Source organism: Adiantum capillus-veneris, chromosome 29, assembly GCF_014529385.1.
Source record: "Adiantum capillus-veneris isolate H3 chromosome 29, ASM1452938v2, whole genome shotgun sequence".
In the NCBI taxonomy this organism is placed as follows: domain Eukaryota; kingdom Viridiplantae; phylum Streptophyta; class Polypodiopsida; order Polypodiales; family Pteridaceae; genus Adiantum; species Adiantum capillus-veneris.
In genome coordinates, this window is record NC_140959.1 from 89,521,440 (window position 1) to 89,593,528 (window position 72,089).

General features: G+C 41.9%; 1 protein-coding gene across 2 annotated transcripts; it reads left to right on the forward strand.

Moving 5' to 3' along the window:
• The first annotated feature begins 5,284 nt into the window (after positions 1-5,284).
• Positions 5,285-32,374, forward strand: LOC147419561 (casein kinase 1-like protein HD16). 2 transcript variants are annotated; one of them, XM_086506166.1, is made up of 16 exons: positions 5,285-6,086; positions 6,324-6,449; positions 6,521-6,594; positions 6,718-6,787; positions 6,873-6,928; positions 7,016-7,087; positions 7,170-7,264; positions 7,383-7,449; positions 7,530-7,659; positions 8,183-8,404; positions 8,493-8,626; positions 9,086-9,260; positions 9,341-9,431; positions 9,794-9,951; positions 31,195-31,383; positions 31,515-32,374. In XM_086506166.1, the coding sequence occupies exons 1-16, from the start codon at positions 5,532-5,534 to the stop codon at positions 31,572-31,574; spliced, it is 2,274 nt and encodes a 757-aa protein (XP_086362292.1). In that variant the 5' UTR covers positions 5,285-5,531; the 3' UTR covers positions 31,575-32,374. The 2 variants fall into 2 exon arrangements, with proteins under 2 accessions (XP_086362292.1, XP_086362293.1); XM_086506167.1 differs by having other exon boundaries at positions 5,287-6,086; positions 8,186-8,404.
• Positions 32,375-72,089: the final 39,715 nt, after the last annotated feature.

The following is a 72,089-nucleotide window of genomic DNA, read 5'->3' on the forward strand; positions in this document are numbered from 1 at the left end:
CCAAGAGTGTTGGTGTATGCTCTCAACCTCTACTTGCTTGGACAAGGAGAGAGAGCTCTTGCACTTTGCATAGCACACAATGAGAGTGTTTGTGAGTGTGTGTGGGTGAGTATACCCCCTAAGCAACCCCCTAGCTTGCTTGGGTCGACCCCCCCTTGTAGCTCATGCTTGAAGCTCATTGGACCCCTCCAGGCCTAGCCAATCACAAGCAAGAGGCATTACAAGCAGCAAGGGTAGCCTTGAGACAAGTGTCCCCCTTTCCCCTTTGAGAGAGAGGGCTAGATAAATGCTAAATCAACTAATTAAATCTCCTAAATTATTATTGGACCCCTTGGGTGGCCAACCAATAGGCTTTAGGCACACCATGAGGGCAACATGAGGAGGAACTTGACAAGTGTCCCTTTTACTTTCTTTGTACCATGCATGCCTTGTGTGAGTGTGTGGGTGTTCTCTCTCATCCCCCCTCATGTAGGGCTCGCCCCCTCCTTGTAGGGATTGAATCTTTGACTTTTTGACACCTCAAGCCCCTCATGCATAGGTCCAGTTCCCACCACAAGCTTGGCTCATAAGCACTTTAAGCTTGGGTTGGGTTCTCACCTTAAGTGCAACCCTAGCATCTCAAGCATGTCAAGCACCTCAAGCATCTCAATAATTAAGCACCTCAATCATCAAGCACCTCAAGCACCTTAGTCATCAAGCATGACAAGCAGGACAAGCACCTCGAGCTGGGTCGAGTTCCCGCGCCTCAAGCTCAACCCTAGTTATACCTAAGGTCAAAGGTCTTTTACACACATTATTGGAGGTCTTCAATGAAGCTAACCCTAAGGTCTTATGCTCCATTTGTTAGCCTTGCTCTTTGATAGACCATCTCTCATTTGGGCCCCTTTACCATTGGCCCCGTGTTGAGATAGATCTATAAGCACATGTCTATATCTTAATACTTGTTCCCGTTTATTCTCCCACATTAATTGATCAATTTAATATGAGAAAATCATTTGGGTTGTTTAGATATTAGATTTTATGATATTGTGAGTTGCTATAGACACCGCATTTACCTTCGATCGTCGCAATAGTGCATTGACCACTTGATTATGCTTACCAGCAATGTGAGCAATACGAAAATTAAATTGCGAAATAAAATTTTCCCACCTCATTTGCTTATTGAAAACCTTCGTTTGTGTCATGAAGTACGTGAGACTTTGGTGGTCCATTCGCAATATAAATGGAGTCCCCGATAGATAGTGCTTCCATGTGTCTATGGCATGTAGAACAACTAAAAGCTTTTTTTCATATATTTCCAAGACCTGTTCATCGGCATTGAGCCTTCGGCTCTCATATGTTATTGGCATTCCCTTCTTGAAGCAAGATTGCTCCAAGGCAATCACCACAAGCATCACATTGGACCTCAAATGGCTTTGAGAGATCCGGAAGCATAAGCACTAGTTGGGAGGTAAGCTTCTCTTTGAACTTGTCAAAAGCATTTTGCTATTTAGCAGTCCATGAGTACTTAATGCTCTTCTTTGTTAAGTCATGTAATGGTCCTGCTATTTGAGAGAATTTTCCTATGAAATGTCTATAGTATGCACACATACCAATAAAGCTTCGTCGCTCATGTAGACTCCTTGGATTAGGCCATGCTTTTATTACCTCCAACTTTGATGGATCCATACGGATACCATCTTGAGAGATAATATGACCTAAGTATTGAATCTCTTGAAGGAAAAATTCACTCTTCTTTTGATTGATAAAAAGCTTGTTCTCCCTCAAAGCTTGAAAATTTACTTGGAGCTGTTGCTTGTGCTCCTCCAAGGACTTGGAGTAGATGATGATATCATCAAAGAACACTCTAGTGAACTTGCAGTAGGGTCTAAAAGTTTTCTCCATTAAACGATTGAACGTGGCTGGAGCATTTGTCAAACCAAATGGCATGACAAGATATTCATAAAGACCAAACGTTGTATGGAACGTGGTATTTATGATATCTTCATTCACTATCCTTATTTGATGATAGCCACTTTTAAGGTCAATCCTACTGAAGTAGGTCGAACCTTATAGCTTATCAAACAGATCTTATACCTGCGGTATGGGAAATCTATTTTTGATAGTGATACGATTTAGTGCTCGATAGTCCACACACATGCGGTATATGCCATCTTTCTTTTGCACTAAGAGGACTGAAGAACAAAAGGGAGAGGAACTAAGCCTCACAATCCCCTTGTCTACCAGCTGATGCACATGTTTCCCTGTAGGTGAAGTAGATTCTCCTTTCAAGGAACTTCATGAAGGCAGCCATGCGATTGAACCATGGTGCCCCTGGGATAACATCCTCATGTTGGAGAGGAGAGATGAAAAGTCTTCTTTGTCGACGTAGCTTTGGACATGAAGCCTCAACTTCCCAATCAAGGGAGTAACGGAGGCTTGCTGTCCCTTGAAGGCCCCATCGGCAGTTACAATATCTCCCATCTCGAAAGCTTGAATGCCCAGCTTAGTGGCCCACTCCATTGATATGAAGTTGTGAGTAGAGCCATGGTCAAAAAGGATGAAGGCATCATGCTCCCTACCTTTCCCCAAACATAGGAAAGGGATGATCCTTTTCAATGAGCATCCTCTTTTGGAGCTTCCACCGTGGAAGCTCTAGGAGTCTCATTACGGGCATTTCTTGTGGGGCAAGAACGATAGCCATGTCCTTGCTCCCTACACTTAAAGCATTTGTGATCTTTGCGAAAAGCTTATAGCTCTTCAAGAGAGAGTTTGTTTTTACCTTTGTAAACTCCTTTCTCCTTGGTTGTGTTGCTGTTCAAATTGCCTTGGGAAGGACTTTGAGCATTGTTCTTCCCCTTTGCATCATTTTGATCTTTTTTTTCCACGGGCTTGGCATTCCTTTTAGCCCCTTGTTAGAAATTGATACGAGATGCAACCATAGTATGATGGATGACTTCGGTAATAGAACCGAGCCATTGGGAGTTGACATACTCGGCCATTTCTTCAGGTAATCCCGCACAAAATTGTTGCTTTTGTTTGGCGAAGTCTTTCTTTTGCAAGACTGTAGCTTTGAGATGTAAATCCCGAAACTTGTCTACATATTTGTGGATAGACTCATGGGAGAGTAGTTTTGAGCTTCTCCATTCAGTAAGCACTTTTTGTCCTTGGCATCTCTTGCAAGGAATTGCTTCATTATGGAAACTCGTAGAGTTTTCCATGCCCTTGGGCTTCGCCATTCCCGCGGAGACTAGCCCACCATTGACGAGCAAATTTTTGAAAGTGCATAGCTACATGGCGTAGCTTAAGGACTTTGTGAAGCCCTCGTCTCCAAAGGCCGCATCGAATTGTTGGATGAAGGTCAATACTTTGTCAGTAGCACCAAAGGTGCCATCATAGGTGAGAAAAGAATACTCTTTCCTCCCTCTTTGAACTTCTTAAGCTTTTTGGACCTTTTCCAAGCAAGGTAGGATTTGCAATGTCCTCTCCTCTTGTATTCTCTAGGAGAATAACCGTTGCTTTCGTTGAAAGAGGAGGAAGTTGAAGAAGAAGGAGAAGAGGGTGACCTCTTTCTTGCCTTTTTATTTCTTTGTTTCCTCTCTTCCCTTTCCGAGTGACAAGGAGAAGGACTATAGGGTGATCTTTTCCTCTTAGGAGGAGTTGGGGATCGTTGAGACCGCCGTCTTCGTGGAGCCACATCTTCAAAGGAATTTGGAAATTTACTCCTTTCTTGCTCATTGGATTCCTCCTTTTCTCTTATCGGAGAGAGTCTTCTTTTGGAAGTATGAACAAGAGGCTTCCTAAGCTCTCTCTCTTCTTGGAGAGGTAGGGAAATCCCATAAGCACGAAGTTGTTGGGTGGCTTCGGCTTGCAAGACAGGGTTGCCCATAGCTTGTTGCAACCTAGTAACAAGATAGTTCACAAACATCGGAGCATCATCAATAGTACCTTCATGTGCAAAATCACAGTTGTCAATATTGATTCTACTCTCTTGATTATTGTCAGCCATGCTAATTAAACTTACATATAAGATACTAATGTGAGATTGTCTGCGTGCATCGTGCCAAATGAAATGTAGTATGTTCACACTTACATACTAGTAGGTTCTTCATTCAAGCTCAGAGAATCTTCACATGTCCTACTTTCATATTTTCAATGGTTTCTCACATATCAAATGGATTTTGAAAACCTTCAGCTGCACAGGGATGGAACTCGGGTGGATTAACCAACATCTCAACCCGTACTGGGCTACCGACTTGGGCAAGTATGCACGCTGCTCAAAGCACCTGCATTCTGTATTTAACCAGAAAAACGCTTGCTCCTCGTCTCCTCCACCTGGAAGTGCACGCAACGTGCTATCATTGAACATTCCTCATCGTCCTGCTTCCCTTGCACACTCACCATCACCTACCCCTCAACTTCCTTGTCCGTTCGTCTCCCTTGTAGGCTCAACCGCCACCTGCTCCTCACCTTTCGCCTTTCCTCTTCAGAAAAACGTGAGTATACCCTCAAGATTCGTGCTATTTGGATATCTTCCTAAATCATGGTCACATACTACTAGCTCAACTTTTAAAAAATTCCTTTTCTTGCTGAGATTCTCGTCCCCCGTCTAAAGTCCCAACCTAAATAGTAAAGCATAAGCTTTCCCTGCTTGTCATCACCATCTTCATCGTCATCGTCATCGTCGCAGCCTTGATCTGCAGTCCTCAACAACCCTTCAACCGTAGCGTAGAACGAGCAAGGCATAGGCTTCGTTAGCAGTATACGATCAAACACAACAAGAGTTGTGATGCAGAGAGAGAGAGAGAGAGAGAGAGAGAGAGAGAGAGAGAGAGAGAGAGAGAGAGAGAGAGAGGGGCTAGCTGGGCTCACCCTACCTCCCCGGCATTGCTCCCCTACCAACAGGTTGCCCCTCCTTCTGCTCCATCTCTCTTCCCCTTCCTCCCACCTAGGCTTGCACTAGGACCTGAGAGCATGCATCACAAAGCATTGAACTGCACTCCCAAAATGGCGGCTCATGTAGCCTCGAAAAAATGGTGTCCGTTTTTTTTTTTTTCATTGCACTGAGTCCTTTTTATGTGTTCACAACGAGACTTTGTGTTGATTCTCCTTTTCTTTATTTTTTCCCCAAAAATCGTATCACCTACTACGATTGACAAGTAAAAGCAATATTTATTTACTCGCATTGACGACCACAAGACAATTGCCGATGTGGCATGCAAATTTGCAACTTTAGGAATAATTGGGATGCAAGTTTTGCGCCCCCCCCCGGGGGGACTTTGGTACTTTTCACAAACGTTCATTCGACCTTGAAAATCTGATATAGAAGTGATATATTATTCCTGTGTGAACCTCGTCTTAAGCTCGAGTCCCCTGCTTGGCTATGGCGTTTTCAGGTTTGTCCCCTCCTTTACATCGACAAATTAACAGCCATGACGTGCGTTAGCATATGATCTGCTGAGTTTTCTGCATTCTGCTGCGGAAAGTGTTCTCCATTTCAAAGATATGTTCCTTCGCCTGCAAGACCTCTCGTTGAAGCGCATGGGTGAAGGATGCCAGAATTGCGCAGCAGGGGAGCACGCAACAAGGAGCGCTCTTCTCCAGATAACAAGTTTTTGCAGGTTTCTGCTAGTTTAGATCCTGCACAGACTAGAAACCCTAGACGCACACAAACTCGAAACCCCAGCACCAGGAAGCTTGCAGGTCCTCCCGCTGGCAAGTCTCTTACGCCACTTCCCAAAGGTTTTGTTCGAACCCGTGCTGCAACTGCGAAGGCAGCTGCGTTAGCGTTTCAACCAGAAGACACAACAGGGAAGCAAGAACCCAGAAACCTTAGCCCTTCTCCTAATCCTAACTGTAGCCCTCTTTGTGAAGCTAATCTCACCCTTACCCCTGCCCCCAGTCCTAAGACCAGAGCCTTGGGGCGTAACAAGCAGGTACGTCAGCGTGAATCTCCCAGTGAGCTTTGTCGACCCGTTGTAGAGGCCGCTCCTGAAGAGAAAGACAAACACTGCAACAAGAAAATGGATGAGGAAAGTGCTGGAAAGAGTGCAGACAGGGTTGCTGGTGGCGATGATGATGCAAACGCAGCACCTCTTCCGGAGAGGGTACATTTCTGTATGCCATTCCTATAGTTCTGTCTGCATCGATGATCTATGCTTACATGTGGGATGCTGGAAAATAGCTGGGAAAGAAGCTAGGTTCTATTCTGATTACGAAGGTGTAGGAGGATCTTAATGTTGATGACATGGATCTTCCAGGAATTGCTCATGTTTTTTTTGGCAATCAAGACATTCTTTCCTCACCAAGGCAGGTCCTCACATTGGGAGTGTTTGGCTTTGCAGGTTCAAGTCGGGGGATCGCCAGTCTATAAAATTGAAAAGAAGTTGGGAAAAGGTGGATTTGGTCAAGTATACGTAGGTAGAAGGATTAGTGGTGGAACAGAAAGGACAGGCCCACAAGCTCTGGAGGTGTGTATGCTTATTATTCAAATCATGCTATTTCCCTTATTGACGAGGATTTTGTAACTGTCTGCTGGCAGGTTGCACTCAAGTTTGAACATAGGAATAGCAAAGGCTGTAATCATGGTCCTCCATATGAGTGGCAAGTCTACAAGTACGGTAGCCTGCTAGAGTTATTCCTCATGTTTTGTGTAGCTATTATCAAGCTTCTAGTTTTCAGTTAGCAGATTTGTGGGCATGTTCATAAGTCTTTTGTACATCGTCCAAATTGTTGCAGTACTCTCGGAGGCAGTCATGGAGTACCACGTGTACATTTCAAGGGTCGTCAAGGGGATTATTATGTCATGGTAGATTTAGGGCTGCCTTGTCTACTTATCAGAATGTTTCTTATCAGCCAATTTCAAATGCCTTTGTCTCCTCGTTGTCCCTCAGGTCATGGATATGCTGGGACCTAGCCTTTGGGACATTTGGAACACTTCTGGCCAAGCGTACTTTCCCACCCAAGCGTTCATGTATCACAGGTGATGTATGGATTTATGAATTAATGCTAATATGCTCTGTTTTTGTGTCTCCAGGATGTGCACAGAGATGGTTGCATGCATTGCTGTGGAAGCCATTTCCATACTTGAAAAATTGCATGCAAGGGGGTGAGTCTTTCTATTATTTTGTAACTCGTGATTGCATTTGAGATCTGATGTTAGTATCTTGAGTCATGTATGTTTATTGCAGCTATGTCCATGGAGATGTCAAACCTGAAAATTTTTTACTTGGTCAAGCTGGAACAGTCGATGAGAAAAAGTTATATCTGATTGACCTTGGTTTAGGTAAACGTATTATTGAAGGACCATCCTTCTTGCCAGTTCTTGGTGGGCTGAAGATAATGGTTTGGGTCTTTAGTGTAAGAAGCTGTATGTGTCTGATTTCTTTATTGCTTACCTTCAGCTACAAAGTGGCGAGACTCTAATTCTGGACAGCACGTGGAGTATGATCAAAGGCCTGACGTTTTCAGGCAAGTAAAAATGAGAAGCATTTGATAAGTATTTCATGGGAAAGTTTGGTATCATGCTGATATTGTCTGGTTCATTGCAGAGGAACTGTACGTTATGCCAGCGTACATGCGCATTTGGGTAGAACCGGTAGTCGCAGAGATGATTTTGAGTCTCTTGCTTACACACTAATTTTCCTTCTTCGAGGTCGTTTACCCTGGCAAGGCTTTCAGGTATTTCTTTAACTTTTCGGTTGCTGTCTTTTTCTTTTCGTACTGACCTTAGAAAATTTGGCTTAACTCCTAAACCGAAGAGTATTTAATTTAGTTTTTTGTGCGCATGTGCATTGCCTTGGAAATTATTAGCAGAAAGTACATACTATAGAGAAGCACAGCGAAGTGAAAGTGCCTACACACACTGCTGTTTTTCATCCAGTGGCAGTATATACAAGACCATGGCTTTACTCTCCGTATATGGTGTTATTTTAATCAACACAATCAGTTCAAGTCTGCTCAATGCCGGTGTAGGCCATTGTTTGGAAGTCATACCTCTGCACAAACACCGTCTGTAGGTTTCGGGTAGATGAATAGGATGAGCTGCTTCAGTTCGTGCTTGTGCTGATTGTTCTGTGACATATGCCTTTTGTTGCTTGTTTTAAATTTCTTTTTTGTGACATCACCATGTTATACATATTAATTTATATTGTATTCAGATTTTCAGGGGTTGAGCTTTTATCGTTTATTTCTTCGTTGATAGCAGGGTGACAACAAAGGTTTTCTTGTGTGCAAGAAGAAAATGGCCACTTCACCAGATATGCTTTGCTGTTTTTGCCCTCCTCCCTTCAAGAATTTTCTGGAAACTGTAGTGAATATGAAGTTTGACGAGGAACCAAATTATGCAAATCTTGTTTCTTTGTTTGATGGAATTATTGGACCAAATCCTGACATCAGGCCAATTAACACCGATGGTGCTCAGAAGGTAGGCTACTGCGGGAGGAGGTGGGCATGTTTAATTTCATATGCAGTTATGTCTTTTGCCTGTGTGATGCCTATTTGGGCTGTTTCAGGTGGGTCAAAAACGAGGTAGGTTGACCATGGAAGATACTGAAGGAGATGAGCAGCCAAAGAAAAAAGTCCGACTTGGAATGCCTGCTACCCAATGGATATCTGTGTACAATGCACGGCGGCCCATGAAACAAAGGTATTTATTGTGCATATCTGTGTTATTCGGTGACATGTGCTTCTGTTCGCCGATCAAGCTAGTGTTTATGACTTCATATTCTGGGCTCTCTGGTAGTTGTGCGGTTGAAAATGCCCACTCTTCATGAGGTTAGAGAAGGGGAACATTGGACAAAGTGGTCCTACACTGAATTGAGAACTTTGGAGTTGCAGTTGTGCCATGAGCAAAAGCTCTCCCAGTACACTGACATCCCTCACAACATGGATTGATTGAGATTTTATACAGTTTCCATCTTGATGGTGGTCTTATTCATATGGCAAATGATGAAATGATGAAATGAGGGAAAGTGCTGCAGGATGTAGTTTGGGCTGTGTGCGAGCGTGTTATACGTAATGATGAGCTGGAACAGTGTAATTTGGTCCAAATTTCAGAGATGGTGCGAGGCATGTCTAACTGGCTTTGTATGTTATCATGGATTAGGTACCACTATAATGTGGCGGACAACAGACTTGCACAGCATATTGACAAAGGGAATGAGGACGGACTGCACATTAGCAGTGTGGCTTCTTCTACAAACTTATGGGCGCTCATTATGGATGCTGGAACTGGTTTCACTTCCCAAGTCTATGAACTCTCACAGTTTTTTCTTCATAAGGTTAGACACATCAGGACTTGGTTATTGATATCCACAAGGGTGACTTAATCTGGTAACAATGTGGGTTGGCTTTTTTTTAGGAGTGGATTGTGGAGCAGTGGGAAAAAAACTACTACATAAGTGCCATTGCAGGAGCCAACAATGGAAGCTCTTTGGTGGTAATGTCAAAGGGTAGGTGTTCATGGTTGTTGAGCCCAAAAATGTTGAAGCAGGCTATGCATGTTTGTGTGGCAGAGTTCTAGTCTTTATTTTTACCTCTTCCTGAACCTGGCTTGCTCTCTTTGCTGTTGCTCTTGATTTATGTCATGTGGAAAGATAGTCTTATTCTATGATTTATTCTGAGTGGACATTATGGTGCGTGCCTGCATGTGATCTATGAAATCCTTTTATTTATCGTAATTGTTGACCACATTGAAGCGTTTAATAGAATTGTTCATTACTGTATCTTTGGTGCTGATTCTTGGTGGTTTGGGACACTTATAAAAACGCAATGTTGCCATGTAATTAATCATTTTGGAACTTATGGAATGTAGGTACACAATATACTCAGCAGTCATACAAAGTGAGTGACTCTTTCCCATTCAAGTGGATTAATAAGAAATGGAGGGAAGGTTTTTTTGTGACCTCTATGGCAACTGCTGGAAGCCGATGGGGGGTTGTCATGTCTCGCAATGCTGGATTTTCTGAACAGGTAAGGATGCTCAATTGTTTATCTTTGAATTTTGTCTTTTCAAGAAGGGCTATGTAGCAATCTTCCAGCTCAACAGTTTCTCAAACCCATTTGAATAATTTCTGAAATTGGCTCTATTATTTTAAGATCATTATTAGGGTTTTAGGGCGCTTATTAATTTATTCAAACACCAAGGCCTTCTGAACGGCTTACATGAGGCCTTAGCATTTATCTTAGGTTTCTATTCAAGCTCATTTTCATCTACAGTCATCTCTCAAGTTTCTAGTTATACCATATGTAAGGAGAATGCTTGAAGTCCTTCTGTTTGTTTTTGAGTCCCTCCAATTTTGAGTGAATCTTTGAGAAATGGGCAAGATTGTGCTGAAACTTTCATAATTTTGTGTAGGGATGTATCTGTAGCTCTTTATTTAGCTACCTAGTAGATGTCTTAGACAATGATCTCGCCTTGCTTTTCAAGACGCTGAAGGATGAAAACCTAAGTTTCGGTGCAGCGTATCAACTTTCAAGTTGCATTTTTGATAGTTTTTCTTTCTGCATGCATGGGTGAGTTATTGTATAAAGCTTAAATTGGACGTGTGAGTATTTTGACTAAATTATCATTGTTGTCATGATCTTTAAGTCTCTTTATTGCTTGTGTGAAGAGCACTCCGCCAAAATTTGCACCTTGTTGATAGGCCTTACTGTTCACGCAAAGTTCTTTGCCTGAGGGTTATGCCTCCACAGTGGCGACTTTCTCATCACGCATAATCTGAGGATTGTGACTAAATTATCATTATCGTCATGATCATTGAGACTCTTTCATGTATAGTCAGTTTACATGGGGTTTTAAAAAATTATGTAAATTTTGGGGATTGGCCGGGGCGCCCTCAATGAGTTCAATAAATAACTTGCACTGCGCAAGGTTGGAGGGCACGCTAGGTGTCACAAAACGGGAGCGTACACGAGCACTTAGAAATCTGAAAAATATAATACTTTGCAAACATGAGAGAAGGGAGAAAATCGACACAGTATTGGGGACCGGAAGATGGGCTGGTCCCCCCCCCCCCCCCCCCCCCCCTCGTTAAGAGTATTCTTTATTCAGGGAGAATTCTTATACAAGCACGAGAACCCGAGGAAACCTCTCCGTTCTGTAATCTTAGACCCGAAGGTCGTACTTTCGCGTAAAGGGCTTGGACACAAGGCCATTCCTTCCCGTAAGGGACTTAGGCGCGAGGCCGTACTTTCTCGTAAGGGACTTAGGCGTGAAGCCGTACTTCCCGTGAGGGGCTTTCTCGTAAGACGGGAGATTCCTGCAAAACAAACCACACAAAGCAACAATTCTCAATGCGTATCAACACCTTATACCTGTCGCTCCTTGCTCGGAAAAGCGACCTCCGTACTCGGTCGTCACACGAACACTTGCAATTTCCGTCGCAAACCCTTGCTCCAGAATCCTAGCGCTAGCTTCTTCTGCTTCTTCCGGCATGTTTTTTTGAAACTGAACGCTGGCTGCTACTTTATAGGGCGTGGCACCGGGCGGGAATAGAGGCCGAAAAAGCAGAACCCTGGCGCCCTAGAGAGAGGAGAGATAAAGATAGCTGAATCTGGCGCTCTCTAGAGAGAGGAGAGAGAGAGATCGTTGATTTTCAGCCTGCGTAGCCTATTAGCGCTGGTTTTTGAGAGCCTTGCTTTATTTTATTAATAAAAGGGCTGGTCACTTAAAAGTGACCGGCCACTTTATAAAATAAAGTGTGAACCTGTTCAAACTTTAAAAACTCACTCAGTTAGTGAAAACAATGCTACACGAACACATTCCAGGCGTCCTTGGGTGCAGAACACGGCACAGATGCAATGTAGACATAGACTCCTCGCGGGAAAGCATCTGCCCTCCCGCGAATGTTACTGCTTTTCGTAAAAAGCTTCATTGAACCCATCTTTATTCTTGTGCTTGCGTTCTTACGCGTATTTTCTTACTCAGTTCGGATTTCCTCCTTAGCCTACGGAATGCCCCCTTATTGATGCACCCGTCACCCATCATGTGACGCATCAGGGGCACTCGTAACCCGGCCCTTTCCACCGAACTTACGGAAACTCCTTCGCGATGTTTACCGTCACCCATCAAATGACACATCAGAGTTGTCCGTTCTTGATGGCAGTTTCTGTAGCTACAATCTTGTAACAATTCTTAGTGCACACAATAAAATATCCTAAAAAGAGATTAATCATTAAAAATAAGAAAATAGTTCAATTAGCAACATCCCTCTGGCTTCTAAACAGTTGACCTCAACTGTAGTGCTTGGACATATACCTCCAGTATCTCGGGATAAGCTGCTAATTCCTCCTGCGTCATCGACTTAGCATCAAGATTCGAATAGTTCTTAAACCTAACCAAATACTTCCGTGTTATTTTTCTAGACTTGAGAGGCCGCTCCTGATGACTTACTATCTGCTCCGGTTGGAGTATTTCTTCTGTTTCCTCAACCTCAAGAGGTTCCTCAGCACTAGGCTGGCTTGGAGGCGGTCCCACATACGGCCGGAGTAAACTGACATGGAAAGCATTATGGATCTTCCAATTAGGCGGTAGCTCTAATTGGAAGGTGACATCATTCACTCGCTCAATGATCTTAAACGGCCCATAATAACGGGTAGAAAGTTTTACCACCTTCCCCTTATGAGACGCTTGTTTCTTAAGTCTTACCTTCTCAAACTTGAGTAAGACTAACTGTCCGACTGTTAAGTCTAGATTCCTCCTGTGCTTGTCTGCAGCTTTCTTATGCTTTTCCTGAGAGCGTAGAATAGCTCTCCTAACTTGCCCGTAGGCTGTGTCCAAATCTCGGACAAATTCATCTGCTGCGAAGATCTTATCCTTAGTTAAAAGGATCGGTGGAAGCAAAGGCTTACCATAGAGAATCTCAAAAGGTGCTTTCCCCGTCGATGAGTGTATGGTATTGTTATACGCATACTCGACAAGAGGCAAATATTTCTCCCAGTCAGATTGCCGGTCTGACACATAAGCTTTTAACATATCCAATACTGTGGAATTGGCTATCTCACTTTGCCCGTCCGTTTGAGGATGGTAGGCAGATGAAAAATTCAGCTTCGTACCAAGATTATCCATCAAGGCACGCCAAAAATTTCTTGTCATGCGAGGATCTCGATCACTCACAATAGACTTAGGCATTCCATGATGCTTAAAGATCTGTGCCAGAAAGACCTTAGCCATATGATCTGCTTTGATCGTTTTCTTGACTGGTATAAAGTGTGCTTGCTTGCTAAACCTGTCCACAATGGTCTAGATCGCGTCATTTCCAGTCTGAGTTCTAGGGAGGTCCATGATAAAGTCCATGGCAATACTTTCCCAAGGTTCATTAGGCACAGGCAATGGTTGTAGCAACCCAGGCGTCTTATGCCGATCATACTTCACTGTTTGGCAAACCAAGCATTCCCTGACATATTTATCAATGTCTGCTTTAAGGCTAGGCCAAAAGAAATATCTTTCCATTTCTAAGGTCGTAGGGAGAATACCCCAATGACCCGCATAAGGCGAAGCGTGTGCTTCATCCATGATCTTCTTTCTTAATGGTTCCGCCACACATATGGCCTGATGGTGGTAGAGATAACCGTCCCGAATGGAATAGGGAAACTCTTTCTCTCCACGATGTAGCTTTCCCCAGATGGTGGAAAAGTCTGGGTCATTCGGATACAAATCCGGTAGTGCTTCTAATTCTTGGTGATACACCGAAGTAATAGCGTTCACCCTTGGCCGCCTAGACAATGGGTCCGCGACCACATTCTTACTCCTAGCCGTGTGAAGGATCTGGAAGTGAAACATAGACAAAAAGTTTGCCCATCTCATCTGCTTCTCAGATAGTTTTTCTTTGCGTAAGAAAATACCGCAAACTCTGGTGATCAGTCTTGATCACAAAATCCGCTCCTAGAAGATAGTGCTTCCAGTTGGATAAGGCGTGAATCATAGTCGTGAGTTCCTTTTCGTAGATTGATGCATGCAACTCTGCATCCTTAAGCCGTCTGCTTTTGTAGGTCACTGCATGGCCTTCTTGATTTAACACTGCTTCGATGCAATCGCCTGAAGCATCGCAGTGAACCTCAAATGGTTTCCTTAAGTCAGGCACTATCAAAATAGGTCCATGGCTTAGCAAGTACTTGGGCCGATCAAAAGCTCCTTGTTGTCTCGATCCCCATCTGAAAGGAATCTTCTTCTTTGTCAAGTCATGAAGTGGTCCTGCTACATGAGCAAATCCTCGGACATACCTTCGATAATACAAACATAATCCCAGGAAACTACGTACATCATGTACCGTAGTGGGAATAGGCCAATCTTCTACCACTCGGATCTTGGCAGGATCCATACTCACTTGATTGTGAGAGACTATATGGCTGAGATAGTGTATCTTTGAGAGAAAGAACTCGCTCTTCTTTGCATTCACATGTAACTCATGCTTTCGCAATTCTTGAAACACTAAGTCCAAGTGCTTCCGATGTTCCTCTTCTGACTTAGAGAAGATGAGTATGTCGTCAAAGAATACTCCCGTAAAAGCTCGATACGGGCTGAAAATGCGGTCAATCATGCGATTGAACGTCGTAGGAGCGTTGGTCAAGCCGAAAGGCATTACCAAAAATTCATATAGTCCAAAGGTTGTGCGGAAAGCAGTTTTATGGACATCCTCAGGGGTGATCCGTATCTAATGATACCCACTCTTTAAGTCTATGCGACTAAAGACACTTGCACCCGGCAACTTATCAAGTATATCATCAATTCGATGGATCGGAAAGCGATTCTTGATCGTGATCTTGTTTAAAGACCTATAGTCTATGCACATTCGAAACGTGCCATCTTTCTTCTGCACCAGTAAAACTGGAGAGCAATAGGGTGAAGCACTGGGCCGTACTAACCCTTTCTCTAGAAGCTCATTAACTTGCTTCAAAATTTCCTCTTGCTGAGCAAGACTCACCTGATAAGGGGGTTGATTGGGAGGCGAGCTACCCGGTATGAGATCTATGCGGTGATCTTCCGGGCGTACCGGAGGGAGTTCATCAGGAAGTGTTTCCGTAAAACAATCTTTGTACTTTTCAATAAATTGAAGACGCTTAATTTCCAGACTAGAGAGAGAGTCCCTACTAGTTTTATCCTTCTCACGTGCAAAAATCAAGTAAGCAGAAACACACTTCTTCATTTCTTTCTTAATGGAGATATGGCTTACAATTGGGGACTGCCAATCTCCTACATCAGCATGAATCTTTATTTTCTTACCCCCATGATCAAAAGTGAGGGTCTTTTCCACATAATCGGGAATAGGTGTCATGTGGAAGTGCCATGGCATACCCAAGATGATATCACATCCCTCGATGGGTGCCATCAAAAATGATTCGCGGTCCTTGTACTTGTCAATCCGAAGATTGAGCTGTCCTTGCACGGGAGTTGCATTGGTTGTCAACCCCTCGAATGCCAATCCGGATGTAACTGGTGTGCCAAGCTGAGCCCGTGTGAGGCACAAACGTTCCGCAGTATCCAGGGAGATGAAGTTATCCGTGGATCCTGGATCATAAAGAATCAGTACTCGCTGGTTGTTCAAAGACCCTCAGCCCTTCAGAAGTTGACGCTTCCCTTTCTCCGTTTCTGTGTTTCCTTGAACATCTGGAATTGAGTTCGAACTTGGTGGTGCGGGTTCCTTCCTTGCTTTCTCTTGCCTCGTAGAGGCTTGTTCTTGCCGTTGCTGCTTTAGCAAGCAATCCGGTTTCATATGTCCTTTCTCGCCACAGTAGAAGCATCTTCTTGCCTCTCTGAAAGTTTGAAGTTGAGTAGGAGAAAGATACTTAGTTCGCTTGCCATTGCCCTCTGGCTTCTTAGAGTGATCATCGTCCCTAGATGGAGGACGTTTTCTTCCTTGGCCCCCATGGTCATCGTAGACCCCTCTTTGTCTTGCACGGTAAGTGCTATGCTCCATTTTTCTGGGCGTCCCAGTTGAGTGCAAATCCTCATCAATGATTGCTGACTCCATCATCCTCTAAAGAGTATCATGCGGATACACTTTCATACTCTTTCGAAGCTGCGGTTGAAGACCCGCTTTGAACTTCCGTTTCTTTTCCTCGTCGGCAATTTTCATGAAGGGAGTGACCTAGTGACCTTCAGAAGAACCGACCAATACTTGTCCACATAAGTCGTTACTCTTTCATGTTCCTTCTAGGCAAGCCAGTCCCATTCCTTCCGTATGTCCTACTCGAAGTCGGGTGGAAGAAATTGTTCATAAAATTCAGATTTGAAGCTCTCCCAAGTTCTGGCCTGAGAACCTTCCAGAATCTTGGCTAACCACCAATTACTTGCCGTTTCCTTGAGGTGCATCCCCACATGGCGTAATTTGGATCTTTCTGTGAAGTGCCCATTGGTAAAGGCGACTTCAAACTGTCTGAAGAAAGAGAGTGCCTTGGAGATGTCTCTCTGTCCGTTGCAGGTTTCGAACTTGATGTCCTTGTCGCCCGATTTGAAGACTCTCATGCAATGTTGAGACTTGCGACCATGCTTCTTGAATCGAGGCTTATCTATAGGTGGATGTAGGGTAGTAGTAGTAGCGTCTTCCTTCTTCTGACGAGATGATCGAGAAGTAGAAGTATAATCAAAAGAGTAAGATGGAGATGAGATAGAGATGTCCTTGCTCTTGTCTAGCAAAGAGAGCGCTTTTTCCTGGCCTTTCCTTGGAGTAGGCCGTTCATTCCGATCCGAAGATCCTTTGTGCACCTCTGCACGTTCTTCTTCTCTTTCCTCCTTTGGTCTCACGCCAACAGTGTTGTCTGGATGCATGGCTGCATCGGTTCCATTCGTTTTCTTCATTCCGCCCAAGAGCTTTTGGACATCTGGCAATACTAAGATTTGTTGCAAATCCGCAAGCTGAGCTTGCACTTGTTGAAGCTCCTCTTCAACGCTTCTCCCTTGGCCCGACATGGTTCTGCCCGTTCTTCCCGGAATCGTCCTTCTTTGCAGAGAAAGAGAGGAGTCCGAGCTCTGATACCACTGTCACAAAACGGGAGCGTACATGAGCACTTAGAAATCTCAAAAATATAATACTTTGCAAACATGAGAGAAGGGAGAAAATCGACACAGTATTGGGGACCAGAAGATGGGCTGGTCCCCCCCCTTGTTAAGAGTATTCTTTATTCAGGGAGAATTCTTATACAAGCACGAGAACCCGAGGAAACCCCTCCGTTCTATAATCTTAGATCCGAAGGTTGTGCTTTCCCGTAAAGGGCTTGGGCACAAGGCCGTTCCTTCCCTTAAGGGACTTAGGCGCGAGGCCGTACTTTCTCGTAAGGGACTTAGGCGTGAAGCCGTACTTCCCGTGAGGGGCTTTCTCGTAAGACGGGAGATTCCTGCAAAACAAACCACACAAAGCAACAATTCTCAATGCGTATCAACACCTTATACCTGTCGCTCCTTGCTCGGAAAAGCGACCTCCGTACTCGGTCGTCACACGAACACTTGCAATTTCCGTCGCAAACCCTTGCTCCAGAATCCTAGCGCTAGCTTCTTCTGCTTCTTCCGGCATGTTTTTTTGAAACTGAACGCTGGCTGCTACTTTATAGGGCGTGGCACCGGGCGGGAATAGAGGCCGAAAAAGCAGAACCCTGGCGCCCTAGAGAGAGGAGAGATAAAGATAGCTGAATCTGGCGCTCTCTAGAGAGAGGAGAGAGAGAGATCGTTGATTTTCAGCCTGCGTAGCCTATTAGCGCTGGTTTTTGAGAGCCTTGCTTTATTTTATTAATAAAAGGGCTGGTCACTTAAAAGTGACCGGCCACTCTATAAAATAAAGTGTGAACCTGTTCAAACTTTAAAAACTCACTCAGTTAGTGAAAACAATGCTACACGAACACATTCCAGGCGTCCTTGGGTGCAGAACACGGCACAGATGCAATGTAGACATAGACTCCTCGCGGGAAAGCATCTGCCCTCCCGCGAATGTTACTGCTTTTCGTAAAAAGCTTCATTGAACCCATCTTTATTCTTGTGCTTGCGTTCTTACGCGTATTTTCTTACTCAGTTCGGATTTCCTCCTTAGCCTACGGAATGCCCCCTTATTGATGCACCCGTCACCCATCATGTGACGCATCAGGGGCATTCGTAACCCGGCCCTTTCCACCGAACTTACGAAAACTCCTTTGCGATGTTTACCGTCACCCATCAAATGACACATCAGAGTTGTCCGTTCTTGATGGCAGTTCCTGTAGCTACAATCTTTTAACAGTTCTTAGTGCACACAATAAAATATCCTAAAAGAGATTAATCATTAAAAATAAGAAAATAGTTCAATTAGCAACACTAGGGGAAGGGGCATACGCCAGGGCCAGAAATCTCAAGGGGGTGCGACCCTTCATTTGCAAGAGGTACAACGCATACATGGATACGTTGCTGGCTGCGAAGGGGCACACCCTATGTGCAACCCTTGAGGGGAAATGGTGCCTATTCGGTGTACAAAATTTTTCGGGTACGCCGCGCACACCCATCTCTCGTCTTTATATGTGTAGAGTATAGAAGTGAACAAAACAATTCAAGTTACCTCATGCTCGTTTGTGTGTGTGTGTACCACCTTTCTTTTGCTTCCATGCAACTCCGAGAAGGGAGTAGAGTGTAGCGGCGAGGGTGAGAGGCTCACAACCTTTGGGTCCCGGAAAAAAATTGCTCTGATACCATTGTAAGGATTCTAGGTACTAATCCTTAACTAATTACTTAAACTCATGATTAAGACTTAAGAAACTTGAACGGAACTCAAAAACAAGACCCAGAAGACTATGTGTTTGATTGATTGATCGAATGGTTGAAAACTTAGTACAATAGGCTCCTTATATAGGAGACGAAGAGACACAAATGAAAAGACATGTCTCATGGTGAAGAGACATGACTTTAGACGTAAAGAAACATCCTTTCGTCGAAGAACTGCAACCATTGGACGAAGAGTCGCAACCGAAGAGCGAAAGGGTGTGACCAATCGTCGAAGGAGTGTGGCTTTGGGCGAAGAGACACTTCTCCTGAGCGAAGGGTCATGACCATCCAAGCTTAGGGTTCTCCTTGGCATGGCACTTTGCATATCTGCAACTAGGAGTAGATGTAATACTGCAACATAGTCACAATCGTGACATGGGTTGTGGTCGATAAACTCGCAAAAATGGCGAAGTTTATACCAACAAAGTCGACAAGAGAAAGCAATGAGTTGGCGGTTTTATTTGTCGATCAGCTTTACAAGCTGAATAGTCTGTCAAAGGATATCGTCAGTGATCGAGATACTAAGTTCATTGCGCGATTTTGGCGAGATGTGTTTGATCATCTTCAGACGAAGTTGAGTATGTCGTCTTCTGACCATTCCGAGTCTGACGGACAAACTGAGAGGATGTGTCACCGGGAGGTTTATTTTTCTTGTTGCCTAAATAAGTACTAGATATTTTTATTTATTTTTCATTTTTACTTGTTTTCCCTCGAACCCTTGAAAAGGTGCAAGTGGGCATTGCATGGCCAGTGTGAAACGGCTGTGGCCGAATAGGTTTCTCACAGTGGGAGTTTGGGTCGGTCAGTCTGGGACTGGTCGGGCGAGTTAGCACTGAATTCTAATGAGTATGGAAGCTTGTGTGCGCCAAATGAAGTCTGGGCCACTCGGAAAGTCACTTATAACTTTATAAGTCAGTGGGAACTAGAGAATTAACTCAAAAGGGGCAAACTGGACACATGGCGGCTCCAGGTAGTTTTTCCACTTCCAACATGAAGAGGGGGTGCCCAATTTGAGAGAGGAGGCTGATTTTGAACACAAGTGACCTACAGTGTGTGTGTGAGTAGTGGGTGCAGGTCTACAGCTTTAATGGAAAGCTTGCCTTCTCCTCTGTCTCATGTAGCGCGATGACTTGCTCTCGTGCATCTCTCTCTCCCCTTCGGCACATATGGTAATGGCCCACTAGTTGGGCTACTCAGTTGAACATGTATAGTTTTGGGGGTTTATGCGCGTTTGCCAAGGCAAGAGCCTTCTGAACAGGAACCGGATTAGCTAATTGCTAATCCCCCACAGGTACGCACAGTTCCATCACGAAAGATTGCGAGTTTGGAGAGTTTTCTCGCGTGAAAACTCGTCCAATTCACAGGGGAACTGTCCCATTGTGTGCGGGAGCCCTTGGGACACGCGTAGGCGTGTTCGCTCCGCTAAAAACGATCCGAAACAGTGAATTACAGCCTGCTGTGTTTTTCTGCAGGTTTAGGGTTTCGCACCTAAACTGCAAGGGAACACCGGGGGAACCTCGTGAGAGCCTTGGGATGCGTGTACAGGCTTTTGGGCACCCGGCAGTGAAAAACAGGGAATTACAGCCCGTCGAATTTCTGTGACAGCTCACCAGAAAGCTTCCAGATAGCGAGGGAATCTGTCCTAGACAGGTGCTTTTGACCTATAGAGGTTTTTGCGTTGTTATGTTGCCAAAATCAGGTCGAAAACCTGCGTTTTCAGCCCTCGCCAGGTTTGGACAGCTTTGTGAAAGCTTGTGCTAAGTGGTCGGATCGTCTACCTTAATTTGAATAAAGAAATACCGAAAGGGTTGCCAGTCTTTGGGGCCTACAGGGTGTCGGTCTCGTGTGCGCAGTGACATTCTAGTCGCTGGACGCAACTGTGTTCTCTTCCCTTCTCAGTGCTCTGTGTAAAGTTAACAGGTGATTGAAATAGTACCGCCCTCTACGTTGTACATGCCGGTTATATGGTTCCATCGACGGGATAGTCACTTTTTCTTCAAAAAGTGCAGCGTGGATTGTTGTGGGTGAAAGCAACACAGAGCTTGTCGTTATGGCAGAGAAGAGAGACCAAGTACTTGAAGAGGGATCTTCGTCACATGGCACGGAGAAAGTTCCTTCAGCTCTTCAAGAAGAGGACAGGTTGTTTAGAACTCAACTGCGTTGCTGCATGGACATGTTTCAGCAGTTGGCTAACAACCCAAGGATGCAGGAGTTCTTACAGGCTCCGACACAGGGTTTTCAACCTCCTACATAGGGCATGACTGAGCCGTTGCAAGAAAAGTAGATTTTCAATGCGCAGAGGACTCATGATGCTCGAGGGAAAGCCCATGTGGTTGAGCAACTAGCGGTGTCCAATGATCCAAAGCAACTTGCTTTAGCTGGACGGGAACCGCTTGTGAATGGTCAAGGGAGTAATGAACACTCTGCTGCGTCAGACCCTCCTATTACCTATCCTGGTTATTTTGGAGGTGGATCATGGTTTCAAGCTATGGCTGGACCTTCCACAGGTTATATGCAAGGGAATGTGTTCGGGACAATGCAAACAGGCATGGGTAACCCTATGTACGCGAACATGGGTGTCCAACGAGGTTTTGAGGGTGCCTATGGCCAATTTCGAGTGCCTGGAACACAATTTGGTATGGCTGGTTTTTCGCAGCCATACGTACAAAATGCAGATATGACAGGGAAAACAATTGATGCGAGTGCTAGAATGAACACTCATGGAGCACCATTGTTACAGGCACTTGTTTATGATAATGTGGCTCCTTTGGGTCAGCTTAAGGATTACAAGGAAGGTGGGCAGGGAGTGAAGTTTGAAACTTTTAGAGGAACTGAGGACCAATTGAAGGCTTTGACCTTCATACAACAGTTCGATGCAGCTTATGCTGGAGGAAACTTCACGGAATCTTCAAAGATACGCAAGGCTACCACTTTCTTGAAAGGGAATGCGCTTCAATGGTGGACCGCATTGTTGAACCAAGGTCAAGCCCCAACAACGTGGGTCCAATTCAAACAACTTTTTGCGCCTGCATGGTTGACAAACACTTTTGAAGTGGATGTGATGACAGAATGGCACGAGTTGAATGCTAAACAGTGTGCGAATATGGAAGAGTACAATAAAGAGTTTTGGGCCGCATTGTTGCCAGTCACCTCTTACAGGTTTGTGCCATTGTCAAAACAAATTGAGAAGTATTGTTGCGGATTGCCCAAGAAAATCAAGGACTACTGCACGAAGACTACTGCCATGAATATGTTCCAGTTGATAGAGAATGCAAGAGTGGCCAGTAATCTGTCGAAGGGAGATTCCGATGGATTTAATAGCCACAAGAAAGGGTCCCAGGGCAAACAGTTTTCAGCCAAGGGCAATGTTGCAGCAAAGCCTTCTGAGCCTTCCACAAAGAAGCCCTCCACTGAAGAAGGTGATACGTCCAAGAAGCAGTCTAAGTCTTCTTCGGGACGAGGACAAGGACAAAAAAGGCATTTTTCTGGCAAAACTTTTGAAGAAAGGAAAGCTCTTAGGGAGGCCAAGAAATGCTACATTTGTGAACAGGAAGGACATTTTGCAAATGAATGCCCACAGAAGAAGTCACAGGATAAGGATGACAAGTCAGACCATAAAGGGAAGAAGCCAAAGCCAAGTGCAGGACTTGTTCCAGATTTGGTTGGAGACCAGCCAAACACAGATGCCACAGAGCTGTGCAGAGCTTGGGGCAAAGTTAGAGACCAAACAATGCAGGTTTTCTTTGATCCAGGAGCCCGTGCAAATTTCATATCACCAGAATTGGCATCAAAGTTGGGCATTCGTGTAGAGGAGATGGGTATGACAGGGTTTGGCATGCCCAGGTCATTCAGAGCCTGTTACTCCCATTTTGGGAAAGATTCGTCTGCACATTCAGAGCTATGTGGATGTGGAAGAATTTCATATTATGCCACTTGAGGGCTGTGATGTGTTACTGGGTATCCCATGGTGTTACAGGTTGCATGCTATGGTGGATACTTACAACAAAAAGATTACCCTTGTACATAGAGGAAAGACTCATGTCCTTGATGTAAAGCTTAAAGGCGAGTTTGTTCCAGTTGTTTCTGCTTCTGCTATTTCATCTGTAATAAAGAATCATCTTTCTGCGTACTTGATCTTTGCAAAAGAAGTACTTCAAGTTGTATCTAATTTGTCTACCTTAGATAAAGACAGGTCAACTTTTTTGAGTGGTTTCAGTGATTGTTTTTCGGACTCTTTGCCAGGGGAGTTACCTCCTGAGAGACCTGAGGATCATATTATAGATCTTGTGCCAGGTTCTAGTCCACCGAAGAGACCACCATACAGGGTTAGTGCAGCCAAGCAGAAAGAGATTATGAGTCAGGTCAACGAGCTTTTAGAGAAGGGGCTGATTCAGCCCAGTTCATCCCCTTTTTGTTCGCCTGTACTCTTAGTGCAGAAGAAGGATGGTTCATGGCGTATGTGCATTGACTATCGCGCCTTGAATAAGAATACCATCAAGAACAGGTTCCCCATACCGAGGATAGATGACATTCTTGATCGGCTTGAGGGAGCGTCATTGTTTACAAAAATAGACCTAAAGAGTGGGTACCATCAGATACGCATTAGGCCAGAAGATGTCCATAAGACTGCGTTCAGGACAACATTTGGTCTCTATGAGTTTCTTGTCATGCCATTTGGTCTCACAAATGCTCCTGCCACGTTTAATAGAATGATGGACATAATTTTTAGACCACATAGAAACTTCGTGGGTACCTTCTTTGATGACATGATTGTCTATTCGAAGTCCGAAGAGGAGCATAGGGATCACTTGACTGCAGTTTTCAATGAGTTACGTAAGAACAGGCTACTCATTAATGCGAAGAAGAGTGAATTCTTTTTGCAAGAAATTCACTTCCTTGGGCACATTGTTTCAAAGGATGGGGTACGCATGGATCTCGCTAAAGTGAAAGCAATTAGGTCATGGCCAGACTTGAAGTCCGTACATGACATTCGAAGCTTTCTAGGCTTATGTTCCTACTACAGGAGGTTCATCCGAAATTTTGCTGAGATTGCTTCTCCACTCCATGCACTACAAGGAAAAGAAGTTACTTTCAAGTGGACAGTCAAGGAAATTTTAGCGTTCAAACACTTGAAAGAGAAGCTGACTTCAGATCCGGTAATCATTTTGCCAGATCTTTCAAAACCTTTTGTGGTTCAGTGTGATGCGTGTGGCCATAGTCTTGGTGCAGTTCTAATGCAGAATGGCCGAGTAGTCGCATATGAGAGCAGAATTCTTTTGAAGACTGAAAGAAACTTGCAAGTCTATGAGAAAGAATTGCTGGCAGTAATTCATGCTCTCACTAGTTGGAAACACTATCTGCTAGGGGCTGATTTTGTTGTCCAAACGGATCATCAAACCTTGCGATATTTTCTCACACTGACGAAGTTGTCTGAGAAGCACATGCGATGGGCAAACATCTTGTCAATGTTCCATTTTCAGATTGTGCATGTGCAAGGGAAAAAGAATGTGGTGGTTGATGCGTTGTCACGAAAGCCCCAAATTTCAGCAGTGTCAATTCCGTACCATTGTGAACTAGACGAAATGAAGACACAATATGCTGAAGATTCAGATTTTGCAAGGATCTATGATCAGCTTGTTGATGGGCAACATCATGAGCACTATATGCTTAAGAATGACTTTCTCATGATGCATGGAAAGTTATGTGTTACTAAACAGTTACGGCCAAAGATTTTGATGGAAAGTCACACTCCACCTTATGCTGGGCATCGTGGAATTGATGCGACAGTGAAAGGGGTTGAGGCATTCTTCTATTGGTCAACTTTACGTCAAGATGTTGACACATTTGTAAGATCATGCTTAGTATGCCAAAAAGTCAAATTTGACAGACAAAAGCAACGGGGATTGTTGTAGCCATTGCCGATCCCTGATAGGCCATGGGAAAGCATAGCAATGGACTTTATCTTTGATCTTTTAAGAACGCAAACAGGCAATGATGGGATTTGGACTATCATTTGTAGGTTCAGTAAGCAGGCCCATTTCATTCCTTGAGGAAGAAGATAAAGCCAGAACACATGGTCAAGATATTCATGAGCAATATCTTTAAATATCACGGGATGCCTCAGTCAATTGTCAGTGACAGGGATCCACGTATGACGAGTCTTTATTGTTTGAGAACATGGGCACTACGCTAAAGTTCTCTTCTTCGTTTCATCCGCAAACTGATGGACAGTCAGAAGAGGCAAATTCTACTGTTCTGGACCTGCTCAAATGTTATGTGTCAGAGCACAAGGCAACTTGGGAACACCATCTTCCATTGGTTGAATATGCTTACAATAACATTGTGGATAGGTCAACAGGTAAGGCACCATTTGAGATAGTGGAAGGAGGGAAGAAAGTCCCGCCCATTTTGCAGACTAAGGACAAGGATTTTGAGGCAGACAAGTATGTGCAAGATATGGATGAAACATACAAGAAGATAAAGATTGCTCTTGAGAAGACTCAAGCTAAACAAAAGAAAGCCGCTGATCGTCACCGTTGTGAACTTGTATTTTCACTTGGTGATTGGGTGCTTTTGCGCTTTGAAAAGACCAGGTTAAGGAAAAGGAAAGACAAGGAACGCTTGTTTCCTAAGCTCAGTATGCGATATTATGGTCCTTTTCAGATTTCAGAAAAGATCAGCGATGTAGCTTACAGATTAAAGCTACCAGAAGGCTGGAAAATACATAATGCTTTTCATGTCAGCCTTCTAAGACCCTTTGTTGGTAATGTGCCAGAGAATATGCTTGATGAGGAACAACCCGAAGTGGAAGAATTGGATGAAATCCTTGTTCCTGAACAAATATTGGCACATAAAGAAAGAAAGGTTAGAGGAAAGGTTGCAAGACGCTATTTGGTGAAGTTCAAGAACTATCCATCGTTGGATGCCAAATGGATGGAAGAGTCTGAATTGCTTAATTCACCTCAGCTATTGCAATTGTATCTTGAAGCCTTTCAGATGGAACCCACAGTGACTTGATGTAGCCTTTCTGGAGCAAGGCAAGAGCATGGTTCATGATGCTCAAGAGAGTAGTTAAGCAATTGTATCTACTCTTTCCATACAGAATTTAGCTAGAGAAGTTTGTGCTTGAGAGTACACTAGAAGACTTCTATGCTTGATATATGTGTCGTAGCCAGGTTGGTGGGATTGTTTAATCGTCCAACGCTACATTTCCGGAAGCATGTATATCTTGGATTCCCATCATAGAATATATGTGATATCAGGAGATACTGCATGTATTATTGGCATGCAAGCGAGGTCGCTTGCAGTATTTCACGGGTGGGGTGTGTCACCGGGAGGTTTATTTTTCTTGTTGCCTAAATAAGTACTAGATATTTTTATTTATTTTTCATTTTTACTTGTTTTCCCCGGAACCCTTGAAAAGGTGCAAGTGGACATTGCATGGCCAGTGTGAAACGACTGTGGCCGAATAGGTTTCTCACAGCGGGAGTTTGGGTCGGTCAGTCTGGGACTGGTCGGGCGAGTTAGCACTGAATTCTGATGAGTATGGAAGCTTGTGTGCGCCAAATGAAGTCTGGGCCACTCGGAAAGTCACTTATAACTTTATAAGTCAGTGGAAACTAGAGAATTAACTCAAAAGGGGCAAACTGGACACATGGCGGCTCCAGGTAGTTTTTCCACTTCCAACATGAAGAGGGGGTGCCCAATTTGAGAGAGGAGGCTGATTTTGAACACAAGTGACCTACAGTGTGTGTGTGAGTAGTGGGTGCAGGTCTACAGCTTTAATGGAAAGCTTGCCTTCTCCTCTGTCTCATGTAGCGCGATGACTTGCTCTCGTGCATCTCTCTCTCCCCATGGGCACATATGGTAATGGCCCACTAGTTGGGCTACTCAGTTGAACATGTATAGTTTTGGGGGTTTATGCGCGTTTGCCAAGGCAAGAGCCTTCTGAACAGGAACCGGATTAGCTAATTGCTAATCCCCCACAGGTACGCATAGTTCCATCGCGAGATTGCGAGTTTGGAGAGTTTTCTCGCGTGAAAACTCGTCCAATTCACAGGGGAACTGTCCCATTGTGTGCGGGAGCCCTTGGGACATGCGTAGGCGTGTTCGCTCCGCTAAAAACGATCCGAAACAGCGAATTACAGCCTGCTGTGTTTTTCTGCAGGTTTAGGGTTTCGCACCTAAACTGCAAGGGAACACCGGGGGAGCCTCGTGAGAGCCTTGGGATGCGTGTACAGGCTTTTGGACACCCGGCAGTGAAAAATAGGGAATTACAGCCCGCTGAATTTCTGTGACAGCTCACCAGAAAGCTTTCAGATAGCGAGGGAATCCGTCCTAGACAGGTTCTTTTGACCTACAGGGGTTTTTGCGTCGTTATGTTGCCAAAATCAGGTTGAAAACCTGCGTTTTCAGCCCTCGCCAGGTTTGGACAGCTTTGTGAAAGCTTGTGCTAAGTGGTCGGATCGTCTATCTTAATTTGAATAAAGAAATACCGAAAGGGGCGCCAGTCTTTGGGGCCTACAGGGTGTCGGTCTCGTGGGTGCAGTGACATTCTAGTCGCTGGACGCAATTGTGTTCTCTTCCCTTCTCAGTGCTCTGTGTAAAGTTTACAAGTGATTGAAATAGTACCGCCCTCTACGTTGTATAGGCCGGTTATAGCATGAATCATATGTTAGAGGACATGTTAAGAGCTTATGTCTCTCACAAGTAGTCTGATTGGGAAAGGTATCTTCCACAATTGGAGTTTGCCTGTGATAGTAGCAAGCATTCTGCTACCAGATTTAGCCTGTTCACGTTGATATATGGATTCAAGCCTAAATCCCCGATTGCTATTGGGTTAGAGAAAGTCTAGGATCTCCAGATTCGAGATTTCTTGTATGATATATAGGAAATACTCGGATTGGCCAAGTATAGTATAAGGAGTGCTTGTGATCGAGTCACTAATTATGCTAATCAAAAGAGATCTCCCAGGACTCCAGAGGATGGACAATGGGTCTATTTGAAGATAGCCAAGGATTCCAAGACTGTGCGAACGGGAAAGCATTGTAAGATGTCAACTAGATATTGTGGTCCGTTCTTGATAACAAAGAAAATTGGTCAAGTTGCTTATAAAGTGGCTCTTCCTCCGGATGTTAGTGTACATCCAGTGTTTCATGTTAGTCGCGTTAAAGAAAAATTAGACGAAGCTGACGTTGTTGTGGCTATCAAGGAAAATGTATGGCAAGATATACAAACTGAGTATATATAGAACCAGAGGCGGTTTTAGATCATTGTACCCGTCATTCGCGCCAAAAGGCTTATGGCAACTACTCAATTAAATGGAAGGGTCAATTTGAAAGGTTTGCTACTTGGGAATTAATTAGAGCTTTGAACGCTCAATATCCCCACTTTATTGATGAGGATATCAATGGTTCTTAAACGGGGGAAGTATGTTATGTCCCGCTTACAAGGGGGGAGATCTAGCCTAGACGCCATCGAGATGGGCGTCCAATGCCGGGCGGACGTAGTGTGAACGCGGCCAGTGTGGCCGGCCATTATTATAAAGGGAGGCCAAGGCCTCATTTGTAGTTATCTATCCCGTTGGCAGAGTGCGAGTGGTTAGCCCATTAGCCTAGCAGTGCGCAAGGTCAACTAGAGGAGGTAAGGCCGGGTGGTATGTGACGCTCGATCGTACAAGTGCACGCCTGTCCTAGCACAGGGGGAGCTGGCGGATGGTGGCTATGGTCGGGTGGTTCGTTGGATGCGTGTTTGTAGGCGGTTCGTGTAGCCGGGTGTAAGGAAGTGAATGTTGAACTTTGCTCAAGATGAGTGCTCCGAACTGTGCTCAAGGATTCCTTTTACTTACGGAAGGGAGAGCCTTCCGTTCCTTTAGTAAGAGAGTACAATGGACACAAACAAAGTGGTGAACACTGTGAATGAAGGTGCTGAGACTGAAAGATAGAGAGAGAAGAATACGACACCAGAATGTTGGCAAACCCTCCTCCGAAGGCCCCACTCTCTATGGCGAGAGCGGTCTACTTATGATTGCACAAATCTCTACAATGCTTGGACTTGCCGACGATGTTGATGACGATGAGGACGAGGAAGCTAAAATTTGGAAATGCTAACGGTTGAAATCTGTAAATCTTTATCTGTTGAATTCTGACTCTATGTCGATGACGATGTGCTGAAAACGCAGAGGTTCTTGAGTTTCTTCTTTATCTGTGTTAGAGAAGGATCTTCTCTTCACCCAAGTTCTGCTCTTTCTTGCGGGTGCACCCCTTGGCGGCCTTGCGCTCACACCAAGGTTACTGTTTTCCACCTCACGTCGATTGGCCGGCCGCTAAGTGCACGGTCCGCTCTCAATGAGTGAAAAGAGAACAAGGGGAGGCTGGACAAGCCCTTCTTTCTTGGGTTTCCTGTCACTCTTCAAAAACACGATTAGGAATTGACACGCCCAGGAGGTCTTGGGTTACCTGCGACCACAACAAACAAAAAAAATTATGTGGTTCTTTCCTTGAGTGATACAGAACACTGTCAAAGCTCTGATACCAATGTAAGGTGCAGCGGAAGTGAATGTTGAACTTTGCTCAAGATGAGTGCTCCGAACTGTGCTCAAGGATTCCTTTTACTTACGGAAGGGAGAGCCTTCCGTTCCTTTAGTGCGAGAGTGCAATGGACACAACAAAGTGGTGAACACTGTGAATGAAGGGGCTGAGACTGAGAGATAGAGAGAGAAGAATATGACACGAGAATGTTGTCAAACCCTCCTTCGAAGGACCCACTCTCTATGGCGAGAGCGGTTTACTAAGATTGCACAAATCTCTGCAATGCTTGGACTTGCCGACGATGTCAATGACGACGAGATGGGCTGAAATCTGGAAATGCTAATGGCTGAAATCTGCAAATCTTTATCTGCTGAATTCTGACCCTATGTCGATGACGACGATGCGACGACGACGCGCTGAAAACGCAGATGCTGAAAGCTGCATTTTCCGGGTTGAATCTGCAAACTTCGCGGGATCTGACGTGGGGTGAGGATCTGCTGCGGGAAGGTGAGATATGCGAGGTTCGGGGGTTCTACGGCGGTATTTGACTGCTGAAAACTGAAAACGCTGGTCTACTTGTTGGTTCGATCGCGAAGATCTGCAAAAACGTTGGTTGGTCTCGTTGACCCAAAAACACTAGGCTGAATTCTGTGCTTGTAGTGGAAATCTGCTATTGCTAGGTCTGATCTGTTGTCATGCTGTGGAATCTGCTAATGCTAGGGCTGATCTGCTGTCATGCTGTGGCCGGGGCTGATCTGCAATGCAAAAACGATGAGGCTGATCTTGATGCAAAAACGCTGGGTCTTCTGATGGCTGAAAACGTTGGGTTTTGTTGCCCCGGGGGGGGGGGGGGGGGTCTTGCTGAGAATGTGCTTGCTGAACCCTTTGTTTGTGTTGCCTCTTTTGCCCGAAAGTGCTAGCGTTAGGTTTCTATATATACAAGCTTATCAAATTTGCCCTACCTAGTTTCCAACAAAAGTCACTTAAAAATAATAAGTGAAAATTGGCTAAAATAGGAAAAATAGGTCTATGCACTGTAAAAATACTCCTGATAGGTTCCGATGGAAATCTGATGATCATGCTGTGTGCAACCAGAGGATATGCATCTACTCTAAGTGTCTGGACATGCACGGTTTGCGAATAGAGTCACAAAGGTGCCAGATCACTTCCCAATCTAACAGAACTGACCCCATGTCATGAAGTAGCTTGTCCACGTACACATAGGGTTAGATGTGTCACGTGACACCGGGAGATCCACTCCGTGTGTTCGTTTCAAGCTTGCTCTTTGGACTTGCTTAAGAAGTTTAGGAGCTTCATCTAAAGGGGCCGCTTTTAGGCTAGAATTAAGGGCCATTGATGTTATAGATTGTCTCCATGAAATGTACTTTTAATATACTTCCATACCCGTATGCGTATGCGTATGCGTATGCTTCCTGTGTTTTTCAATCTATGATTGGAGGTTGGGGGTTGAGCCGACAGGTAAAGTGCATCTTAGAATCTCATAAAGATTCCGAAATTGGTGAGGTTTTCGATTTTCAGTTCCAAACGAGGAAATTGTGAGATATAACGAGGACATATAGGAGTGAGGGACCTTTGCTGCGTCAAATAATCCATGGTTGTCCGTGTTTGATGATCGGCATCTATAGGTTCGAGTAGCTTTTGAAGTGTAATAGACTTGGTTACCCCAAGCCGAAGATCTAGAGCAACATGTGAGAGAAACTGAACTACGACACGGCAAGCCAGAGTTCCGCGCCCAGAAGCACTAGCCCCAAAGATTGGTGCCCCTCCCCATGTCATATGTTTAGAATGAAGTCTGTGGTGGGTTGGCTTGTAGTGCTTGTAAGTTGTTAAGAAGCAGTCAGACCAGGCGCATATTTGGTTTCTGTCTTTACTGACAGCGCTATCTGGTTTCGCCTGCATGTTACTTGCTCTATGTTATGACTCATTTTTCCTGGTATATTACAGGTGGTCGAATTGGATTTCTTGTATCCTAGTGAAGGTATTCATCGCAGGTGGGACAATGGCTACCGAATCACAGCAACAGCGGCAACTTGGGATCAGGCTGCTTTTATATTAAGTGTACCCAAAAAGAAGCCGATTGACGAGACACAGGAGACGCTACGAACTTCTGCTTTCCCTAACACTCACGTTAAGGTACATTTAGATGATTAGAAAACTGATTTTCAGCATGGCTTGTGTGAGAAGGTGGCACAAAGACAGGCAGCTACCTTATGCGGCTCTTTTTTATTTATTTATTTTGCATTTCTTAAATGTCGTTATTGCAGGAGAAATGGTCGAAGAACCTCTACATAGCCTCTGTAAGCTATGGAAGAACGGTTTCGTAGGAGATACTTTCTCCAAACCTGAGTGGCTTCAGCAGGACTGGTTACATTTGTTCTTCTCCTCTTTGCAAAAGGAACATGGAGATAAATTTGGCCAATGTGCTTAGTAATCCTGCTGAAGTTAAACCGCTGTTCACCTTGTGCGGCTGTTGTAAGTACATGTCCTTTCTCCTGCTGAGAACGGACAAGGATGCCCAGGTTGTGTCAGGGAGCTTCCATGGTGGTGAAGGTTGTGGTTGGCTAGGCCAGAAGGTTGTGGTGCCTCATGGTTCTATTCGGAGCTATCACAGTCTTTGCGGCTGTGCGAGGACAAATTGTAGATATGACATGTTCAGCAAGCTGTACCAGAATTGCTAACTAACCCCTAGCAAACTTTCTGCCCAGAGTACGGAAGGTATACTCCATCTCAACTCTGTATCGGTGATGTAAATTTTGGTTCACAAAGATGTACTCATACTAAGATTAGGTCTCTTAACCTGCTGCAAAGGTCAGGGTTAAAGAATACTGTTAGCTGTTTGGCGTGCGTGAGTTGCTTGCAGTGCACTTGTTTGTCGGTCGAGCTATGCTGCAGACGGACACTCCACAATTTCTTAATTCAACAGACCTAGCACATCTTTTTTTGCTGCAGGCTGGCCCACTTGTGCATGTCCACACGCGTGAACATAGTACGCATGTATGCACAAGGTGAAAATCAATGCTGATGGCAGAAAGAAAAGCTCTTCGTCCACAAGCTGCATTTGCGTGGCTTTGTAAACATGTTGGACCTTAGCCATCTTGCTTCCGTCAATGGATTGCTTGAGGTCCATGATGTGTCCCTTCCAATGATGGCTCCGCAAACCCATGTGATGACGAGAGAGCTTGATTAGCCGCCTGTCTCTGTCTTTGTAAACTTTGTTTGGTTGCTCTTGTTTTGTGCTGCAGTTGTCGCTAGATCTGTTGGGACAAAATCATTGCAGATGAGTGTTAATCTTGAAAGCTTGTTGATTTTAAGATCACCTTTCCGAATGTTGATTGTGAATGCGGAATTATGCTGGAGTTGAGGGTTCCTGTCCATGCTACGAAGGATGGCGGGAAGAAGATAAATAGATTCTACTAAATAGGAAGAGAAAAATGTAGGGGAATCTCAAAAACGCATCACAAGTAGTATTTCTTATATTGCGAGCATAATGATAAGGAAGCCATGAAAGTAATGAACTGAATAAGAAACTCTCCTAGTGGGGAAAGAGTGCTTTGGTCGAGCTCACTCGTTGCTACCATAATATGATAACAACTCCTTGATGTGAGTGATGTGGTGACGAGAGGAGTGCCAGTCTAAGGAGGGTGATCAAAGCACGAGAGGAGTGCCAATCTAAGCACTCATCGAAAGGGGAGTGCCAATCTAAGGACGGTGACCAAAGCACAAAGTGTGGCGGCCCAAAAGCTTTGCAAATAAATTCAAACTTCTCGTTGGTGAAGCCTTTGCAGAGTGTTTAGTAAGGTTATGGTATCTATGCATCTATATTTGCAGGTCATTACATTTCAACCACCAATGTAAAAATGCCACCAATGGTTGTCGAACAAAAAAGTATATCCAGCAATTTCACTGAAAATGCTGCCCTTCTCTTGGGCAAAAGCCATTGAAACAGCTGTAGCCTTCAAGTGGTTTAGTACTGATCCTGGTAATCCTTTTGCATGTAAAATAGCTCAGTATTGTTTTTGCTCATCCTTAAAGCGCCTTAATCAATTTTGGACCAAATTCCCTTTTTTCTTGAAGGTTGCAAATTGCATAGCATCATAGGACTGCACTCAAAAGTCATCCAATTTTTTGAATTTGTTCCCAAAAGTAGTCTCTTCCAGTGCATAATAGTTGGATGCATAAGATGCACCTTGGGAGGAAATGTTTTTGAGTAGATTAAGGCATATTTTATTTACTATCATGTAATTAGCTTTTGAGAAAATACAAATAAACTGGAATTTGGAAAGATCCCTTGATGAAATAGGAGAGAGAACCCCAGGGACCGTGGAGGTGCGCTTTGTTCTCATCTCATTTTCAATAGAAGGCACAGAGTTCTCTCTCTCTCTCTCTCTCTCCAACAGTTGTCAGAGGTGTTTTGTGTGGTTATTTTTGGGGTTTTTTTTTTTGGGGGGGGGGGGGGGGGGGGGGGGGGGGTGATGCAAAGGGGGGGGGGGGGGGGGGGGGGGGGTGTGGAAGTTGCGGATGCATGAGCGCAAGTTGTAGCTGTAAAGGGAGCATGCACAGAGGAAGCCTACCTAATGAATTTATTTTAGAAAGACCTAGTATGATACTCATGGACAACTCTCTCTATTCTCTTCTCATTGAGTTGATTTGTAAATTTGTGTACAACATGTGTTGATTGTGGACGCTAAATCAACTTTTTGACACTCATGAATACCTTAGTTTCTTGTCTCTTCTCATCAACTGCATTATGTACATATGAATAGAACATGTTCCGATTTTTGTACATCTTCATTAAAAGTGTCTTGACTCTTGGACACCACAGACTGCTCATGGCATGGATCGTGGCCCCTCTGCAATGGTATGACCAAAACTTCGTTAAGCAACCTAATAGGGCAAAAAAGCAACCCTTCCACGAGTTGTGATTGAGGGTGGGCCCTCCTTAGAGGTTGTGCCTTGGGCTTTGCATTACTGCATGAAGTCATTTAAAAAGGTGGCACTAATATCTTGGAGTTGAGTCCCACACAACATTAGTGGTATTAGTGGTATTCACTAAGCGTGTAGAAAATTGTGGTCACACAATCCGAGAGTGAATTCAAGAGGATGAAGGACATAGCTCCCTTGAAAATAGTAGTACCCTTAATATTCTCATTTTTTCAAGGATTATGAGGTTCCCTCGGTGACTAACCAATCAAAATATGAGCAGAAGATACCCTTTTCCTAGTTTCTAGCATCACATTCTACGTCTACATAATTCTAGGGATATGAAGGTTTCCTCTCTCCATATTTCTAGCCACACGATCACCTTGTGTAACAAAGTGAAAGTTCACTATGGCCTACGTGATACTATCGAGAGGGATTTAAGAATAACAGGGTTCTTTGTGACAGGAAAAATGAGAAAGTGACAGTAGCGTTTATTTATTTTTTGTCACAATCGAGTATTACACTTTTTGGAAACAAGAGTAGTAATTGTATTTTAAATTACAATATATTCCAAAAATATAAAAATAATGACAACCAATATTCAATGGCTCTCTTTACAGAGAGGGACACAAATGTCAACCTCTCACAGACCTAGAAGAAATTAAAAAAAGATTTTTTTTGCCATGTACTAATCTGCAAGCTTTGTCCAATAGTCCACAACCTAGATCAACATAATGTCAATCGAGGACATAGATGACACGATAGGCACACAGAGGAAATCTCTTTAGCTTGTCAGGCTGAGACCATCCTACCCATACACCACTCTGGAAGGCCAACTAAATTAGAATCTAGAATCTCACTACTCTCAACTACGCCACCTAAGGCACATACACACAAACGAAAGGAAACTCACCAAACTAGCAGAATCGTACGCAACTCAAGGAACACCATCCTCTCACGAGGATACACCTGTCTCTAAGCCTCTACATTCAAAATTCTAGCTCTAAACCCATCTGCGAAAAACACGTATAAAGACAGAGGTGAGATTCTGAAGTGCCCGAAACTAAAATCTATGAGTACCTATGCGTAGCTTATGTGGCCACGATTCTAAGGACTACTTGCACGTAGAAAACATACATCGTTTGATATACTTACGACTGCAAATAGCTCGTAGATGCACGAGTGCATTCGCTCCATTCTATGAGGAATGCTTGGCGTTGTCGTGTAGCTCTTGCCGAGCCTAGCACGATGATGCAGTTGGATCTCAAATGTGATGAGCGAGTGGGAAGCGCCAGGATGAAGCTCATGCTCTCTCTCTTTCTCTCACACAGTCGACGGGGCAGCTTAAAACTTGATTATGATAAAGTTGTGTTTAGAAAATGAGCTAGGTACCTTATATATTAAGGCTACCTTAGGTTAACAAAAAATAGAGTTTGAGGGGTCAAATGGCTTGGTAATTACAATCTCGAAGTGCCATTGCACCCCGGCTTTTGCAGCTACTTATGACAAATGATGGTTTCTAACCATAATCCGCAACATTCCATAACTCTTAGAGAATAAGGCTTTGTTGAGTTATGGCGTGTTGTTGACCAAGCGGTCAACACTCCCCCCCTCTGCGTTCATGTCGTCCCTAACATGACTTGGTTGGTGATGTCGGTGCGGTCTTTGTAGTTGTTTTGCTGATATAAAGAAAGTAGAGGCTGTAGCCTTTGCACAAGCTTGTCTTGTTTGTCCAATCCGATGTATATAGTCTTCACATGATTCAAGAAAATCATAATTGATGACGAACATCTGCCAATTTTGTATCTTTCTCATTTTTTGAAACAACTTCTACAATCTGTAGAATTGAATGATTGGCTTTCAGATCTTGTGAACAAATGACAACTTTGTTTGGATTCTGTAGAATTTTTCTGGCTAAACCATCAACCTCTTTAGGCCAAGTTGCACTCCAATGCAAAGTATGTCAGCCAGGCCGAATCTGGGAGATAATTTTTTGACTTGAGGTTCAAAATCCATGTCTAGCATTTGATCCGCCTTATCAAGTACAATCTTTTGAGATCCTCTGGTTACTTCTGTGTCTGCTCTTTTTTCATTGGGGACTTCTTTGTTCCTGCGTCAAGGTGATCAAAGCCGCATTTGCCATTGTTAGCTTTTGTGTGCAGTGTAGATCATTATACTGCTTCTACTTGATACACGACTTAATCAAAGCCCGACAAACCCCAGTTAATTCCCCAAGTTAGTAACTTGCATCAAAAGGGATTTATCCGACATGATTCGCAATAGATGACCATCAATGATCTATCATTGTCCATTTGTCCCCATAATTCATATACATGATGTACAGGGTATGTAAATGGCTATCATGGCTTCAGATTTGAAACAATTGCATCTTTGGCAAGATAGGGGTTCTCTCTCTCTCTCTCTCTCTCTCTCTCTCTCTCTCTCTCTCTCTCTCTCTCTCGTTCCCTTAGCTTGTCTTCTCATGTGTAGCATTCTACTTCTTTAGACCGCTAATTCTCTACTACTTACTCACATTCTTGTATGGTGGTGGTATATACCCATAGTAAGTTCCAACACTCGTAAAAGCAGGATTGTACATGGAGTATTCATCATTTACAAGCATTGGTGTGAGAGAGACCCCTCATTTAATGAAACTCCACATGGTAGCATATAACTTATCATGTTTATATGTGCCTCATTTACAAGCATTGTGTGAGAGACCCCTCATTTGTCAATGATTGGGATGATGGCATTGACGAACGCTCATGAAAACCCTCATCACTATATCACACGGGCATGGTCAAATGGGATCAATGGTGGAGGAGGAAAAAGCAACGCGTGTCAATTATGGACCGTCAGATTTGAGGTTGCCCCAAATTTATAAATGTGCCCCGAATTTACTTATCGGCCCACATTTACAATATGACATACTTGAATTGCCTATATTTCAACGTACGCATGACAGTGTAGTGGTTAGTGCACATGGCTCGTGGTGGGGAGGTCGGGGGTTCGAGACATGGGGTGTGGATCGTCCCGAATTTACAAGCCTGCCCGAATTTACTTTTCTTCCCGAATTTACCAAATGCGCATCCGACGGCCCATATCACCTCAGCCGTCGATCCCATTTGAGCATGCCCGTGTGAGATAGTGTCGAGGCATAAAAACTGTCCCGAACTCGCAGTGTGTCAAGAGTAACTCAAGGTTAAACCATATGGGCTATTATTTGAGATTCTAGTTACTTAGAACAAGTAGGGGTTACACATTATGTGTCATAAAATCTAATATCTAACCAACCCAAATGATTTTCTCATATTAAATTGATCACTTAATGTGGGAGAATAAACGGGAACAAGTGTTAAGATATAGATATGTGCTTATAGATCTATCTCAACACGGGGCCAATGGTAAAGGGGCCCAAAAGGGAGATGGTCTATCAAAGAGCAAGGCTAACCAATGGAGCATAAGACCTTAGGGTTAGCTTCATTGAAGACCTCCAATAAATGTGTGAAAAAGTCCTTTGACCTTAGGTAAGCTAGGGCTGAGCTTGAGGTGGGAACCCGGCCCAAGCTCGAGGTGCTTGTCCTGCTTGAGGTGCTTGTCGTGCTTGAGGTGCTTGATTAAGATGCTTGAGGTGCTTGACTGGCTCCATGCTTGAGGTGCTTGACTTGCTGCATGCTTAAGGTACTTGAGGTGCCTTGAGAAGCTTGCCTGAGATGCTTGTGGGAACACCCCCTAGTTCAAGTGCTTTGTCATGCTTGGTGAGTAAGGTGCTTGATCACCTAAAGTCAAAAGCATTCCTACAAGAGGGGGGGCGAGCCCTTTTCCTAGGGGCTAGAGAGAGAACACCCACTCACACACACACACAAGGGAAGCCCCAACTTGAAGAGGCAGCAAGGACACATGTCAGACCCCTACCCATGTTACCTTCATGTGTTGCTTGAAGCCTATTGGCTAAGCTTCAAAGGGGTCCAATGATAAATTACATGAATTATCTAATTGTTTTAGCATTTATCTAGCCCTCTCTCTCAAACAGGAAAGGGGGACACTTGTCTCAAGGCTACCCCTACTGCTTGTAATGCCTCTGCTCATGATTGGCTAGGCCTGGGAGGGTCCAATGAGCTTCAAGCATGAGCTACAAGGGGGGGTCGACCCAAGCTAGCTAGGGGATTTCTTGAGGGGTATACTCACCCACACACACTCACAAACACTCTCATTGTGTGCTATGCAAAGTGCAAGAGCTCCCTCTCCAAGCAAGTAGAGGTTGAGAGCCTACACCAACACTCTTGGCTATGGAGTGCAAATCCAACCAAGAGCCACGCTTCAATGCTTGAGCTTTTCATCTCCTTCTTCTTCATTACTATGCTATTATGTATGCTAGCTCAAGAGTTATGATAAGTGAGGAACTAGCTCTTTCTCGTATGTATGTTTCTTCTTCCTCTTCCCTACCCTCATTCCCTGCTAGCTCTCTCCACCTTCGAAGGTGTTTGAGGTCTTGGGACTGAGGCTTGGTATAGTTAAAGCTTTCTTCAAGTTTAGGTTATGTTATGATGGTGATGCATGAAGATTTCCATCTTCATTGCTTCACCTAGGTCACAAGGAACATAAAGAATGTATTGTAACAAGTCTCTCTTTATGGGAGAAATCATAATACAAATGCCTATTGGAGGGGGGACCGGCTCCACATAAATCCGGTCCTCAACTGTTGTCATGTTCTCTAAATTCTCTCTCTTGCAAAAGTATTGTCTATGCCAAGTTAACTAATTGCTATGATTATGTTGTTATCTTCAATTATGTCTACCCGCTATGCTCACAAAATCATTTCTTGAAAGTATTCTCATTAAATTCCGCTACTCTCAAATTGAATAGGCAAATTCCATTACATTGGTATCAGAGCATTTGGTTTCTCTTTTCTTGCTTAAGAAGAGAGGTCCTTAAGTAGCCTATAAATGGTTGATGTTGTTAATTATAATAGGGTAAGTGGAACTGGGATCTAATATCGGTTTTGTTAAGACCACTATGTGGGGGATGGTGCACACCTCGGGAGCTTTGGACTTAATAATGGAGTCTTTTTAGACTTGCCTACGGCTTTACCATTATTCAGCCATAAGAAGTCCGAAAGGAGCTAGCCCTTGGCAATTCCGCTATGTTAGACCTACTCCTCTACTCTCTATAATTAACCACTTTGAGCCGTGGGTGTAGATACTTAAGAGCCGATTTTCAAAGGCTAAGAGGAGTGGCAACTAAGGTTTTGTATTGCCAAAGCATACACTAAGTATAAACATAAATTTTGTTAACATGGCTGACAATAATCAAGAGAGTAGAATGAACATTGATAGCTTTGATTTTGCACATGAAGGTGCTAATGATGATGCTCCCATGTTTGTGAATTATCTTGTGACTAGGTTGCAACAAGCTATGGGCAACCCTACTTTGCAAGCCGAAGTTACTCAACAACTTCGTGCCTATGGAATTTCCCTTCCTCCCCAAGTGGAGAGAGAGATTAGGAGGCCTCTTGAAGAGACCCCCAAAAGAAGACTCTCTCCCATTCGAGAGGAGGAATCCAAAGAGAAAGAAAGCAATGAAAGTCTAAGTTCTTCTGAAGATGTGGCTCCACGAAGAAGGCGGTTTAGACGATCGCCTACTCCTCCCAAGAGGAAAAGAGAAACCCATAGTCCTTCTCTTCATCACTCTGAAAGGCAAGAGAGGAAACAAAGGAAGAAAAGGGCTAGGAAGAGGTCACCCTCTTCTCCTTCTTCTTCACCTTCCTCCGCTTCCAATGAAAGTTATGGCTATTCTCCTAGAGAATACAAGAGGGGAGGACATCGCAAATCATTTCCTGCATGGCGAAGGTCACAAAAGCTAAAGAAGTTCAAGGAGGGAGGAAAGAGTATCTCTTTTCTCACCTACGATGGCACCTTTGGTGCTACCGACAAAGTCTTGGCCTTCATCCAGCAATTTGACACGGCCTTTGGGGACGAGGGCTTCACAAAGTCCTCCAAGCTTCGCCATGTAGCTATGCACTTCCAAAAATAAGCTCGTCAATGGTGGGCTAGCCTTCGTGGCAATGGACAAGCCCCAAAGACATGGAAAACTCTACGAGTTTCCATCATGAAGCAATTTCTGCCAAGCGATACTAAAGATAAAGTTCTTACCGAATGGCACGGCTTGAAGCTTCTCTCTCATGAGTCTATCAACAAGTATGTAGACAAGTTTTGGGATTTACATCTCAAAGCTACTGTCTTTCAAACGATAGACTTTGCCGAACAAAGACAACAATTCTGTGCGGGATTACCTGAAGAGATGGCCTAATACATCAACTCTCAACGGCCCGGTACTATTACTGAAGTAATCCACCACACCATGGTTTCTTCACGCATCAATTTCCATCAAGGGGCTAGACGTAATGTCAAGCCCATGGAAAACAAAGATAAAAATGATGCAAAGGGGAAATCCAATACTCAAAATAATTCCCAAGGCACTTCCAACAACAACAACAACAATCGGTCCAAGGAGAAGGGAGTTTACAAAGGTAAAAACAAACTCTCTCCTGAAGAGCTTGAAGCTTTTCGCAAGGACCATAAATGTTTCAAGTGTGGGGAGCAAGGACATGGCTATCGTTCTTGCCCCAAGAAGAATACTCGCAATGAGACTCCTAGGGCTTCCACCATCGAAGCTCCAAAAGAGGATGCTCATTGCAAAGGATCATCACTCTCCTATGCTTGGGGAAAGGTAAGAGAGCATGATGCCTTCATCTTGTTTGACCCTGGCTCTACTCTCAACTTCATATCAATAGAGTTGGCCACCAAGTTGGGCATTCAAGCTTTTGAGATGGGAGATATAGTAACAGCTGATGAAGCTTTCAAGGGACAACAAGCCTCCGTTACTCCCTTGATTGGGAAGTTGAGGCTTCATGTCCAAAGCTATGTTGACAAAGAAGATTTCTTCATCTCTCCTCTCCAACATCAGGATGTTATCCTAGGGGCACCATGGTTTGATCGCATGGCTGCCAACATGAAGTTCCCTGAAAGGAGAATTTACTTCACCTACAGGGGAAAGAACATGTATATAGATTCTAGTGAGCGTGGTCGCACTATTCCACTTGTAAATCCTCTTTCTTTTGATAAATCAATGAAGAGCTCAGTTTCTGCGTACATGATTTATGTCAAAGAGTCTCTAAAAGCTAATAATGTTTCATCAAATGAAAATGATAGGAATCAAGAAGAGTTAGACTTGTCTACTTTTCTAAAAGGATTCCAAGATGTGTTCATCGATGATATCCCTATGGACCTACCTCCAAAACGAGGGGATGATGACCATCGTATTGAGCTCCTTCCAGGAAGCTCACCGCCTAACAAACCTCCTTATCGAGTCTCACAAGCTCAACAAGAGGAGATTATGAGGCAAGTACAGGAATTGGTAGACAAAGGGATGATGAGGCCTAGTTCCTCTCCCTTTTGTTCTCCAGTCATTTTAGTGCAAAAGAAAGATGGTACATACCGTATGTGTGTGGACTATCGAGGACTAAAGCATATCACTATCAAAAACAGATTTCCCGTGCCTCGGGTAGAAGATCTGTTTGATAAGCTACAAGGCTCTACCTACTTCAGTAGGATTGACCTTAAGAGTGGCTATCATCAAATAAGGATAGTGGATGAAGATATCTTAAAGACCGCGTTTCGCACAACGTTTCGACTTTATGAATATCTAGTCATGCCTTTTGGCTTGACTAATGCACCAGCTACGTTCAATCGTTTGATGGAGAAAATTTTTAGACCATATCGAAAATTCACTGGAGTGTTCTTTGATGATATCATCATCTACTCCAAGTCTTTGGAGGAACATAAGCAGCATCTCCAAGTGATTTTTCAAGCATTGAGGGAGAACAAGCTTTATCTCAACCAAAAGAAAAGCGAATTCTTCCTTCAAGAGATTCAATACTTAGGTCATATTATCTCTAAAGATGGTATCCAAATGGATCCATCGAAGTTAGAGGTAATAAAAGCATGGCCTAACCCAAGAAATCTACATGAGCTAAGAAGCTTTATTGGTATGTGTGCATACTATAGACGCTTCATAGCAAAATTCTCTCAAGTAGCAGGACCACTACACGACTTAACTAAGAAGAACGTTAAGTTTGTATGGACTGCTAAGGAGCAAAATGGTTTTGTAAAACTCAAAGAGAAGATTACTTCCCAACCAGTCCTCGTGCTTCCGGATCTCTCAAAGCCATTTGAGGTCCAATGTGATGCTTGTGGTGATTGCCTTGGAGCGGTTTTGCTTCAAGAAGGGTATGCCATAGCATATGAGAGCCGAAAGAAAGAGCTTTTAGCTGTTCTACATGCCCTAGACACATGGAAGCACTACCTATTGGAGACTCCATTTATCCTACGAACCGACCACCAAAGTCTCAAGTATTTCATGACGCAAACCAAGCTTTCCGACAAACAAATGAGGTGGGAAAATTTTCTTTCGCAATTTAATTTCCATATTGCTCACATAGATGGTAAGCACAATTAAGTTGCCGATGCACTTTCACGACGACCAAAAGTTAATGCGGTGTCTATAGCTACTCACAATGATCTATCCTCTATGATAGATGAGTATGCTACTGACCCTGACTTTAGAGACATAATGTCAGCCCTTGCTTTGGGGAAGAAAGAGGAACCATTCACCTTGCAGGATGGTTATCTTCTCCACGGCAATAGGCTATGTGTTACCCATTCCCTTCGTGAGAAGGTTATGTATGAATCCCATGCTCCTCCATATGCGGGGCATAGAGGTATTCAACCTACTCTCCGAGGAGTAGAGACGTAATTCTATTGACCTACCATGAAAGTGGACATACAAGAGTATGTATCAAAATGTGTAGTATGCCAAAAGACCAAGTATGATAGAGGGAAGCAACCTGGATTACTTTAGCCATTGCCTATTCCAAATTCACCATGGGAGAGTATATCCATGGATTTCATCTTTGGATTACCCAAGTCTATCCATGGGAATACAAGAATATGGACAATAGTCGACAAGTTTAGCAAGCAAGCCCATTTCATTCCTATCAAAAAGACTATTAAGGCACACCAAATGACAACTCTCTTCATATCTCATATTTTCAAGCACCATGGATTACCCACATCCATCATGTCAGATAGAGATCCTAGAATGACCAGTAATTTCTGGAAAGGTCTCTTTGAAAATCTAGGAACAAGATTGAATTTCTCTTCGGCCTATCACCCACAAACGGATGGCCAAAGTGAGATAGCCAATCTTACGATACTTGATCTACTCAAGACTTATGTTACCGAAGTAAATCAACGCTCACAATGGGAAAAGTACTTACCTCTTGTAGAGTATGCCTACAATAATACTATACATACTTCCACGGGAAAAGCACCTTTCGAGATCATAGAGGGAAGACCTAAAAGTCCCTTGCTACTGAAAGTACATGGGAAGATCTTCGCCGCCGATGAGTATAGCCGTGACCTACAAGAATCTTTTCAAAAGATTAGGGAGGCTATAGCCATCTCTCAACAAAGGCAAAAAGCTACTGCTGATAAGCACAGAAGAGCCTTAATGTTCAAAGAAAATGATTGGGTCTTACTCAAGTTTCCTAAGGCTCGATTAAGGCAAACGACGGGCAAAAATCCTACGGGCCATCAAAAGTATTATGCTAAACTAGCAAAAAGATACTATGGTCCTTTCCAAATCTTGAAGCCTATCAATGAGACGGCTTATCAACTCAAGTTGCCCAACCATTGGCTTATACACAATGCCTTTCATGTAAGCCTACTTAAGCCCTACAAAGGAGAGCCACCAATTGAACCAATTATTGAAGACCCTCCCGAAGTCGAAGACCAAGAAGAGGTGCTAAAACCCGAAGCTGTCCTTCGGCATGAAGACAAGGTACTACGACATGGTAAGATAATCCGACGGTATCTTATTAAGTTCAAAAATTATCCTTTTGAAGATGCTAAATGGATGCAAGGAGTACAACTTAAGGATAGTATGAACCTTGTCAATGCTTACAATGCTACATTAGAGTAAGCAAATGTACAAATTTCTTTTAAATGACTCATGTTTTTGTCTTATATGACTAGTCCTCTTTTTAATTGTGCACAAATTTAACTAGTATGCATGCTTAGAATCATGTTTGTGATGACGACGTCTCTCAAACACCAAGTAGAATTTGTCACTCTACTTTGGGAGAATGAAATGGACTAAAGAGCAGACATGCTTGCGGCAGCTATGTCTCCCAAGCACCAAATGGATTAGTCATCCATCTTGGAAAGATGTCGTAGGGTAAAAAAAAGGGATCCTCTACCCGCTAAGTACGATTGAACTAATGACTAGGCCTTTATCTCTTCTACCTCATAGTCGAGGACGAATATGATTTCAAGAGAGAGGTAATGTCATAAAATCTAATATCTAACCAACCCAAATGATTTTCTCATATTAAATTGATCACTTAATGTGGGAGAATAAACGGGAACAAGTGTTAAGATATAGATATGTGCTTATAGATCTATCTCAACACGGGGCCAATGGTAAAGGGGCCCAAAAGGGAGATGGTCTATCAAAGAGCAAGGCTAACCAATGGAGCATAAGACCTTAGGGTTAGCTTCATTGAAGACCTCCAATAAATGTGTGAAAAAGTCCTTTGACCTTAGGTAAGCTAGGGCTGAGCTTGAGGTGGGAACCCGGCCCAAGCTCGAGGTGCTTGTCCTGCTTGAGGTGCTTGTCGTGCTTGAGGTGCTTGATTAAGATGCTTGAGGTGCTTGACTGGCTCCATGCTTGAGGTGCTTGACTTGCTGCATGCTTAAGGTACTTGAGGTGCCTTGAGAAGCTTGCCTGAGATGCTTGTGGGAACACCCCCTAGTTCAAGTGCTTTGTCATGCTTGGTGAGTAAGGTGCTTGATCACCTAAAGTCAAAAGCATTCCTACAAGAGGGGGGGCGAGCCCTTTTCCTAGGGGCTAGAGAGAGAACACCCACTCACACACACACACAAGGGAAGCCCCAACTTGAAGAGGCAGCAAGGACACATGTCAGACCCCTACCCATGTTACCTTCATGTGTTGCTTGAAGCCTATTGGCTAAGCTTCAAAGGGGTCCAATGATAAATTACATGAATTATCTAATTGTTTTAGCATTTATCTAGCCCTCTCTCTCAAACAGGAAAGGGGGACACTTGTCTCAAGGCTACCCCTACTGCTTGTAATGCCTCCTGCTCATGATTGGCTAGGCCTGGGAGGGTCCAATGAGCTTCAAGCATGAGCTACAAGGGGGGGTCGACCCAAGCTAGCTAGGGGCTTTCTTGAGGGGTATACTCACCCACACACACTCACAAACACTCTCATTGTGTGCTATGCAAAGTGCAAGAGCTCCCTCTCCAAGCAAGTAGAGGTTGAGAGCCTACACCAACACTCTTGGCTATGGAGTGCAAATCCAACCAAGAGCCACGCTTCAATGCTTGAGCTTTTCATCTCCTTCTTCTTCATTACTATGCTATTATGTATGCTAGCTCAAGAGTTATGATAAGTGAGGAACTAGCTCTTTCTCGTATGTATGTTTCTTCTTCCTCTTCCCTACCCTCATTCCCTGCTAGCTCTCTCCACCTTCGAAGGTGTTTGAGGTCTTGGGACTGAGGCTTGGTATAGTTAAAGCTTTCTTCAAGTTTAGGTTATGTTATGATGGTGATGCATGAAGCTTTCCATCTTCATTGCTTCACCTAGGTCACAAGGAACACAAAGAATGTATTGTAACAAGTCTCTCTTTATGGGAGAAATCATAATACAAATGCCTATTGGAGGGGGGACCGGCTCCACATAAATCCGGTCCTCAACTGTTGTCATGTTCTCTAAATTCTCTCTCTTGCAAAAGTATTGTCTATGCCAAGTTAACTAATTGCTATGATTATGTTGTTATCTTTAATTATGTCTACCCGCTATGCTCACAAAATCATTTCTTGAAAGTATTCTCATTAAATTCCGCTACTCTCAAATTGAATAGGCAAATTCCATTACATTATGAAAAAGAAATGGGAGAGAAAATCTTCGAAGATACTCTCAGCTTTGGGAGTTAGAGTTCCAGTGGACACTCGAACTCCAACTCGTGCATGAGGACTACATCTAGTTCCACCAGCAGTGGTGCACCACATGCTCTTTCGCTCTCTCACAGTTCCTGGAGGGAGGGCGTGAACAGCAACGGCTTGGGGAGAGGGAAGGTTTCGTTGTTGAAGGGCAACAAGAGGAGGAGGGTGCATTTTTCTCTCTCGCAGAAAGGTTGTTCACCTTTCTCTCTCTCTCTCTCTCTCTCTCTCTCTCTCTCTCTCTCTCGTGCGCAAGGCCGTTCAGGGTTGAGCAGTTGCAAAGCGGTGGAGGCTAGGGGTTGAGCCGCTGCAGAGCGATGGAGGGAGAGTAGTGTGGCAATGCAGGGGGAGGAAGGTACAAAGGAGTTTCGCTTAGGGGCTGGTGTGAGGGGAACCGAATATTCGATGTTAATTAAAAGTTTTTTTTAAAGTGGAGCCAGTAGGAAATTCATTACAAGAGGTTTTTTAAAGTAGTAGTATGTCTAGACGTTTTTAAAAAAATACTGAGTTAGAGGGAATGTTTTTCAGATCCATTCTCTCTCTCTCTCTCTCTTTTCGAGGGTGCAGATGTTGATTTTTCAGAGCTTGCCCTTCTCTCTCAAAATACTGCAGGTGGCGCTTGCTCCAAGTCTCTCGCTGTGTGTGTGTGTGGCTGGCGCCGTGCTGTGAGTCGTGTTTTGAGCCTGTCTGACGAGGGAGGTAGGCTTGGTTGTGGGGCGGCTGTCGCTCCAAGGGGACATGGTGCAGAGGGAAGAGCAGAGGTTCGGAGCAGGTGGCGGTGCAACAACTGAGGGAGGAGGAGGGGTCGAGCAGGGGCGGGGCTTGTGGGAAGCGGGAGGCGCAGAGCTGGCACATGGGCTTGCGAGCGGACTTGGGAAGGGGGCAGGCCTGGGATGAGAGGGCAGGACTGAAGGAGGGAGCTGGGGAAGTGGAGGGGGGAGGCTGGCTCTCTCTCTCGGAAGCCGAACTTGGCAGACGTTCGCAGGAGGGGCCACAGAGCAGGCAGGATCGCAAGCATAGCGCTCTCTCTCTCTCTCTCTCTCTCTCTCTCCGCCCCACGTCGACATTCCTGCAGAGCGCGCAGGGCCAGGCAAAGGGGATGACATGGATTTTTAGGGGGAGGTAGAGCGGGGAGAGAGAATATCCTAAGGGTATCTAGCTAGTTGGGGGTTTTAATTTAGAATGAGCCAATATAGTAGAACAAGTAGGTGATAAGATCTTTGAAAAAGAAAAGAAGAGGCTAATCAAGGTGGATGCTCCTCGGGCAATTTGTGAGGAGGCGATTTCAGTTGCGCGGGGGAGAGAGCACCAGGTGGTTAGAGATTTGGGAAGCCTTTTTCGAGAGATGGTGTAACCAACCTCTCTCTCTCTCTCTCTCTCTCTCTCTCTCTCTCACACACACACACACACACACACACACACACACACACACATAGCAGAGAGGTGTAGTTGGGTGCTCTCTCTATGCATGGAAGGGAGAATCATCGGAGGCAGGTGGGCGACCGCCTCTGTAGGGCAGCCAAGGGGTTTATCAAGCCAGGGAGCGTCTCCATCTCTCTCTCTCTCTCTCTCTCTCTCTACTAAGGTGTTGTAGGCAACTGTGATTTTTGTGCGTCTAGAGAGAAGAAATTTGAAGTGTATCTTATAAAGATAGCACATTTTTTGAATAGCTTAAATTTTTGAGTGTGAGTGACATTGATAACAAGCAGAGAGTTCATTGAGGCTTGCAAAATGCATATACATGTAGGTGGAAATCTCTCTCCCTCTCTTTTCTGGATGGTTGTTTCTCAAAAAAGGATTTTTTTTTCAACTAGAGTTAAAGTGAAAATTTTTATTAACATTTCAATTTATCACCTTTGTACTTAATCTGGAATCTAGAAACTATTTAGATTTTAGTACAAACCCCTTTCGTCTCTATTGTAAGATGTCATTTGTGACAGTTCTCTCTGTTCATCAGCTGTGGATATTTTTGTTTCTATTAAACAAGAACACACGTGTGCGCGTGCGCACACACACAAACCCACATGTCACTTTTATCTGTGGCTTACTGTTCTGAGAACGGATATTTGCTGATATTTAACACTATGTGGATGGTAGGTATAAGTTAAAAAGGTTTTAAGTAGGACATGTATAACAACTGATAGGTTTGTTGACACCTGTAATATGTATTCAAGGCTAATAAATCTATTGTCTTGTTTATATGGATGTAGGTGAGGGCTCTATCTTTACTTAGGATCTTTTTGGCTAAGCTGCTGCCATCACTATCGAACCTGGCCTCTTTCACTGCCGAATAAGTTGTTCTGGATCCTCTTATGTATAAAACACTAGAATGATACTCATTCTCACAATGATGTATGAAAATGAATCAAAGACTGAGTTGTTTTTGTGCTAATCATTGTCCTTGGTCTAAAGCTAGCTGTCTTTTGAACTATTATGTTCTTTTGTGTATAAGTAGAAGTCTAAAAACAACAACACGCACGTCCTAAACACAAGGTTCTCCCAGAAAGCGGAAAACCAGTACGTTGGCTTTGGAAATTTTTGTCTATAGGCTTTGATGGACCCACTCTCCATTATTCCTTGTTAGGTTGACATGTGTTAGGTGGTCTTTCCCAAGGTTGGATCAAAACGTACGTACTGATCCGTTCCGTGCCATACGGACGTTATGTACGGATCAGTACCGTACGGAACGATTTGTACGCGGTTTTTTTTGGTTTTTTTTGGTTGTGGGAAGCCCGTATAGTGCTGATTTAAAATAAAAATCCAATTCTCTTGTAATAGTTACACAGTATATGGTTGTCTTGTAAAACGTGTCTTTGAATGTCTCTATAAGTTGTTGGCTTCCCTCTTGTTTTTTTATTGGGAATGTCCTAGAAAATTTAGTACTTTGCGGTTTTTTTACAAGAGTACTTATTTTTACGTACATAATTTTTTTTCTTGTACGGAACAACGTACAATACGTACATATATGCCATGTACAGTACGTTTGGTACCACCTTGGTCTTTCCTTGTCTATAGATCGGATTCTTGCTCATAGATATTGTAGTATTTGCCTTTGCTGATTTTAGGTAGCTGGTTAATCCAAAATTACTTACCCTTGTGTAATTATTTCGAACATTTTACCTACAAACAAATTACTCTTGGATGGACGGTTCGTTTGAGGACATCCATAGAAATTGTTTAAAGCATGGAAAACTCCTACGACTGACTATGAGCGACATCCATACTAACTTCTACTTGCTAACAAAGCCTTAAAATTCCACCTTGAGTGTAATCCTCTCTGTTAACATTGTCACTTATAGCTCCGATGAGACTCATAGATTTTAATATGATACAACTCTTTGGCTTCAGACTTGACTATTCTATTCTCATCAACTTGATGAGATAGTAGGCCCATACTTAATGGTCCTACTCATGAGTCACTGAGTATGGTGTCTGGATTAGGGCACGCATGCACACACACACACACACACACACACACACACACACACACACACACACACACATTTCACCACCCGGTGGTAGCATTTTTTAAGTATTAAATTAAACTTTCCAAGCTTAGTTCACACTTGCTGGTACACACACACACACACACACACACACACACACACCCCCCCACATTCCACCACTTGTTGGTAGCCTTTTTAAGCATCAAATTGAGGTGTATCACGCCATAGGTTGTCGACACTCTGGGTTCTATTAAAGGGGACCCACAACTTTTTGTTGCTAGACATGGGATAGGACCCTTAAAAGGGTATGATGGTTACAAGGAGTGGGTAAAATAATTATTTACTACTTTCATTTACCATGCCGTGAGGTGCTTGGGTTAACCTACCGTGCCAAACGACATTACCAACGGCTAATCTTTCACATTGCCCCAGGGGGAGCTTGATCTACTCAATATACGCTGCAGGCTGAGTGATGGCGCCCTTCCTTCTTCTATTTAAAGAGGTGAGGGCCCATTCTGCCCCTCACTTAGCTCTGTGTGTGTTTTACTTGCGTTAAGAGTGAGGACTGTGTTTTTTTAAACCTCTGTTGCATCAAGCATGGAGCTTATAACTCAGCCAACTAAGGTCACTAAGCTTAGCATCAATGATCTCGTTTCTGTCACTTTTTTTGATTAAATGGTAAGCACTGTTGCATACAAATGCCTGTACTTAAATAGTCGGGATGGCTATACTTAGCATTACATGGTATAAATGGTTGGACCTCTGTTTTCTTGGCTCAATTTGACAATAAAAAGCATTTACTAAGGGGTTGTTCCTCGTTCTTTAGCCCGGTAAGGACCACTATAGTGGTTGGCTATGACTGGCATCACATGGTAAAGGTGGTTTTTTTTGGGGGCATTACTATGGTACTATTACTGGTTTTTTCGCCACCGTTCATTATTCAACTGCAGGTACATGATTTTTCTTTTTTAAAAAAAGGGATTTTTCCTTACCCGATATTCATTGTTTTTTCATTTTACTGTTGATGACAACACTTAAACAAAAATCTAGATTTTTTTGGGCGGCATAATCGGCCACTTAGCCTGAAGAAATAAAACCATCGTGTGGTTGGCCTTGACAAAATATGACACTTCTGAGGATTAATGTTCCTTGCTAAGCAACCAGGTAAAATCCATCATATGGGTTGTCTAAGTTTATATGGTAAGGGTTGGATGGGCTAAGCAAGCATAAGGTAATGATACCGCTACTGCTTACGGTGGCTATGCATTGTACATTGGTTGGGGGTTAGCTGATTGTCTTGTGGTATACTGGCTGTACCTTATTGTTTATTGGTCTTTTTTGGACTTGGCAAAGATACCAAGTGTTCTCTTTCGCTAAGCGCATGAATTACTGTTGAAAACCGGGGTGTTTCCCAATTATGTAATTGACTTTCTGATAAAAGTGGAATCAGGGGATTGTTCTGGGTGAGATCCTCACCGGATACGTACTACCGCTAGACTTGGTGGTTTATTGGTTTTTTGGTAATACTATATTGTTTCAGCAGTCCTATAAGCAAGCTAAAATTTTAAAAAAAAGCGCATAGAAAACACACACACTTAATTTTTTGATACACTTGGTCTAGCTCAATATGATGTTTATATCTAAAGATCTCTGCTAACTGGCTTACTCATCAGAGAATGAGGGTAAGTAACATTTGAGGAAGGAAAAGAACATAAACCCTAATTAGGGTTAAACTTTATCTGTAATTTTTTTTAAAAAAACTTGTTGGTTATTCTTAAAGGAATGTCATTTATACCGCTTTTGCTTTATAACAAAGTGAGTATGAAGCTTCATCAATAGAGCTAGTTCTAAAGGTAGTATGACCTTCTAAAAAACCTTACTTTTTGAGTGATAAAATAAATACTTTGGACTAAGGCTTGAAAGTTTTTTAAAAAACTTGTTAAAGATGGACACGGATAACAACTGGTATATTCCACTTGATACCTATAAACACTAACATGGATGGTAGGTATAAGTTAAGAACGTTTTAAGTAGGACATGGATAACAATTGATAGGTTTGTTGACACTTGTAACATGTATTCAAAGCTCAAAAATGTGTTGTCTTGTTTATATAGATACATATGATTACTTTATCTTTACTTAGGATCTTTTTGGCTAAGCTGAACTTGGCATCTTTTACTTTATAATATGTTGTTCTTGACTATCTTATATACAAAACACTAGAATGATACCTCATTCTCACTATGATGTACAAAAATGAATCAAAGATTGAGTTGTTTTTGTGCTAATCATTGTCCTTTGTCTAAAGCTAGCTTTCTTTTGAACTATTATGTTCTTTTGTGTATAAGTTTAAAAATAGCAAAACACACACACACACACACACACACACACACACACACACACACACATACACACACACAAATGCCAAGGAATACTGACTTAATAGTCTAAAAATAGCAAAACACACACACACACACACACACACACACACACACACACACACAAATGCCAAGGAATATTGACTTAACAGGGGAAATGGAATTTCCCTTGGCCGGGAATAGTACCTGCTTCGTGTGTAACTAAGCTTAAAAAATCTTTTAAGGTAGTTTTTCACTTAGTGAGCATTACTAAAGTGGGGGTAACTCAGATCGAGTAAAGGGAATTAGGTAAAGATCTGCAGCTCGCTATCTCTGGCGGCGAAGTCGGGATTCTTCACATTTGTAGACGAGAGATGTTAGCGGTGCACATGGGCCATTCATGGCAAGCTACCTCCACCGAATGCATGGCTGTGGATGATCGGCAGGACTCTAAGTTTGGGTTGTGAAATTTTGGCCTATTCCACAGAACCATTATAAAGGTGAGGGTCTACCTCACTTAGCTGGCTCGTATATGCTTTTGTTTTCTCTATGTGTAATTGAGGGTTAGTGCATGAGTGGTTGAGCTTCGAGTGTATTAAACTATGGCAAAAGGGAAGTAGTTCTTGGAAGTCCAACCGTTGGCTTCTTCTTCTTCTCAGGTCGAGTTCCTTTGCTTGATAAATAATAAGTGGGAATGATACGTGGTACTGTGAAACCCATTTTAGGTTGCTATGTATGTAATAGGCAAAAGGACATGAGTCTGCATGCGGTATTTGTATAAACTTGTATGGTAATAGGAAGGACTACTTTAACTGCTAGAGAATATATCTGGTTGACAATAATCAGTAAAACTGGAATGATGACAACATGATAAGTAAAAATTCTAAGATACATATTGAATAAGCAATCAATATAACATGGTCATTAGGATGGTCTTACTAATTAGTGTACTGAATTTTGGGAAACATGAGAAAACTGGCTTGGTATTTGGTGTCGGATGCTAGTTATTCGTCTTAGACTGGCAGTTATATGCTTGCAAAATTGTGTAACTCCTGACCTTACATTTTTATGGACGTTGACTGAGGCAGTAGAATGTCTTGACCATGGTATAGAGGATTGTCCTTGGGTAGATTGGCTGAGTTATATCCAAAAGTATGCAATCTTGAAAGTGGCAGTATAGATGCTGTTATTTGATAAACAGTCCAGGCTGTTATGGTATACTTGCTGACCTGTCTCGCTGGATTATTAGAGATGAAATAAATTTTGGGAAAAGCAATCCTACCACTTGTGGAATGAATTGGGTTAATTAGGAGGCTATGTAAACTAACTCAAGGATAAGTATCGGATGTAGGTGTACAGAGATGATCATACTTTTAGCCTGGCATGAGAGTGATGTCAAAGACTTAAACACCTTTGTGGACCCGGCCTAAGACAGTATAGGGTCTCGACCTAAGATTATGGTCTTGACCTTGGGTATGGTTTGCTAGGTTATTTTTTCATTTACTGGTGTACTTTGGAAGCTAGTCCATATCAATTGCTGGCATTGGTTTACTCTATACTCATTAAGTACTAATGTTTTGACATAATACTAACGTTGCCTGGCTTAAAGCAGTATAACCAGGTATGTGTTGGTCAAGAGATTGGAATGAGGTATGATTTACTTGCTGGTTATGGTTTGTGCTGGCTCGTTTGCTGAACTTTAGGGTTTTATATAAGCTCGACTTTGGATATAAAACTCATGGGATGTTCATAGATATAGCATCGATAATGGAGATATTCTTGTTTTCTTCGTACTAATGCTAGTTTCAGTAGACTCCTTAGTCTAGATCTAAAAGATTACTATACTGAGCCAAAACTGGTTATGGTTTACTAACTCTTTGCTAGAATGGTATGGTCACCTGGCTGGAATCGTGTCAGTTTCTTGTTTTCGAGTGCTATAACTCTTGATGCTTTCATTTTTTTTAGAGGTTCCCGAAATAACATTATGTCTATCCCAACAAGGTATTCTTACCAACGTTTTCTTCATTTACTAGTTTACTTTGGAAGCTATTCCCTTCCAACTGCTGACATTAGTTGTCTCTAAACTCATTAGCTAATAGTGTCTTGACATAATACTAACCTTGCCTGGATTTAAGCAGTATAACCAGGTATGTGTTGGTAAAGAGATTGGAATGAGGTGTGATTTACTTGCTAGATATGGTTTTTGCAGGCTCATTGCTGAACTTTAGGATTTTGTATAAGCTCGACTTTGGTTATAAAACTCATGGGATGTTCATAGATATTTCACGGAAAATGTATATATTCTTGTTTGCTTTGTACTAATGCTGGTTTCAGTAGAGTCCTTAGTCTAGATATGAAAGCTTACTATAGCTAGTGCGGATTACTTCAAGTAAAAATCATATAGTAGGAAGCTCGGGTTTAGCTATATGAAGATGGAGGTTGCTCGATATTATGCATAACCTGTCAGGGTTCTATATATATGATTATTGTATAAGAAAGGTTACTTCTAATAAATGACTTGTCTATTATTAGCAGGTTATACCAAGGTATAGGATGACAACTTGAATGAGTACTATAGTTGATCCCATCAAGAGAGCACAAATTTCAAAAAAGCTTAAGGCTGCTAGGGCAGAGTATATAGCCTCATTTGCGGCAAAGAACAAGGCATGGTCGAGGCAAAGGGAATACCTTAATCAAACCTGCAAGAATAAGGGGATAAATTATAAAGATGCCTAAATACATTGGCTTTTGGTAGGTTGTTGAAGCTTTGTATGAAATTGTAACTGACAAACAATGTTTTTTTTAAAAATAATCATTGTTTAAATGAATTGATTATATGCAAAGGAAAAGTTGAACTTTTGTGACACGGATAACAACTAGGATGCCCATACATCACGTGCATACAGAGCCAATGCTAACAGAATGTTTTGTTGTTCTATGGGTGCAGGTGATGGCTACTCTCTTTGGTTCCATTTTTTGGTTGCTTTATGGTTTGGAGGAATAGTTACATGTGAGTCTAGCATCATATGGTTCGACCATGCAGTTTGGTTTGCCATCAACAATCTGGAATCTATATTCCCGAAAAAGCCTACATCATTTCATCTTACTCTCATCTGTTCATGGTTAGGTGGACAAGCCAAGGAGTTAGTTCTGGCGCAAATTGCCTTTATACAATTTCGTACTTTGATGATGGACATGCTCAAAGAGCTAGGGGCAAATGAACCAGAAATGCTCCTGACTTCTTATGGTTCTTACAAAGGGATAAAAACTATTCTGGGTCTGCTGAAATCTAACTTTGAAGATGATGAATCCACCTCTCAAAAAAGACTCAACACATTGCTAACTCCAAATTCCACATTTACTTCCTTTCTTACCCGCTCTTCATCTGCCGACTTTAGTTTTGGAAGAGGAAAATCTAGAAGCTTTACGAGAGGAAGGGGTCAAGGACTACCTGTTAAACATCTTTTGGAAATGTGACTGTGCAGGTAGCGGTCAATGGGATCGGGAGGCGTGACTACCAAGCAAAGCTAAGGATTGCAATACTTGTTTCATTCATTGTCATTTCATGAATAGAATGTTTGAGTTCTTTTCACCTAAATCAATTTTTATAGAAAGTTTTGATTTAGTGTATGGTGATCATTCTATAATTGATAATATGGTGTTTGGCTAGAAATACTCTGAAACTATTAAGTGCTTTGTATACTCAAATGAATTTTTGAGCTATGAACCTATTTTAAGATGTAACTGTAAAAATATTACTACCTTCTGTAAAGATGTTGAATTACTTGGTGCACATGTCTTTATGACAAACCTAGCTATCATTAAGGTTTCTTCTCTTTAAAATCTACTTGGAATGGGTTTGAATCATATACCTGTGGAACCGCTAAACCCTAGAATGGAATTTTCTGCACTATTAGAATGTCTGGCTAACTTATCCTTAAAGCTCCAACTGGAGCAACAGATCCAACAGGATCTTTTTGAGAAACTAGAGACAGTCTTTTATCAAAAGATTAATCTTTTTCCATAAAAATGGCTGAGTTGGAATACCACTTGGGTCACACCAAAAGTTATGCAAGAATGTCATGAGCTGACTCGTGAGTGGTTTATTGTTGGGCTAGATAAAGCTGCGAACACTGTATCAGTTATCTGTAAAAAGCTGCCCTGTTAAGGTTGGGAGGAACTGAATTTGAAAAGACAGATGAAACACTAAAGGATGTAGCTCTAGCTTTGTTGAGAGATTTGGACAATATGGGTTACAATGAAACTTCTAATAAGCTTCCTGTTTTGTTCCCAACTTTTAAAAAACAAAAACAAAAGTTCAGATGAATTTCTGATGCTTGAAATTGTATTTTCTCCAATATTACGAAATATGTTACTTCCTGTCTAAACCTTATCATGACTGAGATGTGCAATCTTTGTGCTAAAAGAAGAGCATATCTTAAAAGATTCAGTGGTATAGAATGTTGTACCTTTTGGCTTGCTAAGAATTCATTGGAGGTGTTTATCAACTTACCTATGGATATCTATTGTATCTTCACAGCTGATATTACACAATGTTATGAAAACATTCCTCTCTCAGGAAATTATGGCCTTCTTGGAGTGCTCGAAGATATTATTAACCTAGCTTTTTCCAACAAAAAGTCACAAGGGTTTGAAAAGATCTTGTTGGTAAGAACACCTTGTTGGGTTAAAAAGTCAGTCAAAAAACCACCGCTGTGCTTTGAGAAAAATTCTCTTATTATGTTAATCAAATGGATATTGCAGAATTGATTTATCCAATTAGGGCCAAACTATTATAGACAAAAAATGGGAATACCTATGGGGTTCTCTTGCTCACCGATAATGTGTAATCTGTACTTATTGTATTTTGAATACAAATGGGTATGCTCTAAAATGAAACATTATGAGGAGGCAAAACAACTTTTAGCCTTCAATAACACGTTTAGATTCATGGATGATTTATTAAGTATAAACAATCAAACTTTAAAAAAACCACCTAGCGGAAATTTACCCACCTTGCCTCATGATAGAGCCTACCTCATTAGAAGAATTGGTGATAGATGATAAGACTATAGTTAAGAGAACCTGTTGTTTAAACATGGAGATACTGCTTCACTCCCCTTACATTGGACTTTACACTACACGCTTCTTTTGGAAGCGAGATAATCTGTCACTTAATCCTGCTGAATTTGTTAAAAAGAAAGGAAACTTCTTTTGGGCAGTTACTACTGTTTCGAGTTGGATACTTTAGAGGAAGAGGCTACACCTTGGAGGAGAGATTCGTGGTCATGTAGCTATGTGTATTCTTGTGATGAATCAATCAACCAATGCTCTGTTCTTTGCTCTATCTGATCTTTTCTCTGTGTTCTGTTTGCTGACTCTGAATTTATCTGACTGTGTCTTCTGCTGAGTCTGATTATGGAGTGAGTGTTTGTTCTCTGTTTGAGAGCATGTGTGTGGGAGAGATTCTTGTGTTGTTGAACCCCAACACATTTGACGATCTTGATGGCCTGCTTAGCTTGTTTCTTTGCTGAGACTATTTTGTATACGAGCATGTTGTCTACTCTGCCTAATGTATACTCTCTATTGTGCTTGATTTGAGTTGTGCCTTCTACTATATCTGATGTGTCTATTTATGTTTCTTGAGCAATGATGCTATGAAAGAACCTATCCATCATGAGCCGGCTTGAGAGTCGCTTCAAGAGAGGAGCTCGAGAGTGTGAGAAAGAGGCGGTCCTTTGAGTTTGAAAAGGATGAATCTGAAGTGAAAGTTGCTGAATCTAAAGTACAAATTGCTGAATCAGAAGTGACAGTTGCTGAATCTGAAGTACAAATTGCTGAATCAGAAGTGGAAGTTACTGAATCCAAATCTGTACTTGAAAGTTGAAGCTGAATCACAATCTCAGAATTCAACTTTGTAGCTGCAGAAGCTGAAGTGGAATGTGTCTTCGTAGCACAATCTGAGGCAGCAGTTTATCAAGATTTGAAGCAATATTGGACGGAGAGGATGCTAGCACCATTGGTATGTTGAATTTTGTTTAAAGTTCTCCATCTTGCTACAATGGGGCAAAAGAAGTGATGTGAGCTTTGCATGAGTATTGACCATGAAACTTATGGGTGTACATGCATGGTTGATGAGTGCTCAAAGGGAGATGCTTGCAAGTATTTTTGTATGGCTGATTTGTGCACAAAGGTCTTGCAAGTTGTCAAACGTTGTCATAAAGCATCATCAAGGGGAAAGTTTTGGGTAGCCAAGGAGAAGCTAGATGATTTGGAATGTCTACTTGAAGATGCATTGGAGTATATTTATGAATACAAGGGTAGAAGATTGAAATCTTGTTCTACCAAGAAGGGAATTAGATGTTTGCATTTGAGAGAGAAGTTTGGGTTTGATGAGAGTAGTAATGATAAGGATGATGAGTGGGAATACCCAATGGGAGTGTCAACAAGTCAGGGAAAGGGAGTACAAGTGGGGGGAGTGAGCCAAAGGAGCCACCAAGAACCCATAGGTACCCCTAACCCGAAAAGAGAGATACCACCAAATGGGAAAATTCTTCACCACACACAGCCAAACAACCAACATGATGATGAAAACATGTGTGAAAGCAATGTTTTTGCATCGAATGGTCTCAACTTTGAAAATTCAGCTTGTAAATCAAATTAGATTTCAGCTCAAAGCGCTCTTAGAGAGCACTATGATATTGCAAAAGCCATTATTTTTGCAAGTGTTTTTGACCTATTGGGGCAACATGAAATTACAAACTCAATGCATGCTTCAACTCACCAAGATAGGGCTGAAAATGAGCAAAAATCAGATCAACAAAGTCACCCTGAATATCCAGAACTTGAAGATGATTCAAAAACAATGTCTGAAGGACTTGAATCAAATTTTGATGTGATGCAGCAAACTCCAGGGTTTTTTCATTTTGCAATGCTAGGTCCAATTAGTAAGCCAAATGAAGGTATGTTCAGTGATTTTGAAGCTTGTTTCTCTCAAATGGAAGATCGGACATATTTTCCTGAATGCCAATAAGAGCTTGTTGAAATGCAAGGCATTGATTCAGAATTTTTTGAAGTGTTTATGGAGTTCCTAGAAACTGAAAATGATCATGAAAGTGCTCAAATTGAGGAGGAATTTTTTGATTTATTTGTTTTGCCTCCAAACTCAGATTTTTATGATGTTTTTGCGGAAGAACTTGAGCAAAGTACTCTGGGTTTGCCAAATTTTTGTGAAGATGATACTACTACTCTGTTTTATAGCTCTGAATCAATTTAGATTGAACCACAAGAAGATCAAATTGGCTATTTACTGAATCTAAAAATTCAAAAAAATGGGTTCATGGAGCCTAACTCAAATTTTGTAGCAATGTATCCGTGTTTCTATGGTGTTGCAGATGATGAAAAAGCATTGTTTCATGGTTGCTCATATGTTTTTTCACCTTGAGCCGATTTTAGGTCAATATGAAATGAGATCTGATTTGTTGGATGTGTTATTTGCTGCAAATTGGTGGCTAAAGTTGATTATGGAGATGTATCTCAGTTGTTCAAGCTTGTTCTCAAAGTCAGACATTGCAGATATTCGGTACTTTGGAGATTTTCAAGATCAGATTTCTATGTCTGAAGTGCATATTGCTGATTTTCTCAATGCGAAAGTTGCAAATCAGATTTTACAGATGCAAGATGTTGAGGCTGATGACTCAATGATCCATATTTCATATTGTTTACATTAGATTTTGCAGATTGATGATCAGATTCAAAGAGGAGCGGATATTCAAGTTTTGAAGCCTGAATTGCAAAACTTTGATTTTGAAGAATGTTCGATGTAGATGGTGTCTACTCGTTTCTTGTCGAGTAGCAATATGCTTATTTCTTTGTGGTTTTACAAGTATATTTTGTATGATTTGGGATGGTTGTATCTCTTTATGATGTTCTCTCAACCTTGGCACTATGCTATATATTGGCTCACATATACCTCATTTACCTATGTACTCCAAAGTTTCATGAAATGGCACATTGATGTAATCCATTGGGGAAATTTTGGGCGGTGTTGAGTTTTTCTCTATGATGTATTTTGTGTACCTTGGTTTAAGTACCAGGCACTACACTTTAGATCATATTAAGATGCTAGAACAGAGTTTGTCATGGTGCTATATGGTGTATTTGTATATCTTGGATTAGGTTCCACGCACTATACTTTATGCTATGTAGTACCTAGGGATTTTCAAGAAAATGGGATAAGGCATTTGACTTTGATCAAGGGATGTGTGGATCTGAGTCGGATTTCTGAGAAATCCACCACCGGGACGTGCCATGTGTTGACAGGCACACTAGTATGTCAGTTATTTGGTCAATCGAATATAGTTTGTTGGTTAGTCGGATGTTACTTAATCAGATGTTGGTCAATCGGATGTTACTCAATCAGATGTTGGTAGGTCGGATGTTGGTTTGTCAGATTATGGTGAGTTGGATTCCGGTTTACTGCTGAATCAGATACTGTAGTAAATCAGAGACTGCTGAATCAGATATTGTTGATGAATCAGATACTATTGAGTCTGATATTTACTGAATTAGATTTGTTGCTAAGTCTGATATTTGTCTGAAGTCGGATTTCTGCTAAATCGGATTTGTGCTGAGTCAGATATTTTGCCAAGAACTTCTTTTGGGCAGTTACTACTGTTTCAAGTTGGATACTTTAGAGGAAGAGGCTACGCCTTGGAGGAGAGATTCGTGGTCATGTAGCTATGTGTATTCTTGTGATGAATCAATCAACCAATGCTCTGTTCTTTGCTCTATCTGATCTTTTCTATGTGCTTTGTTTGCTGACTCAGTTATCTGACTGTGTCTTTTGCTGAGTCTGATTATGGAGTGAGTGTTTATTCTCTGTTTGAGAGCATGTGTGTGAGAGAGATTCTTGTGTTGTTGAACCCCAACATCTTCTCAGGTCGAGTTCCTTTTCTTGATAAATAATAAGTGGGAATGATACGTGGTACTGTGAAACCCATTTCAGGTTGCTATGTATATAATAGGCAAAAGGACATGAGTCTGCATGCGGTATCTATATAAACTTGTATGGTAATAAGAAGGACTACTTTAACTGCTAGAGAATATATCTGGTTGACAGTGATCAGTAAAACTGGAATGATGACAACATGATAAGTAGAAATTCTAAGATGCATATTGAATAAGCAATCAATATAACCTGGTCATTAGGCTGGTCTTACTAATTAGTGTACTGAATTTTGGGAAACATGAGAAAACTGGCTTGGTATTTGGTGTCGGATGCTAGTTATTCGTCTTAGACTGGCAGTTATATGCTTGCAAAATTGTGTAACTCCTGACCTTACATTTTTATGGACGTTGACTGAGGCAGTAGAATGTCTTGACCATGGTATAGAGGATTGTCCTTGGGTAGATTGGCTGAGTTATATCCAAAAGTATGCAATCTTGAAAGTGGCAGTATAGATGCTGTTATTTGATAAACACTCCAGGCTGTTATGGTAGACTTGCTGACCTGTCTTACTGGATTCTTAGAGATGAAATAAATTTTGGGAAAAGCAGTCCTACCACTTGTGGAATGAATTGGGTTAATTAGGAGGCTATGTAAACTAACTCAAGGATAAGTATCGGATGTAGGTGTACAGAGATGATCATACTTTTAGCCTGGCATGAGAGTGATGTCAAAGACTTAAACACCTTTGTGGACCTGACCTAAGATAGTATAGGGTCTCGACGTAAGATTATGGTATGGACCTTGGGTATGGTTTGCTGGGTTATGTTTTCATTTACTGGTTTACTTTAGAAGCTAGTCCATTCCAACTGCTAACATTGGTTTACTCTATACTCATTAAGTACTAATGTTTTGACATAGTACTAACCTTGCCCGGCTTAAAGCAGTATAACTAGGTATGTGCTGGTCAAGAGATTGGAATGAGGTGTGAGTTACTTGCTAGTTATGGTTTGTGCACGCTCATTGCTGAACTTTAGGGTTTTATATACGCTTGAATTTGGATATAAAACTCATGGGATGTTCATAGATATAGCATGGATAATGGATATATTCTTGTTTGCTTCGTACTAATGCTGGTTTTAGTAGAGTCCTTAGTCTAGATCTGAAAGCTTACTATACTGAGCCAAAACTGGTTATGGTTTACTAACTCTTTGCTGGAATGGTATGGTCACTTGGCTGGAATCGTGTCAATTTCCTGTTTTCGAGTGCTATAACTCCTAATGCTTTTAATTTTTAGAGATTTCCGACATAACATTATGTCTAAGGACCTAAAAAAGGATTGACCTACTAATGGCAAATAGAATGTCTTAAACTGGGGTTCTTTTAAACCATTTGACTATGCATGTTACTATAGCTACTGCGCATTACTTCAAGTAAAAACCATATAGTAGGAAGCTCGGGTTTAGCTATATGAAGATGGAGGTTGCTCGATATCATGCATAATCTATCAGGGCTGCGTATATATGATTATTTTATAATAAAGTTTACTTCTAATAAATGACTTGTCTATTATTAGCAGGGTATACCAATGTATAGGATGACACCTCGGATGAGTACTATAGGTGATCCGATCGAGAGAGCACAGATCTGAAAAAAGATTGAGGCTGCTAGGGCAGAGTATATAGCCTCATTTGTAGCAAAGAACAAGGCATGGTTGTGGCAGAGGGAAACCTTAATCAAACCTGCAAGAATAAGGGGATAAATTATAAAGATGCCTAAATACATTGGCCGTTGGTAGGCTGTTGAAGCTTTGTATGAAATTATAATTGACAAACAATGTTTTTCATTGTTTAAATGAATTGATTATATGCAAAGAAAAAGTTGAACTTTTGTGACATGGATAACAACTAGGATTCCCATACATCACGTGCATATAGAGCCAATGCTAACAGAATGTTATGTTGTTCTATGGGTGCAGGTGAGGGCTACTCTCTTTGGTTTAACTTTTTGGTTGCTTTATGGTTTGGAGGAATAGCTGCTAGTTTGCAGTTTGTAAAAGAATTTCTACATTTGAATGGTGAATTGTACCAACCTGATGATATTCATTTATATAAAATCATGCTGTCTAAAGTTTGTTTTGTATAATAAACCTTGTATTTATCTGGGTACCTTAGTCTTTGAATATATGTATGTTCGTCTGTGGGTAATATATGTAGATAACTAAAACACACACACACACACACACACACACACACACACATGGTCACTATACTCGGGTGTGATTGCTACATCCTTGGTATAGACACACACACACCCACACACACTATACTGACTTACCTCTGTTTAAATAGAACTCATTTGCTGGCTAATGCTAAAACCTTAACCCAACGTGGTCTAAGGCCTGTCTGGATATGACTACCCTAATGTGTGAAAAGATGGCTTGTATGCGCTTGCCTTTAATTTTATGGGAAAATACCATACCTTGCATTGTCCTCAATAGGAGAATGTGTCTTATGCGAAGATTGATGCTGATGATGGTTATATTGTCATGAGGATGATTAATAAAAATCTTTTTGGTGATTCTTAGATTCATGTAAAATTGATTTTATCCCTCCCTTGGAGTTTGTGGTTTTACACACACCTGGTCATTAGACTTGACTATGATTTCTTTTTCTTGCTATAGTCTTCTGATGACCCTACTATAATTTCCCTACACTCTCCTCAATAGGAGATTCTAGCCTTTGCATGTGAAGTTGATGTTTCTATGTTGTGTGGGTATTTTTGATGAATATGGAGCTGATACTTCCCTCTATGGGTGAATCTATGCTTTTGCTGGGTATAATGAAAGTGATAGTTTTTTTTTCTTATGGTTAACTACCATAATTCCTTTCTATTTATACTATCCTCAAATTGTGAACATGGGCCTTTCCTTTTCTCTTTGCAATGATTTAATGGATATGATAGTTATTTTGTCTAGTGATCAGGTTGCTTCTTGCTCTAATCATGTGCCCTATTGGGGTGGGAACTCACCTTAGTTGGACTAATATGATTGGCTTGGGGCTCTTTGTATGGGAACTCCTACTGCCACCCGCCGCTTTATATATAGAAATTTATTGTCATTATAACTTTTCCCTCATGAGCTGCATTGGGGCTGAGATTTTCTGTGTATGTGGCTTGCTCCTCTAGATCTCTACCACCCCAGTGCGTGAATTTCTTTGAGAGCTTCTGCACATGTGGCTTTGATTGGGTAACCTGTCTTGCTATATTTCTTCACCATCCTCCTACTCTTCTCTCCTCTCTCTCTTCCCCCCTGTGCCCACTTGATGCATTGCCTACTGACATGCCCTTTGAAGTTTGTAGACTCCCGACTCTATCAGTCTAAAGATTATATGGAGTTTCTATACCTGGCCCTGATTGATCTCAATAGAAATTTTGAGGGATGTTGATGGAAACTTCCTACAGACAAGCAAGCCTATTTAACCAGGTGAGAGATTGTGCTTCTCCCTCACTTAGCCTTGCATTTGTGGTTATGTTTGTTAAAAAAAAGTTTATTGGTGTGCCATCTTTGCTGATGTACAACTCTGTTACCATGGTCTTTGTAGAAATACCTGCTACTTCTCAGGTTCTCTTTCATTCCCTCCTTGGATAAAGCTAAAACTGGTGTCGTAATTTAACTACTTACAATGTTAAAATAGATACGCAATAACTGGTATTTTTCTCATAAAATAAACTTGAAGCTTGTCTTAAACGAAGGGTTATTCACTTTGAATTGCTTTAGTAAATGTCATAGCACTAGGGATATTTACTGTTGTGGATGGTGCTACATATGCTGCACTTAAAATGTCTCTACAGGCAGTTTTGTTCAGATGATTTATTTGTTTAGGGATGATGACTAGCTAATCGGGTAAAACGTATGAATGAAGGCTTGGCCTTGATGATATGAGAAGCTTGATACTTGGACTGCAAATGTGATTGTATAACTGATGGTAGGGTAAATCGAACAATTGCTTTGTATTTTGAGAATGGTGTCCTTCTGTGGAGTGGTCTCTACTTTGATATATGTTTAAAATAAGATAAACACAATGTGGAATGGTGCCTAGCTTTCATGTTATTTTGGTAGTTTCTCATTTTGCATTAATATCTAATGACACGTTCCTGTTGCTGGCTTTGCTTTGTTGTTCGTGAGTTAGAATACCGTGACACTTTTTCAAATTTGGAAAAATATTGACAAATGTCTATAGATATGGAATTTTTTTGATGCTAACGAATACTTATGTAGATAAATGGACATCAAGCTATTAGTTACATGGATAAATGGATCATGTTAACCTTGGCTTGGGAAAGTATAGGGAATGCTTGGCTTAAATGCAAACTATAATGGATAGCCTCTAGTTGATGGCTCTATGCTGGGTACTTTTGGAGCCTTCAGATGATCGGTTTCACTTTGATTTTACCTTCTCTATCAAAAATAAAATATGTACAAATGTATATCATCTTGAATCAAACCACTCTTTTAGATCTGACAGACTTTGTAGTGGTTTCCCTGCTTGGAAGAGCTAATTTGATCTTAACTAAGCTAAACTATAATATCGAGCTTGCTTGGCTCTCATTTGAATTTAACTAGACTATTGCTAAGCACCTGCACCTGGGTATTTCATTATCTAGTCTTTTGGTTTAACATAGAAAGAAGATTTTTGCTTTGATTATAAGTTCAAAAAGAAGAAAAGGGTACACATCAAACTAGCTTCTACTTTAATATGGTTTTTTCTAACATGATTCATTGAAACTGATACTTGGGTGGTTTAATGATTCCCACATTTACCAATTTTGATCCTTGATGCAATCACTCCTAGCTATGATTGGGTATTTGGATAGCTTTACCATTGTTTAGGCATGGTGTATGACTTTGATTAAAAAACTAAAAATATAGTTTTCTCAAAAACATTGGATGGAAATTGGATAAATTGGCTTAAATTATTAGATGCCCTAGAAAAATATAGCTTATCTTGGAAACTTCACACTTGAAATAATAATTTTTATCTTAAAGAATTATTCATACTGTATAAGCAAAGTTTTTCTCGTTAAAGGGTGATGTCCTTTTGATGCCTTTGTAGTTAAAGTGTTAGAATAAAGAGTTACTTATGGGCTAACGAATATATTGTCTTGTTTATACGGATGCAAGTGAGAATGCTATCTTTACTTAAAAGTTTTTTTGGCTTAATTGTTGTCGGACTTTGGAGATCCTTGCTGATTCAACCTGGATAACCTCCACAACTCCATTTCTTTTGTATAGGATCATTGGAATGGTGCCTTATACTTTTTTATTGTGAGACAGAGTGATTTTTGTACAAATCATTGCTCAGATATTTAAAGCCAATCGTCTTTTGAACGTTATGTTCTTTTGTGTATATGTATTAAGTTTAATGTAGCAACACACACGTCCTAAACACAAGGCCCTCTAGGTTACTGGGTGGACTGGGATGCTGGCTTTAGATTAGTTTTTGTCTATAAGCTTTGATTGACTCACTATCTATAATTCCTTACATGTGTTAGGTGGTCTTTCCTTGACTATAGAGACATGGTTCCTGCTCACGGCTATTGTAGTCTTTTGGCTCTGTCGGAGTTTAGGTTGCAAGTTAACCCAAATTTACTTACCCATGCTTAATTCTTAATGTTTTCAGTACCATAATACCTTTAAACGGACTCCACATACGAGGATTATCTATGACCTTGAGAAACATCCAAAAATCATGGTCGATATCCATGAAAGACTATGTATGACATCCACACTATTTTCTACTCGCTAACAAAGCCTTAAAACTCCTATTGAAGTACAATCTTCTATGAAGAAATTATCGAATGTAGTGGCAATGAGACTTGCTTCATTTATTTCATGGACTTTTTAGTGCACCTCTTTTAAGCTTTAGACTTGATTATTTTACTCTCATCCACTTGATGAGGTAGTAGGCCCATATTCAATGAGCCTACTGCCTTAACATCGAGTTTCTCTCTCTCTCTCTCTCTCTCTCTCTCTCTCTCTCTCTCTCTCTCTCTCTCTTCCCCCCCCCCCCCCATTCTCTCCCCTCTGTATGTACAAGATGGCGATGCTGTTGAAGCTGGGCCCACCTCACTACTGTGAAAGAATGTGGCCACTAAATAGGGCAACACTGCTGTATCATCTTCCTCTTGAAGCTGGGCCCGTCACACTGCTGTAAAGGAATATGGCCACTGGCTCCCAAACCTATAAAGGTGAGCTTCCATGCTCACTTAGCATTGGTATTGTGTGTTTTTGAAGAGAGTGTGTGTACTTGTGTACATTTGGATTGTGAGAGTTTTACCCGCAAGGGTGTACCGTTAAGTAGTCGGCTATATGGCAAAAGGCAAGGATAAGCAGGCTATTGTGGAGTTGGCTTCTCTGACTCAATCTCAATTTATGGCATTGTTATGGACTACTATCCGTATTGTGTGGTGTGATTCACTTGATGTTATGGTAATATTCCTCATGCATATACTGTAATGTTACATAAATGGAAACTTCTATTGAACCTTTTGTGTCTACGGCACTGTTGGTTTACTCACCTTAAGGAAATACTTTCAATTTATTGATGAATCATAATCATGAATAAGGGAACCCATTTGTATCTGCAGCCTTGGTTTTTTGATTCCCTTTCAAGTGTAGGGTTTTCTATCGATGCATATATACAGTCTTGTCATCGGCATGATTTGTTTAATCATTAAAAGGAGGTATACTCTTGCAATACTGGATGAATGTTGCCTTAAAACGCTAAAATAATGATTGAAGTTCTTCTTAATACTTGGTGAAGGACCGTATATGGTAGGTTGACCTACTTGTGGGGTGAAAAACAATGGCCTAACATATATACGGTCCTGTCACAATTAATCATTGAATGGAGGTATCCTCTTGCAATACGAGATGAATGTTGCCTTGAATTTTCTTTTTTTAGTTAAAATAAATGATTGAAGTCCTTCTTAACACTTGGTGAAGGACCCTATATGGTAGGGGTGACCTACTTGTGGGTGAAAAACTGCGGCCTGGTATTTGTTTTAAAAGCTTCTGAAGCCGGTATTCTACCGTTAATGAGCTTTTGGGTTTGGTACTGAGCTTACTATTCTTGCTCAAATATGGTCTATACTATTTTAGTGTTGTGATCCCTTTTGTAAAACTACTCAACTTGGCCGTACATGGTTTAAATGGTTGGTTGTGAAACAGGGTTATGAGTGATTGTGGCCGAATATGGTTAAGAGTATGGTTTTGTAAGGTTGTGGATTATGGTAGATATGGTTGTAAATCAGACGCTCATGAAGCTGTAAATGGTTGCTTATTACGTCGAGGTTATGGGCCATGGCGGCTCTCTTTCCTAGATTTTGGCACAAATGTGGAACCATGGAATATCCCATCTATATGTTGTATGTGTTTAGGGGATTAGAACTCATACTTACTGCCTTACATGTGGTTTTGACTCCGTCTAGGGAGGTGTAGGACTTAATTCTTAAAATATTTTTATGTTACAAGTGACTCCAAAGTATAGATTGATTGCACATATGAGCATTGTCACTAACCATGAAAAAATAGCAGCAATTAATGCCAAACTCTGTAAAGTCAAGGAACAGGTATATGTGGCCCACTTTGAGGGTAAATTTCCTCATAAAACTCGTCTCCAACCTTATCTTATGAGGGCTTGCAAAGGAAAAGGAGCTCCAAATGTTTTTTAACCTTGTAGATGAAACCATCTTTGAATATTTGAGTAGCTTTACCTTTCTTTTTATTTATCTTTGAAAGCAATTTAGTTGGGTGACATCTATAACATGTGGGATACCAATGCATCACCTGCATGCGGTGCCAATGCTAACTAAAAGTTGTGTTGTTTCCATGGGTGCAGGTGAGGGTTAGCTTCTCAACTATGGTTTTCAAAGTTCGTTGGCTTGAAGATGGCGGATTTCTATATCTTCAGGCTCTTAACTCTCTTGTACTTGTGTATAAAGTCTGTTCTGTACTATGAATGGGAATTATACCACCTATTCATTGACATAGTTTCTAGTGTCTTTTGTAATTTGAAAGGATTCTTTGGTGTTTATGGTATACTGTTACTGGAACACACACATACACACCTAACACCAAGAGTAGTATCGATACTATTCAAAAACCTAGTTACTATATTCTATCCCTCGGTTTCTGTCCTAGATAGTTTTACCTAGGACCAATACCTATGGGATGGGGCTATCTTCACACGGCCCTTATAGGTTCTCTTGGTGGGTTGAAGGTTGGAGAGGCTACCAGTTCTTACCATTAGTCATATATGTCTCTAGTTAACACAATTTCTTTTGACCATGGAGAGCTTAGCACTATCTCAAGGGTTAGAGCTTCCTAATACTGAGCCTATTTCTAAAGCCTCACTTCAAGTACTTAGATGCATTCATGACCCTTCGACATGTGAATTAATAGTAGGAGCTTCTATTGATATGGCCAACTCCTTGGTTCAAACCATGTAGTTTGATAAGTGTGTCCATACCCTCACCCAACTTGTCAACAACTCAAAGGAAGGGGTAGCAGATCTCTCTGAATTCATAGAGAACATTACTTCTCTAACACTTGCTCACAAAGGAGAGTTAGCCAAATTCTCTTCTGAAGGTGCTGAACATTCCAACTACTTACGCAAATTATGTGGTCTTACCCCTGGGTTTGTTTTAGCTCCATCCGATACAAACAGTATCCAATAGTCTATTTTGCAGGGGACCCCTTGGCCGTGGGTGCTGTCAAAGCCTTTCAGAAAGAAATGTGTTCTCTCAGGAAAACCTTGCTAATGGAAATGGTACCTAGATTTTCTCGGGTTTTTCCCTTCTTACCATCCAAAAAATTTGAAATCAAATCAATTGTGTGGACCATTACCTTTGAAGGCTTTTTAGCTCCTATCTCTATCAAGACTTGGGTTTTTCTAGCCAATCTTCCGGCATCTTCAATTGAAGAAGCACGACTCAAAGTACTAAGAGGTGTTGATAAAGGTGACCTTATTAAAGCTCCTTTAACTATGCGGTTTCTTGATACAAAGAAATGTGGATCAAATATTGGCTTGTAAGTTCATACCAAAGGCTTGATGGAGTTCTCCAAAAGTAGCTTTGAGTACTACACTGAGTCTATTTGGAACATTTACAGGCTTATGTCAAATGCGCTTGACGGTTTCTTGACCCTAAGGCTTGTTGTGAATCAAGCATGATTTGGTTTGATCATGCTATATGGTGTGCCCTCAACAACTTGGATCTCATGGAGGCCAAGCCAGGGAACTTGTGTTAGCTCAGATGGCTTTTATTCAATTTCACTCCCTTATGCTCTCTCTTCTCAAAGAACTGGCTGCAGAAAAACTTGGGCTTCTTTGGACTACTTATGGTAACTATCTTGGTATTAAAACTCTTCTAGGCTTGCTAAAACCTAATACGGATACTGAGGATTTCCCTACGCTTTAAAAACCCAACTCTCTTATATCCCCCACTTCTTCGTACACATCTTTTTTGACTCTAGCCTCTTCTTTTGCTGAGTCTTATGGAGGGAGAGGGAAAGCAAGAAGCATGATTAGAGGGAGAGGCAAAGGGTATCTTGTCAAACACTTGTTGGATTTGTAAATGCAGGTACTGTGTAATGGGGTTGGCAGATGCATCTTATATCTCATGATGAGGAAAGTGGGCACGGAATTTTTGTTCATTGCGTCTTTGCCAACAAAATTTGGAGAATTCTTTTCACCTCATTTTATATTTAACAATGCTTTCTCTATACATTTGGTAATTTGGATCTACTAAGCCAAGTTAGGATAGGGTGGAGATTTACTGAATCTATACTACATCTGGTATACTCTAATGAGTTTCTTAGGAAAGGAAAACCCTTGTCATGTGATTGTCATTTATGGAATGGGTTTACAATGGAATTTGGCATTCTTGGAAGGCATGTTTGTACCACAGATCTCTCTATTATTGAGAATAGCATTGTAATAAGCCTCCTTTCCAAAGGCCTCAATCACATACCTCCTCAACCACTTAATCCTCATATTGCTTTAAAAGCACTTATTGAATGTCTGGCCGACTTGGTTAGTAAACTCCAATTGGAGTTATCAATTCAACATGAATTGAACAAAACATTGGTGGCTGTCTTTGCCAGTTTGGTTTCACAACTCCCACATGAGTGGATACATACTGAGTCTACATGGCTCACCGCCGCTGATCTTTCCTTAGCATTTTGCAAGCTTAAGTAAAAATGGTTCATTGTGGGTTTATATAAAGCATCTAACACGACATCTGTCATCTGCAAAAAGCTTGCCTTTGAAGCGCTTGAAAAACGACTCAAAGGTAGTGAGTTTTGCTACATTGAAGAAGACCTGGATATTATTATCCAGAGAACATGTAAAAGTATGACTGAGATAGGATTTTAGGAGGCAACTACCATACTTCCCATCCTGTTTCCAACTTTTAAAAGTCATAAAAGTAAATTTTGATGGATCTTAGATGCTTCCAATTGCCTTTTTTCCAATATTACGTAACATTTCATTGAAGGACTCAATTTGATATATGAAGAGCTCAAAAGCATATGTGCTATTAAAAGAAAAGATGTGAGGCGCTTCTCAAGGGTGGACAACCAACCTTTTTGGATGGTTGGTAATTCGTCTGATGTCCTCTTACACCTTCCATCTGCCATTTATTCAGTATATGCAGCTGATATTACCCAATGCTACAAAAATATCCCTTTAGTAGGTGAATATGGTCTCATATATGTATTGGATTGTCTCGTAGACTTGGCCTTCTCTAATAAAGCCAAATAAGGGTTCTCTGGCATCTCCTTTGTTATGTCATCCAGGTGGGTTAAGAAAGTGAGCAAGGCTTCACCTCTTCACATGAATAGTATTTAGTTTCAAATAATCATTCAGTGGGTTCTGAACCACTGTTATGTTGTACTTGGTAATAGATGCTTTCGTCAAACGAGTGGCATTCCTCTGCGATTATCTTGTTCCCCTACTATGTGTAACCTTTATTTACTATATTTTGAATATAAATGGATTATTAGGTAAACTTCCCAAGTAGAGG

Bases quoted from the DNA above. Each gene is read 5' to 3' on its own strand.
- LOC147419561 (XM_086506166.1), top strand. From the start codon at position 5,532: ATGCCAGAATTGCGCAGCAGGGGAGCACGCAACAAGGAGCGCTCTTCT. The intron at 6,450-6,520 runs GTGTGTATGCTT...GTCTGCTGGCAG, and splicing joins CAGGCCCACAAGCTCTGGAG to GTTGCACTCAAGTTTGAACA. The intron at 8,627-9,085 runs GTATTTATTGTG...ATCATGGATTAG, and splicing joins CGGCGGCCCATGAAACAAAG to GTACCACTATAATGTGGCGG.